Source organism: Lotus japonicus, chromosome 5 (genome assembly GCF_012489685.1).
Source record: "Lotus japonicus ecotype B-129 chromosome 5, LjGifu_v1.2".
Lineage (NCBI taxonomy): Eukaryota > Viridiplantae > Streptophyta > Magnoliopsida > Fabales > Fabaceae > Lotus > Lotus japonicus.
In genome coordinates, this window is record NC_080045.1 from 47,115,476 (window position 1) to 47,187,564 (window position 72,089).

The following is a 72,089-nucleotide window of genomic DNA, read 5'->3' on the forward strand; positions in this document are numbered from 1 at the left end:
AGTGAAAATGAGATGAAAGAGAAAGTGAAGTGTGAATGAATCATAACTCAAAATTAAAAGAACCATCCTTATGCATACGAAGGAAAAAAAAGGGCTAGCGTTAAAAAAAATTAAAGAAAAGAAGGAAAACTGCATAACTACTATTATTATGCTCACTATTACGACTTGTTTTGTCTTTTGTCATTTTCCCTTTTACAGAGGGCTGTTCAAAAATTCATTACCGACGACAGAAACTCGATTCATTCGACAAAACCGTTACCTGAGGAAATTGAACCGAACAACTCATAGTCACTAATCAGTCGGTGGCGGGCCTAATGTTTTGATGCTTGTCACCCGAAAAAACCACATATTTTGGTCCGAAGTCGACTGATGGACATCTCTTCCATGAAACCCATCTAATGAGTCACAACTTCATGTACTACTAATTTTTTTGTCTGACTTATCTCCTCCCTCAAACTATTATCTTTTCTTTAACGATCATAAATCTGAATAAGTTCTTGAAGGTTAGTGAGATTTTGTTTAAGAGGTTCTTCATTCAAATAAATGACATTTATCTAAGTAGAGTTTCAGTTCATATCACGGTCATGCACCATCATGAAGATAACCTATTATCTGTTTGCACTTCACACTCCCCTAAAATATTGCCAAATATAGAGAGTTCAATAGCATTTGGTATTCCTTTAATTAATATTGCCTAAACTTGCTAGTACAAATTAAATATACTATGCATGTAGTCATGTGGCAATTTAGATTTTTTATAATAACCCCAAAATTATATTCTGGCTCCTCCCGGAATATTATGCTGCCGGCCCCCACAATATCTGGTGATATCTAAAATAGTTCTACTCTTGATTGCATTATTGTATTATTAGTTGACAATTTGTTACTTTATATTTTCTATTTCTCCACAAGATATGCACGCAAACAATATAAAAAGACTAGAGTCGTCGAAAGACCATTAGAAGAATATAAGAGTGTACGAACTTGCAGAGTTTGAGCATTGCACTGGAAGGACCATATCATATTCACCATGGGAGTTTGGGGTTGGAGTTCAGTTTCCGAGTCTCATACAACTTCCACAGATAGAGGAGATACCCCCATCACCATTGATGTAAGAAGTGACACCAACGGTAATGCAAGAATGTCATCACATCGTGAAATATCCAGGGGTGGATCGGAAGCTATTTTCATCACAGGGGTGGATAGTAAGTTACACTTGAAACTATATATTATTAATTGCATGCATTAACAAGCATCATCCCAAAAACATGTCTAATGGTGGTTGCTTAAGCAAATTGTCAAGCAACATCCCAAAAACTTAAGTTATGGGTAACGACCATGGTTCTATATTATATTCTAACACGCCCCCTCACGCAAGAGCCTTTTGAGCTTGAAGCGTAGATGCACAGGCTCACCTACCGTGTGCTTAAATTCTACTTTTTATCTAGAAAGTTAAGAGAGCAAGGAGCCAAGGATCGAACTCTAAACCGCTAAAAGCCATTTTAATAGTTTTATATTATACTCTAACAGCAGCGTTGCTTATTTTGGAGCATCAATAGAGCAACATGACATGACAGCTCTTGTTGCTTAAATTTTAACAACGTTGCTTATTTAAGCAACGATTGCTTATTCTCTTTCTACTTGCTTTTTGAAAAAAAGTTATATTTTTAATTTCATTAATCACTTTGAATAGTGTCATGATCTTGAAATAATATAAATATATGAGATATAGTAGGATCCAACTAAAAGTAAAATAAGCAACTGTGGTTGGAGCGAATTTTGCATGGGTTGCTTAAATCTTATGTGGCAGTTAGGCCCCACCAAAATAGTGTTTAAGCAACCCAACTAGCAACTTCGCATTAGAGATGCTCTAATGTAGTTTACTTTTCATTCAATGTAGTAATAAAAGATACTTTGCAAAGCTAATCATATAACTTGATCATATAGTACTCGTAGAAAGATAAGTTTACAAACTTGATCTCGCGTATGAGATTACGTTCCCCAAGACCTCTTTAGGGTCATTTTGACATATGGCCTAGTCTGCGATATCATATCATTGTTGTTTCTTCTTGGCTTCTAGCTGCAACTGATTCATCTTTCTTTTGTAACGTATCTCCCAAAATCATGTATAGATTTGGAGCGACATTCTCTAATTTTATTACTAAAGAACCTTTAACCCTTTCAAGATTCCCACCTTGAATATGGGTCTTGCATTAGAGGTCATCTAGTTTTCCAATAGACAAAATGTTTGTAGTCAATCCTTTCACATCTCGTACCCCTTAAAGTGTGTGGATAGTACTATAATAAATTTTCATTTAGATAGGACCAACTCCAACAATTTCCTAGGCATTCTCATTCCCCATTAACACACATATCATTCTGAGACAAGGTCATAAGTTAAAAATCAGTCCCTGCGTCGAGTCAGATGTCATGTTACTCTTAGGCCTACTACCCAACAATCTAGGAGTTATTTATGCTTTTGGTACTAATTACTGCTCTGTTGTACAATATTTCCCCATCATCAGAGGTCCTAGCAACACTTGAGATCTGCTTGCTTCAAAAGACTTCTCATAATTCTTCTTGTTGAACCAACAATCTTTCTTCAAGTTCACTCTCTTAACACAATTGTAGAATTTTAGATTTATCTTTCTTCAATATTTTGATCTACCATGATTTTGACTCCTACTGGGCCGTGCTCCTTTGATTTGGCTTTCATCACTGGACTGGGCGAGCCCCCAGGGTCCCTCGCCCAGAATGCTCACACTTAAGCACGGGATAGACCCAGGTCTTTTGGGCCTCGCACCCCGAGGCCCAACTGGCCCCTTAGGACTGACTAAAGGCGTGAAGGCCCAACTCAGCCCTTATAAATAGGGGGAGGTACCAATTGTAAGGGACTCTTAGCTCATTTGGCAATAACAACATTGAAATTCAGTTATATTGTCTCTCTCTAAACAGTTAGGAGTTCATCTCTCTAAGATTTCCGATCACACTTCACACACTCTAGGCACCATGCCTTGATTCTATGTTCTTGACCGGAACATTGGCGCCGTCTGTGGGGAACGGTAAATTATGATTCCCGAACTACGTGGATCGTGATTTGAAGGAGAAATTCTCTGGTTTTCTGTGAGACATTTCGTTAGTTCTTGAGTTTTTGGTAAACGTTTGTAGGTGTCGATGGAAACACATCGCAGACGACGAGAAGAAGACCCCGTGCGACGGCGCACTTCGCCACCGCGTCGCGTTCGGGGCCGTCTGCGCCGCCAGACGATTCACTGTGAGGAAGCAACTCCAGTAACTCCTCCAGCTCCGCCTCCGCCTCCTCCGTCTCCAACACCTCTGCTGCCTTCACCGCCAACGTCACCGGAACAAAGAAGGTCGCCAGAACAGTCACCTGTGGACTCAGGAGGAGAGACGCAGGCACCTCAAGCTCCGATCTCTGGCCAAGATTGGAGACGCTTGATCAGCAGCATCGACGAGATAAGGCAATGGAACGACTATCTTCAGGAGCAGCTAGAGTATTATCGTTACGAGCAGCAGGACGAAGGAGAGCGTGAGGCAGAGGCTGTGGCTGAATTTGAGCCATTTTCAGCAGCGGTAAGGGAGGTGGTCATTCCAGATAATATGAAGAATATAGTACTTGAAACATACATCGGAAAAGCAGATCCAAAGGAACACCTATTGTATTTCAATACAAAGATGGTGATTAGCGCCGCTTCCGACGCAGTCAAGTGCAGAATGTTTCCAGTAACTTTCAAAGGAACAGAAATGACGTGGTTCACAACTCTTCCGCGAGGATCCATCACCAACTTCCGAGATTTTTCGTCCAAATTCCTCGTCCAGTTCTCAACGAGCAAGACTAAGCAAGTGACGATCGAGGACTTGTACAACGTGCGACAGTCTGCAGGGGAGACTCTGAAACAATACGTGAAACGATTCAGTGCTGCGTCGGTAAAGATTGAGGAATCGGAGCCGAATGCCTGTGCCAGGGCCTTCAAAAATGGTCTACAACCTGGAAACCTAAACAGCAAACTGAGTCGTAAGCCGGCCAAATCAATGGCGGAGGTACGCGCGCTGGCGAACACGTACATTCTTGACGAGGAGGACGACGCTTTCAAGCGAAGAAGGGCGAAGGTGGAAAAGGATGGTGATCAGGGGGACGCATCGCCAGAAGATAAAGCAAGCAAGGAAAAGCTTGAAGGGAGTAAAGGGCGGGACAGGAAAGTCCGGGCAGTGGAGAAGACAACGAGAGACCCTTTGTATCCGAGGAGGGACAATGCTGAGCGTCGTCGACCCTGGCACCAGGCTGACTCTCGCCGGCGTGGAGAGTCGGGAAAGAGTTTGAGTGCTCATCTAACGGAGTTGCTCCGTGAGGTCAAGGCGAGCCATGCCGTTGAAGAGGGCGAAAGGGAAGCAGACTCGCCGCTGCCAAAATCAGATAAGACCAAGTGGTGTGAGTATCATCGGTCAGCAGGACTTGAAACAAGGGATTGTTTTACTTTAAAGAATGAGATAGAAAAACTCATTAGAGCAGGGCGAGCGCAGCTAAATGACCGCAATGAGCGTTGGAATGGCAAGCGACAGCAGGGAAATAGGTATAGGAACTCTCGCCAGCAGGATGATCGCCGACGGGAGGATCGCCGCCGCACGCCGAGTGTAGAAAAGAAGGAAACACTGGCTACCAAGAAAAAAAACGCAGAAGAAACATTTAATAAAGATCTCGACCCACCGGTGGGCACAATTAATACAATTCCAGGTGGTTTCGGCGGAGGAGGAGATACAGCTTCGGCGAGAAGAAGACATGTCAGGGCAGTAACCTCGGTGCAACAATACCAAGCTCCTTTTGGTTTCCAGCATCCGGATATAGTAATCTCATCAGCGGATTTTGAGGGAGTCAAAATGCTTAAAGATGATCTGGTGGTCGTTATGGTTCGGATCAACAGCTTTAATGTTCGCCGGGTGCTTTTGGATCAAGGTAGCTCCGCCGATATCATCTACGGGGATGCGTTTGATAAGCTGGGTTTAACCGATAAGGATTTGATGCCCTATACAGGAACGCTAGTAGGGTTCTCAGACGAGCAGGTATGGGTGCGAGGTTATATAGATCTAGACACCGTTTTCGGAGTAGAGGATAACGCCAAGCTCCTTCGTGTAAGGTACCTGGTGATACAAGTTGTAGCCTCGTACAACGTTATCATTGGGAGGAATACCTTAAACCGTTTATGCCCCGTCATTTCAACAGCCCATCTTGCAGTAAAGTACCCGCTGCTTGGTGGGAAGGTGGGGAAAATTGTGGTTGATCAAAGAAGGGCGAGGGAATGCTACAATAATTGTCTCAGCATGTACGGGAAAAAAGGAGCAGGCGAGGGACACCGGTGTCACGAAATTGAGATCTTACAGGAAGCTCAGAACGAGCAGAGTAGGTCAAGGGTTGAGACGCTGAAGATAGACCATGGGAGGGTGAAAAGGCAGAGGAATAACCAGAGGCGAGTTGAAGAAGAAGTCGGGAAGACAGAATGGGACGGACCGTTCACAGACATTACAGCGGAAGAACGCTGGGCAGGCATCATGGATGACCTAGAAAGGTATAAGTTCAGTAGGGGTGTTGGCGATTGAGCCTAGGCTCACCCTTGAGCAAGAAAGACGGTTGGAAAAGCTGGTAGAGGGCAATTTTGACCTCTTCAGCTGGAGTCCGAAGGACGCTACACTTTGGAACTTTCCGCGGTTCAAAACGTCCGCTCTTTTGAGCATGGGACCAGGCGACTGGAAGGGGAAAGTGGCGATGAGCCGAAGCATGGACTTGGAAGCATCTCAACGAGAAGATTATGGACAAGGGTTGAGCAAAGTGCTTGACCGCTTTCGGAAGAAGAAAGGCTCGGCACACTGTGGTAGGAGCAAAGGGAAATCCGTGGCGAGAGAAATGGCCTCCAGGAACATGAAGGTCAGGGGTAACAGGCAAAAGAAAGAACTAGAGGTGAATGGGCATTCTGCGAGTGAATGGATAGCGAGTACCTCGGGGACGAAAGAGGAAGTGCTGGGCACCATACTTTGAGGGAAGAGCTAGGCAAGCAGGGGCGCGACAAAGAGGATGGCGATTGGGGTTAGCCACGAAGTAGGACTAAAAATAAAGATGCACTCTTTTTCTCGGACACGGGAGTTTTTTAATGAGGCATCACTCGATGTAAAAATCCAAACAAATCAAATACAAAAGGATATTCGCCAGAAATACTCCTAGCTCAAATCATTCAACTTCGTTCGCCCGGTGAGAAAAATTCTCCGAAGGTGGAAATCCCAACACGACCTTGATGTCTGGGGATTGCTCCGGGAAAGTCCGGTGCGAACCGACGCTACCCAGATAGCAAAAATTCGATCATTATATCACGTTTGCCTGGTGAGAAAAATTCTCCGAAGGTGGCAATCCCAGCACGACCTTGATGTTTGGGGATTGCTCCTGGGAAGTCCAGGGCGAAGCGCTGATTTCCCGTTGGCGATGTGTGCGGGAAAGCGACTTATCCCCAAAATGGGGCAAGTCCCTTGTCCCCTTAGTCTCCCCGAAATCTGGGAATAAGAGACCTCCCCGAAATATGTGGCGAGAATATAAACTAGGCGTAAGTCTGGCTAAACCCATATGGTCATTGGGCCCCCAGCAGTGTAAGCCCTTGGAAGGAGAAAACCGCTGAGGCCACACCTGCTCTTACGGGAAATATTGGTGCGAAGAAAAGCCTCGGATCAAAAGCTGAGCAAAAGTCCTAGTTTCTTTGGCACACCTTCAAAATCGCTACACTGATGAGCAAAAGGAAAAACTAAGCCTAAAGGGCAAATGGAGAACACGACGCGATGGAATTTAAGGCATAGCCCAAAACGGCAACGCAAAATGCGAGAGTAAAACCATGAACGAAGCAAGTTAAAGGAATATAAAAATGCAATTCAATCACCAAAAAAAGCAAAGTGTATACAATTAGTACGAATACAATTATGTTGCATTAACATTTCTCCCTCATCTTTTCTTCCTCAATTTCAGCGAAGCGCTCGGCAGAGTATCCCAGGGGGTCATCTTGTCCTTGTGATCACTCCCTGTTGCAGGTCAAACCAATCCAGCTCCAGTTCTCCCATCCTATCTTTACAAGCCAGTATGTCTTCCTCATAATGATTCAGCTCTACGCATATGTGTGCTTGTTTCTTTGTTTGAGCCATCATTTGGGACAGCATCTCATCGTACTTACGGTGCGCTTCCTGTGCCGCTGCCTGGTGACCCTCAACCTCCTGCTGAAGTTTCTCCATCTCTAGAGAAGAAGCTGAGTCTTGAGAGAGTTGGGCGTAGAGACACCCCGCGCGTAGAAGGTTGAACAAAGCTTCCTGTGCGGCCTGATCAAGGTCGGGAATCTCAGCCACTCTTGTGCTCCTAAAGAAATCATCAGAGAGGACGAAGTCAATAGGAGAAGTCTGCTGGTTTGGAATGGAGCCTGTCTGGTCACCAATGGAAGTGGAATTGGCCTTGAAAGGTGTTTGGCAGGGAGATGGTGGGGTGCAAGGAGCAAGATCTTCACCCTGTGGGTCCACCGAGAGGGCAAGCAAGTTTTCATCTAGGGTTGCCTCGACTTGAGGAGGTTGGTGATCAGGAAAGAGAACCGTTGAAGGGACCCCCTCTGCAGTTGGCTCGCCAGCAGTAGGGCGAGGGTTCAGCGTCGCCTGGAGAGGCGTTTTTCTCACCCCCCAGATCTTGAAGGGAAACAGCAGTGTCGCCAATCTCGGATCTCTTCACCTTCTTCTTCTTCTTTTTCTCTTTCTGGGGAGAGGGGGCATCAATGCCAGGAGCACCCCTTTTGGATTTTCGGATCGCTCTTAAGGGTAAAGGTTGGACTGTGTTCTCCCGCGTGGGTTCTGATCTTTCTGGAGAAGGAACGGCTTTAGCCATCTCAGGGGAGGGGATGGAGGCAGTGGAGGAAGACCCCCTGACTCTATTCGCAGGAGGGGCAGCAATTTCTGCGTCAGAACTAGCCGCAGCGCGTTTTTGTTTTACTCCCTCGGTGTTAAAGTTAGGGGGAAATTTAGGAGAGTCGACGGCCAAGGCACGTTGCAGCGGAGGGAGTCGTTGTGGACGGCCTTCAACAGTTGGGAGCACTCGAAGATGGGGAGTCCGGCGAAAAGGCCGATAGTGGCTTTGTCCTCGTTGCTAAGCGACGAGTCAGTTGGCGGGGGAACATCACGAGGATTTTTCGTCTAGTAAAAGGGGAACAGAACGGATCCATTTCGTCGGGTGAAAGCTTCAGGGTAAGATGGGTGAACAATCACACGGAAATAGCGTCGCCCGGGATCCTTCTTGACGTTACTCTTGTAAAGGTAGAAGCGCTGCCGACCTGAATGGGATTTCAAAGAAATCCATCCAGGAATTTTCGCCTTCAGGCACTTTGAGTCTACCCCATAAAAGTAGAAAAAGTGGGAGGCTTTTGCTTCAAGGGCGATAGCTTCGCAAAGGATCTCGAAGCAACGGATGAAGGCCCAAGCATTCAGATGGAGTTGACAAGGAGCCACGTTGATTTCCCTCATGATTTCGCAAAGAAACGGAGAAAAGGGCAGTTTGATTCCTAACTCGAGGTAGAGATATTCATAGATAATAAGAAGTGTGGCCGTTTAGCCCCTTGATCGACCCCACGACACCTCCAGGGGCGACGAATGTCCAAGCCCGGACCGATGATGAGGGCATCTTCCAAAGAATTTTCACGGCAGAGCCCTCCGGCCTTATGAATTGACTCGGCGATGGACTAGTCAGTAGACAGCTCAGAATTTGGACAAATGGCCGCATGCTCGGGTTCTTCAATTGTGGGCTGGGGAAGATCGGTGAAGATTTGTTGCCAAAAGGAATCTCTCTCATCTGCGTTAAGGGGGGTTCCCCCGGCAGGAGGCGTAGCCACCGGGGGAGGAGTGGGGGATGCCGGGGCAGCACTTTGAGATCGGGAGGACTTATGGGTCCGGCGCTTGGGAGTCATTTTTTGGATGGAGGGGGAAAGGCTAACAGGAAATGATGAGTTGGAAGTGCTTGGCGAAAGTAAAGAAAGAGGAAAGGTTTAAAGTGGGAATTAAGAGTTGGTTCGGAAATCGTGTCCATCATGACAAAGGTGAAATGATTACTTGGGAAAACGTGGCATTAATCCCGGAAAGGTGAGGGCAACATGTCAGGCGAAAAGTTGTAACCGTTGATGCTGATTGGTTCGAATTCAAAAAATGTCAGAATTAGACGTAACTCATTAAATAGAAGGTACAGTAATGGAAGGTTATTGGTCGAAATTTGGGTTGGCAGGGTTCACTGAGATTTGAAAAGACCTTTCAAAAATGACAGTTGATATTCAGTAGATTTGCTGACTTAGGCATCAATTTAGGGCGCAACGCGTGGCGAACGCATGACACTTGTCAAGGGATCATGATTCATGGCACGTGCGCAGGGCTGGCGAGGCGAGTGGGTCGGAAGCCATCGCCGAGAGACTGCTTGTGGACTCAATTTGCTTGAGGAAGGGATGGTGCAGCGAAAAGTTTGAAATACGTAGATTTTTGACTTAGATTTTTGACTTTACTCTCTCGGCCATGTTGGCCATTGCTTTTTAATTCTGATAAGTTTTAGCATTGTTTAGTCTTTTATGGTCTTCGCCTTGGGTTCTTCTGTTTAAAGACACACTCAGCTCTCATGCTTCGAGCTCGGTATCTTGTGGACTTGTGGATTGGGCGAGCCCCCAGGATGCTCACACTTAAGCACGGGATAGACCCAGGTCTTTTGGGCCTCGCACCCCGAGGCCCAACTGGCCCCTTAGGACTGACTAAGGGCGCGAAGGCCCAACTCAGCCCCTATAAATAGGGGGAGGTATCAATTGTAAGGGACTCTTAGCTCATTTGGCAATAACAACATTGAAATTCAGTTATAATTTCTCTCTCTAAACAGTTAGGAGTTCATCTCTCTAAGATTTCCGATCACACTCCACACACTCAAGGCACCATGCTTTGATTCTATGTTCTTGACCGAAACAATCACCGTCAAAGCTTCCATTTGTTATGAGCTTATCTAATGGTCTTCCTTATCTCTACAATTGGATTCTTCTTAATTAAATAACTCTGGCAACATCATTAAAAGATACAAGATCAACAATATTATTGTTTGTAATATTGATGACAAGTTGATCACAAATATTGTTCGTGATCCGGTAATATGTTCAGGTTGTTGATGTGATCTGACACTGAAGCAGATTCACTCATTTGAAAAGTATAAAGTGTCATATTTAATTTAAGAAAATTCTATTGTGAAGTGACTTGACCTCATACAGTTGGATGAGAGTGTCATGGATCTCCTTGTCGTTTTATTTTCTGCAATCCTAGACAAATTCAAATATGCCACTGCTATGTGCAAATTGGCAACAACATTGTCACCTTTTCCTTCCACTTTTTATTTGAAGTATCAGCAGTTCTTTTTTCGAAACAAGAGAATAACATATATAAATAAAAGATAGTCAGTACAAAAGGAACAAAGACAAGAAAAAAAAAGAAAAGGAGGCACACATTGCCAGAAAGAAAAGCAACGGTCTAATAAAGAAATAGAATAGAGCTCAAACTGCAAAGAAAATACACTAAAAACATCTACACGCATAGTAGCCAGCAAGGAGCCCAGCAAGCACATCACAGCATAAATCACGGGCAGGGCAACAAGATTCCAGGGAGAGGAGGCAAGACAGCAAAGCACAAACACAAGCATCAAAGAAACAGCACCCAGAAACGACTTAGCATATAGCTGAACCAGGAGCCAACAAACCAGAAATGATAGAGTTCGAAATCTGCACAAAACTCACAGAATGGGCAGCAAGGAGCTCAGCAAAGACAGTTGACATAAAACCTCAGCAGTTACCGAATTTGTCACAGTGTAGAACATAGAAAAGGTAGTATTTAAGACCCCAACACAGCCCAAATTTCAGTATGTCGATCGCACCCAGATTTAGCAAGGTAGTCTGCAAGATAGTTTGATTCTTTGAAAATGTGAGTAACCCCAAGACAGTCAACTTCAACAGAAAGGAGATCACTTAGATTGAGGTCTTGGATTAATTTCCAGGGTCTATTGACTTTGTTATTCACCAATCCCACCGTGAGGGCAGAATCTATGTCTAAGTTGAAACTGTCGATAAAAAATGAGTGCATGAAGTATTGCTTTCACCTCTGTTTCATACGCCCATAGAACCCCTATAGCTTTAGGTTGTGTTTGGATGGGGGAATATTTGAGGGGAATGTAATTTTAGAAGGTATTTTAAATCCCTTCAATTAAAATACCCTGTTTGGATATCTAATGTGGGGAATTCTCAAATTACTAGTAATTAAATGAGGTATTTTACTCAATAGGATTTAGGGTAATTGAAATCACCTCAAAATAGGAAGGAATTTCAAATTCTTCATCTCTCCCTTAACCCTATCTAAATTCAGTCAAAAAAATTAATCTCGGCTTAAAACCCTAAAATCGGCAATAAACTCGAAAGTCGGCCAAAAACTCAAAAATCGGCCCAAAACCCTAAAAATTAGCCCGACACTCAAAAATCGGCCAAGAAACTGAAAGTTTGTCCAAAACCCTAAAAATCTGCCCGACTCTCAAAAATCGGCCGTAAACTCGAAGTCAACACAAAACCCTAAAAATTGGACGATAACCCTAAGAATCGGCGGAAAACGTGAAAGTCAGCCCGAAACTCAAAAATCGGCCCAAAACTCGAAAATCAGCCCAAAACCCTAAAAATCAGCCCGACTCTCAAAAATCAGCCGAAAACTCAAAAATCAGCACAAAATCCTAAAAATCGGTCGATAATCCTAAAAATCGGGGGAAAACGTGAAAGTCGACCCAAAACCCTAAAAATGGGCCTGACTCTCAAAAATCGGCCGAAAACTCGAAAGTCAGCACAAAACCCTAAAAATTGGTTGATACCCTAAGAATCGGCCGAAAACGTGAAAGTCGGCCAGAAACTAAAAAATCGACCCAAAACCCTAAAATCGGCCGAAAACTCGAAATCTTAGAGAATAAGCCCCTTGTTTGTCTCCTTGAGTCCTTCAAAATCCCTCCAATTCCGCTTTTCCCAGGAGTTCCATGTGAGGATCCGTCAACATTAAATTTTAACGTTCCTTCTGGAGGAGTAGTCCACTGATTTTTACGTGAAGATACCTTGGAAACTTTCAACCTTATGTTCACAAAGTTCAAGAGGAAATCGGTACCCGAATGTGGACATTCCCTCCACTAAGCTTTTACCCACCAAGCTATTCGAGAGATATGCAGATCCCACAACACTTCAAGACTGAAATCTTTGTCTTGGAAGATCAAATCATTACGGCCTAACCAGATGGACCAGCAAAGAGAGTAAGGAATTAATTCCCAAAGGCCACGATGTGTCTCCTTCCATAATATGGATTCCAAACATTCATGATCTGGATGTGAATGAGTCGAATTCAGCTAGGTATTTGACCAAATAGGATCGTCCAGTTCCTATAGATCCTATCACTAAAAGGTTATTAATAAACAACCTCTGATTACTTGAGAGTCTTTGAGATTCCGTAAGTAACTCAGTGCATGCTTGGCTTGGAAGAAGAAAATGAAATATGAACGACCGCGCTGGTCGAATCTAAAAAGTGAAATATTCAGTTAATGAATACCGAATCTCCACTCTCCTTCGGGGGTGGGCTTTGTAGGAGTTGGGCGAGATGGAACTAATCAAGATCAATACGAAGAGGAGTTAGCTAGACAAACAGTATCATAAAAAAAAAAAGTTCGTTTCGTCTTTATATTCAATTCCACAAGGAGAAATTACTCCCACTAAATTTCTCAACTTCAAATTTTGTTGTCATTTTCTTCACTTAAACGATTTACACAATTGCACCATGACAAACACATTATATGTGAACAGTATTATATGTGTTTATCGCACACAAGAATAGATCTAGTATGTGTTAACAATCACTGCAAAAGTATACAACGATAGTGCGAATAGTATCATACACTACAACGAAATAAACACCGAAACAAACATCTCTGGTACCACTGTTGGGTACTAGAGTAGCAGAATAAATATTATCTATGAAAATAAGACTTAAGGAGGTAAGGAATTAACACATAATAACATCTTATTTTCCAATAACAGTAGCATGGTAAGTGATTTCCAAACCATCCATGGAATTTCTACATGCTGAAGCCATGCTGTAAATTTATGGTGCAACTTACATGTTGGCTTTCTCCGGAAGTTTTTCAAACAACGACATAACCACACACCTTGCATCAACACCAACCAATTCATGTGCGCTATCGCCACACACCTTGCATCCATGTCAACCAATGCTTGCATGCTTTCATCACACACATTGCATCCATGTCGACCAAAGTTGTGTGCCACCTGAACAATTTTTCTTTACAAGCCCAAAATACCTTGTGTAATCCGGATTGCATCAGCTCATCCATGACTTTTCGCAAGTCAATATTTTAACTGTAAACCGTGCATTAGTAGGTTCCCAAGAAAGAGAGGTGAGTCACAACGGGAATGGTTACATATCAAGTATTTTCTAGACAGAACCTTAACATCAATTTCACAGTAACACCCTTCTTTAGCACATTTACGATATCAAACTTCTTTTCTGATGTGGAAGATCATACATTACGACAACCAGAAAGTATACTAAGAATGTGATATCTCACCGAACCAAAAGCTTTGATACCATTTTAGGACATACAACAGCTGAAGAAATAAAATAATTAGGAGCACAATATACAACACAAGAATATTATGTTGAAAACTCTAAAACAAGAGAAAAACTGCAACTGTTGTCAAATCGACAACCAAAGAATAAACACCATGTGAAAGTGATTACAACAGATAGACTTCATTGTCAACCACCCTATGACCTCAATACATGCACACTCCTCAAAGCTAATATTTAAACTACATCTTATCACAATTCTCTAATACAAGAGCATAAGACAACAAGAAAACACAAATATAAGTTTAAAGTGTTTATCGGTGTTGGTACTGCGTATGTCGAAACAAAGAGCTTAAGATCTTTATATATAGTTTTGGACTCTTTTACTCTTCACCTCGCTAGGCAATGCCGAACTTCTCCAAGATGATTTTCTTGACCTCTTTCTTCCTTCATCAACATTAGTAATGTGAGTCTTACATTGCAATCAACCCCACCAACAATATTCACTTGGTTAAATATGGGTCAGGTGAATAGTTTATAAGAGATATGACTCATAAACCCAATGTCTTAAGATCTTGAAAAGATGTGGTGTCGAAATTACTTGGTCTCTTGTTTCCCTAGCCTTTGGGCTCTCCCTGTCTCCGCAACAAGTGGTATCAGAGCCAATGTTTAGTGTGTCATGGTGATGACTGATGACTCCTTGTGTCAAAATTATTCCTAACATTGTGGCTAGACAACGTGTGTGGGTCGTTGACGCAGTGAAACGAGCAATGATGCAAGTGTGGATAGCTTCCGCGGAGGGGAAGTATCGTAATGTGGTGGTGACTGCACTTACACTCTATTTGATAGAGTAGAGAGAGATATAGAAGAGAGAGTAGAGAAGGGAGAATTTGAGTAGAGAGAAATATGTGAGAATTAGAGTAGATTTTGAGGTTGTTTGGTATGGTAGAGATAAAGGAGAGAGAGAGATGAGAAATAATAAGGTGGAAGAAAGATAAAAATTAACTTTTGATTAAAAAAACAATTTTTTACAAAAAAGGTGTCAGACTGCAGATAGTGGCGGTTCTGAACCGCCACTAAATACGCATGACAGCAATAATTAAAATATAGTGGCGGTTTAAAACCGCCACAATTTCACAAGATACGAAAAAAAAAAGTGGCCCAGGACGGTTTCTCTTCGCAAATTGCGAACAAAAAGTGACATTTTAGCTCCCTCTATCTCTCTCTCACCTGAATCTCTCGTTCACAAAACAAGGGTGATTTCACGCTTTCTCCTCTAACTCTCTCTTCTCTTAATCTCTCTTCTCTAACTCTCTCCTACCAAACAAGGCCTTAAGGAGGAGAATATTGAGAATACAAGTGTGAGTTGGTGTCCCACATTGGTTAAATGTTGGTGAGTGAAAACTTTATAAGAAATGTAAGGAATGGACCAGATGATTTTATTCCTTAAGGAGCCATTGGTTATATATACAAAAGGCACCTACAATTACTCCTAGAATCGTGCCTCTGACTACAGCTGGAGATTCTATCTATAATTACATAATACCTTAAATACAGTATGTCTAATTACAACAAGAATCCATTCTAATACAGAAAGAAATCAGATCAAATGTCTATAGAAAGAGATCAAATCTGATATTCAATTACTAAATATGTTCCAAATATATCGTGATACCTCCCCCCCCCCCTCAAGTAGGAGCATGAAGATTTCGAATGCCCAACTTGTCCAAGAAGGAGTCAAACTGCGGTTTCCCAAGTGCCTTTATGAAGTTATCGGCGAGTTGAGCAGTAGTGGAGACATAAGTTGGACGAATGTTGTCCCGAAGAACTTCATTGCGAACAAAATGACAATCTATCTCGATGTGTTTGGTTCGTTCATGAAACACGAGATTTTTAGCAATGTGTAACGCTGCCTGACTATCACAGTGAAGGAGCATGGGTTGTTCATGAATGACACCGAGGTTGAAGACAACTCATTTTAACCATTTCAGCTCACATGTGGTAGTGGTCATAGATCGATATTCAGCTTCTGCAGAAGTCTGAGAAACCGTGTGTTGCTTCTTTGTTTTCCAGGAGATAGGAGAATCACCAAGCTGGACCAGCCAGCCAGTGATGGACTGTCGGGTTAAAGGGCAACTGGCCTAGTCGGAGTCACACCAGCCGTGTAATTGCAAGTCAGAATTGCGGGCAAGCCATATGCCTTGTCCAGGATTACCTTTGAGAAACCGAACGACGCGTAGTGCAGCTTCCCAATGTTCAAGATGTGGCTGGTGCATGAATTGAGATAAAGTGTGGACCCTGTACGAAAGCTCAGGCCGTGTAAAATGCAAGTAAATCAACCGCCCAACCAATCGTCGATATAAAGAGATCAAATCTGATATTCAATTACTAAATATGTTCAAATATATCGTGATAAAAAATGTGACTCATAAACTCAATATCATAAAGTTTTGGGAAAAGATGTAGTGTCGGTTTCTCTTGGTGATCTTCAATTTTTGCTCACTACTATGCATAATGTCATACTTTGGGCTCGCCAAACTCCCCAATGCAAGGCTCTATTTTTCGTAGTTGAGTTAAAAGCACTCTTGTCCTTTTGTTGAATGAATTTTGTTTTATTAAAAGAAATTAGGAAGAGTCAATCTCAACCTCTATGCCCCAAATACTCAAATATTTAGAGTCCAAAAACCAGCCATCCACCGAACCATTAATGGTGAATATTTTGGAATAGAAATGACCTCTCCGTCGCCAATCGCGCTCTTCATTGGTTGGTGTGGCTCGATGAGTGGAACCTCCTTCAACCAATAATATCTGATTGAAACAAATTATTCAAAGTTAATAATTACACCAATTTTAACTTTAACAACTCATGATATATTATAGATAATAGATTACTTTTACATATTTATCATACCGTAAACAAGATAATTTTTTGTATTGTAGGTTTCATGGAAAAAAAGTTGTATGCATATGCACTCCAAAATATGTGGAATGAAGCCAGTTCCATTTATGACCAATATCCTGGTATGATACGTATTCCCTTGACTGTGGGAGGAGATACAGCTCTTCATGTTGCTGTGACCAAAAGAAACACTAATTTTGTGAAAAATCTAGTTACCTCTGAACACATGACACCACTAGACTTAGAAATACGAAATGCAGATGGTAACACAGCGTTTGGAATGGCTGTAATTACGGGGAATAATGATGTTTTAGAAACTATGATGGAAAAGAATGAAAACTTGCCAGTGATCCCAGGTCAAGATGGGATGCTTCCAGTTCACTTGGCTGCTTTATTTGGCTACCACAAAATTGCTCAAGATCTTTCCTCTAAGATGCTACATCAAAACTTGGATTTCAACCATATCCAACGACTCTTTTTCATGGCCATTAATAGCAGCTTGTATGGTAAGTAAGACTACAGATCGATGTAACATGCTTAATTCTCCAAATGTTTTTTTTTTATAGAAGAGCATTGATATTTATTTTGAACTTTTATAAATTTAATCTTACTGTTAGAACTTAATTTTTTTGAGTAATTATTTAAATACTTTTAAGATTGATTTAAATAACTTTAAATTAAATGTTGATTAAAATTTAAAAATTTAAGAAGGAATAAAGTTAATTTGATCATCCGGTCAAAAAAAAAAGTTAATTTGATCATAATTATTTAATGTAATGTAGAAGTATATGTTGCAATGTGGCTTTATGAGAAAATAGTTGATGATATTACTTCAAAACCTTCAAAATGTACTCAAATTTAATATATGAAAGATGGATAAATAGTTAGCTCCTTTTATAATTGAGAATTATAAATGACCCAAGAAAAGTTTGAATTAAATAATTCATCATCCAATTACATTTAAGATAAGTGAGTTAAAATTTTTATATTTTATTTATTAATTTATTTTCAACTCACTTATCTCCAATGTGATTGAATAATGAATTATTTAACTCAAACTTTCTCATAGATAATTTAGACAACCCTTTTATAATTTTGTCGGGGTCTCAAAGTGTGATTTTGGAGTCACCCATTTTTGTCAAAATGAGCTAAAGGCAAAATATGAGATAGTCCGCATATCCAATGCTTTAACCTTTTAGGAAAAGATGCGATTTCTCGTTATTTTTGCAGTCTTCACAGCTGAGTTTTTGGTCCATGTTTTTCGGCTTTCGGCTTCCTCAAACTCTTCAACTTTTTGGAATCTTTTATTTGTTTCACTTACATTTCAGCTTTCTTTAATATTCTACTCTATTATTTCCTATTTCTTATCTTGACTGTATCATGCTTTAATATCAATCAAACTATATAACAGATATGGCATCAAAATTAGTTGAAAAATATCCAGAGACTTTGTGCATTGCAAGAGATGGTGAAGAGAAGCTAACAGCTTTGCATATGTTGGCGCGAAAGTCTTCAGAACAATTATGTTAGTTTTTTACACTTCTGTCTCGTATAGCTTTTTTATTCTTCCGTTAGTTTTCTCCAGCTTTTGAATTTGATATTATTGACTTATTCAATTTATATACATCAAATAAATTTAGTAGGCTATGCATATTCAAAGTTTATTAGAGGTTCTATAATTTTAAAATGACTTAAATAAGTTTTTGGTCCCTAACCTTTACTAAATGCTTGGTTTTTGTCCCTCGTCGGAGCAAATGTGGGTTTTAGTCCCTAACCTTTACCAAAAGGTTTGGTTTTCATCCCTCCGGAGCTCTGGGTCAACGCCGGAGCTCCGGTGGCCCATGTGGCATGGCCACGTCAGTTTAATAAGCTGACGTGGAATTTGTTTTTCTTTTAAATTAAAAAAACTAATTAACTAAAAAAATTGTTTAAAATTCTAAAAAAAAAAACAACTTAATTTATTTAACTTTTTTATGGGAAATTTATTGAACTTCTTTAATTTTAAGCCTGACTGCCTGACCCATCATTTTTTTTAAATATGCCTGACCCATCATTAAGAAATTATTTACTTAAAAAATAATTAAGTAAATAAAAAAATTATCTTAGGCAAAAAACCATCAAACCCTTCTTAAGCCTGACCCATCATCATCTTCCCAAACCACCCAACCCCAAGCGCCATAATCTCAGGCAAAAAACTCCATGACCATAGTCTTCACCACCACCAAATCAGCCATTAATTCCCTTTTCCCAAACACTAGATCTGCTGAAATCAAACAAAGATATGGTTCTGAACCTAAGCCAGAACAATCGAAAGTTTGAAGGTTTTGAGAGTAGATCGAGCCAACCGAGTGAAGGATGAAGGGAAGTGCTTGAGCTTGATCAGGGCATGAATTAATGGCTTAGGTTTTGAGATCCCCATCTTAGTTTGAACACGATTTTTCCTTCGCGTGCGGTTGTTGGTGCGATTTCAAAGGAAGAAAGGGAAGAGCAACAACATTCAGATCTGCAATGGTGATGGTGGTGGTGCGATAGCATTGATGGTGCGGCCTCGTCGTGATTTTGGGTTTCTCCAAAACCCAAAAATTTCTGGGTTTGTTCCCAACCCACACCTTTGGTCACAACACAGTTTTGACAGGGGAAATTTCAGCATAGTGGTGGTTTTTTTGCTGTTTGGCCTATTGATAGTTTTGTCCCTCGAAGACTGGTTGGAATCTTGTTATTCTTTCTAGCAGAGTAGCAGTAGATTTTCTTTACCTTTATTTTGGGACCGCACTCTGGTTATACTCCAGTTAGCTTTGTGCCCCCTTCTCTTCACACTGTAAAGTATCAAATTTGCAAGCAGTATTATAAAATTGGGAGATTGGGAGATTGCAACCATTTGCTTTGTCTTCACACTGTAAAGGATCAAATTTGATGCACTATTATAAAGATTTGAGTTTTATTTTCTGAGGATTAGAGTTTATTTTCTAGGTTTTGTTGAAGATCATGAAGAATGATTAGAGTTAAAAAAAATTAGGACTAAAATTAAAGATTTGATTAGGGATTAAAGTTTTTTTTAATTCAAAAGTAAAAAAATTTCTTTTTTTAATTCAAAAGAAAAATAATTTCCACATCAGCTCATTAAACTGACGTGGCAATGCCACATAGGCCATCGGAGCTATGACGTTGACCTTGAGCTCCGGATGGATGAAAATCAAACCTTTTGACAAAGGTTAGGGACTAAAACTCACATTTGCTCCGGTGAGGAACAAAAACCAAGCATTTAGTAAAGGTTAGGGACCAAAAACTTATTTAAGCCTTTTAAAATTGACAAATGGGCTCTTATAATTTTGAAGTCGTTTAATAATATGGCCCTAAAGTGTAAGTCTATATATAGGAATGAAGTAGCGAAAAGAAGTGAGTATTTCTTAATCTATTTTTTATAAGCCACAATTAAATTCATAACGAACACACTCTAACTCCTGACACACACAGATAGGCTACACAAATCCATGATATATGATTAGACGAATCTAACCAAATCACCTAGAAGGATGTTCATTGAGGAGGAACGGTGAAACTCCAATGAGGGGGGAGACGGTGGCGAGATAATGATCTTCACCGTGCTCCATTGTCTGTTGTGCTCTGGAGGGGTCCCTGCGATGATAGTCTAATGCTCAAGTTAGAACATGGATTTAAGGGACTGAGAAATGAGATAGCTAGATTATTTGTACCTTATGTTCTCCAAGCCGTGTCTGTGATGTGCGTTGAAGCTCTGATCATTCTTCTTCTTCTGGTCAGACTATTCAGTAGATATGACATTCCTTTGCTTGTATAGTCTATCTTGATGTTTTGACTATTCCAGTGTAGACGATAAGGCATGTTTGATTTCTTTAGCTTTTCTTGTCTTCCTTTGATGCTTTGCTTGAGCGTCTCTTTGTGTAGTTTTATCCTTTAAATAAGAGACAACAGGGAAAGAGGCATAAGTGTGACTTCCTGAAATACAATTCACATATTATAATTAATCACAAGACTTATACTCTTGAAAATTGTTAATTCAAAACATGATAGACGATATGGTTAGCGTTATAACTTAACAGTGGTGTGCAACTCACTTGTGGTTTTCGACTCACTTGTGGTTTTCTCTTTAATGTCCAATGTGATGATCCACATAGTTGTTTGACCATGGTGATCGACTCCATGTGTCGCAATTCTGCATGACAATGTTGTGACCAGGTGGCGAGTCTAGTTAATCAACCAAACAACGATGCAACTATTTGGAGGCTTCAACTTTCGTTTGAGATGGACTTTTCCTGAGGAGAAGATTGTTGTGATATCAAGTGTGAATAAGTCTCACATTGGAAGATAAGGATAATTTTGAGAGGTTTATAAGTGAGATGAACCAAACATCTAATGTCTTAAGATTTTGGGTGAAAAATATGGGGTCCAACTCACTTGTGGTTTGCTATTTAATGATCAATGTGATAATCCTTATAGTTTAAATCATCTCTTTTAATTTGGCCCAACACAGGTTTGTAAATCATGTCCCATTTTACCCAAGCAATTTTACTTCCTCCTTTCGTCCCCCCCCCCCAAACTACTCGTAGTCCTCTTTCTGACTTTATCAACCCTAGAGGGAACCTTAAAAAGTGATAAGGAGAATAGTGGAAGAGCCGATAATACACTCTGTATGAGACATAGCCTCCAACTAGGGGTGGGAATAGGCCAGGTCGTTCGTATGGGCCTGTGACCTAGCCTACCACAGGCCCAAGCCAAGCCAGGCCAAATTGGTAAATAGGCAAGGCTTAGGCTTTTTGAAAAGTCTATTTAGTTAAAAAGGCTAGGCTCAGGCCATTTAAAAAGCCTTTTCCGCCTTATGGGCTAGCCTATTTAAGTAAAAATAATTAGTATTTTTCTGGTACATTGTAAATATGATTAATATAAATATATTTTACCATTGATGATGTCTATATATTAGAAAATTATCATAATATCTTAATATTATATACTTATTGATATTTTTATATATTTAAGCAAATTGACTTATATAATGACTCAAAGTTATAAGTTTATTTAGAAATAGATATATAACGTATTTAAATACCTTAATATAAAGTTTGATTTTATACTGACTCTCCGACTCTAAGAAACCAACATAATCTCTCGTTTAGTTTCATTTCTACCTAATAACTTATAATATTATGAGTATGATTGTTGAAAAAACTATTTTAGTATAATTTAACCCGTTAGTTTATAAGTTTAATAGCTTCTTTACAAATAATTTTGTTAGCAAACGTAAAACTCTTATTGTGAAATAGGCCTTTAAATATGCTACCAGGCCAGACCAGGCTTTCGAGAAGGCCAGGCCAGGCTCAAGGCCTTAAGATTTTTAAACAGGCTAGGCCTATTTACGTAAAGTCTACCTAGGCCCAGCCTATTCCCACCCCAACCTCCAACTGTAGAAGAAATGCAAGAATGAATAACGTAGAGTGATGAGAGCAAAACATGGAGGAGTAAAAATATAAATACATGGGTATGTGGTATTTAAAAGTTTTGTAAAGGTTTAAGGATTCGCAGCATTTGTCTCGTACTAATTAATTAGTATTATCAGTAGTATTTTTCTTGTACATTTGACGAACCAATTAAGTTAGAATTCCTCCTTGATTCTTAGCATTTGTTTTGAATTTTATGTAATTTTGCATTTTACAATTGTTTTTCATATGACTTATATATTCAACTATACTGGTTGCAAGAAATGCAAGAGATCAACCATGAAAAAGGTTCATCGTCAAGACAAAGTCTTATGAGATTGCTTGACAGCTTATGGGCTCAAGTTAGACAATTGGAGTACGAGCATAGATTGAGCTTGATAACTGAGCCTTCGGTAGTACTATTTGATGCAATAAAATCAGGAAACATTGACGTTGCAAAATGGCTGCTTTACATGAATCGTGAACTACTGACGATAAAGAACCCTAAAACCGGACAAAACCTATTGCACTTTGTTGTTTTATATCGACAGCGTAGCATATTTTACTTTATCCTTAAGATGGACGCTGCAAAGTTTGTGGTCCGAGCAGTGGACAAAGATTACAGTAATGTTCTACACCTGGCTGCAAGTGCAACTCAACAAAAAGTAGCAGCATCAAGTTTGAGACCATACATACAAATGAGTAGAGAACTACAGTGGTTTAAGGTATATTTGCTTATTTTACGAAATTACTATTATTTGCTTTACAAGGGATCCATGTATGGGAAGAGATTTTTTTAGTATATCATAACGGTAAATTATACATACAGGGATTAATCCCTAGATCTTTCCCTCCCCAACCGATATGTTTATCAGCTTTTACCACTTGAGCTATTATTCAGGAACTAAGATGAGAACTAATGTATGTGAATAATAATAATAATAATAATAATAATATTAATAATAGAATTTAATGGATATGCATCTGACATCCAATTGAACTCCGCCAAATAAGTAAATATATTTTTATTTTAATTAAAATTAAAAATGGATGTAACTCTCTCTCCTACGTGATAAACATTGATTTGATGTCCGTGTAAAACTATTTTACACTAACGGTGCATATCCATTAAACTCATAATAATAATTATAATTGTTACATTAGAAAATCTCATGACCTTAAAACAATTAAAAAACTAAGTAAGTTTTGAATATTTACTTTAATTAGTTGATACTAACTCATATATGCGCATGTTTATGTATAAACAGGAAGTGGAGAAGGTAGTTCCTCCTGAGTTAAGGACAATGAGAAACAAAGATGGCAAGACACCACATGATATGTTTCATACTAATCATAAAAATTTATCTATGGAAGTTAAAGATTCAGCCAAAGGAGTAGCCAACTCTGGTATGGTTGTGGCAACACTTATTGTTGCGGTTGCTTTCTCTGCAGCTCTCACTAATCCTGGTGATGATAAGAGCAATGCTTGGTTTATTGTATTCAACATCACAAATGCAGCTGCATTATTCACCTCTGCTTCATCTATCATCTCTTTCTTGTCATTTTTCACTTCACCAAGATTCAAAGAAAGCGACTTTATCATCTCACTACATCCAAGCTTGATTATTGGGAAAATTTTACTGTTTATCTCCGTTGCCACTATGGTCATGGCATTTATCGCAGCTTCCTTCTTGATATTTGATCAGGTACATAAGTGGGTTGCTTACATAGTGGCTTCGTTTGGACTTCTCCCAGTAACTATGTTTCTTGTGCTTCACTTTAGCATTTTCGATGGTTTACTTGGTTGCTGCTTTTCGTCAAGATATTATCATGATGCATCTTAAGTCCCATAAGTCACTGATAATCATGTTTTATTATATTTTCTTAATTGCCAAATAATCAAGGTTGTCCCTCCTTGAATTTGTGACTATTATACTATGTAATAATAATGTTTCTATCTTTTCGATTAATTTTTTTGAAATTTGAGATTTCTATAACACTCTCAAGTTCTCACAAGTTTACAACCCATAACTCATAAGTCATCCCCTCTATTTAAACAAGAAAATCAGCAACGTAATTTCTTTCCCTAATCACATGAAGTAAATCAATGCAATTGGTTTCCTCCCTAATAATGTCTATCAAATTTAGAGTATATATCCAACTATTTCGAATGGCAGCACTTATTTCCATTATTTACCTGATACAGTGCACTGCGATACCAGTGACATTCAATTATAACATTTTTAATATGAAAAGGACATTAATTACAACAAGTTAGGCTACAAACAGGTTATGAAAAAGAAGAAAGGAAAAGTATATATTGATAAAATTGTTTAACCAGGTACTTTTTAATTCCCGGATAAGTACGTTTGGTTAACTTTCGAGATGGGGAATAACCTTTGTTTCTTACTCACAAGATTAATGAAAGCATGCAAATATGCTCTTCTTTGGTACATCGGAATAAACTAAGGGAAACTTAAGGAATAGAATATTCTTTAATCTCTTTGGGAATGTAAATAAAGATGCATGATTGTTTGTCTTAAGATTAGTTTATTTGAGATTGAGATCTTCTTGTTGATTCAATATCTTCATATGATTTTACTGTGATGGGTGCATTATGTTATGATTTGCTTGATGCTATGTCAATTACCTTTAGCTTTTTGGTTGTGATTGTCAATGAAAACTTGATGATGATTTACATAAATTGTTAATAGTCTTGAGAACCCAAAATTGACTTTCTTGTGTCGGCCAAACTACATCTCTAACTTAGAATAACTAAGCAAAGTAACTCCAAGTAAGGGTAGTGTTTGGCATGGAGCGACCAATTTAGGGTGTAAATTGTGATCAAATGGTGTAACTCATTATCAGTTTGCATTGACAACTAATATTAGTCTCCGCCTATACGACCAACCCTACTATTTAAGAATTTGCATTGGTCAACGCCTCAGATGAGTTGTATCGACTTAAAAAATCAGCTAAACCAACTGTAACTTGTAGCGTCAGTCCATCTAATATCAGACCCAACACCTTATTTAAATCGGGTTATAGTGTTCGTTTTTACCTTGCTAATGATCGTTTTTCTTGTAACAAAAAACTTCTTTGTAAATTAATTATTTTCACAATCAACTTATATTTTACTGATGTGATGATATAAATGTTTTAGACTAATTATGCTAAAAATATGCTTTGATTAATAATTTAATCATAAGCCAAGTTAAGCTAAATACCACAAATGAGCACAAAATTTGGGTTCAAGTTAAACTAAATATCGTTTCTTGTATGTTTGGGTACACATTAGTATACACTCCAAAAGAAGAAAAAAATTAAATGAATAAAAGAATTGTATTGGATGACTCAACTCTAATACAAACAGATCCAATTTGAGCGAAAACATATAGTACTAAACAAGTGATTGTGTTATCTCTGCTCTCCTTTACTTTTGAGTTATATTTGTGCTTAATTTAAAAAAAGAAAAAGAAAAATTGTGCTTATCAGGTTCACTCAAACTAATGGACAACTTTAATAACCCAAGGGTTGTCTAACAACACTTACAACATGCGAGAATATATAGATCTCAACGAGCAATAATGCTAAGCAAAACAGAAGCAATTTGTGTACAAGCATGCACATAATTGGATGATTGTGTAAAAATTTGTTAGTTTGTTAGTGTATAGTAGCGAAACTTTTTGTTTATAAAAATATCTATTATTTTTCATATATCAGCTTAGATTTACTTAAATATAATGGTCGATTAATTTTTTTTACGCTAGGAATGTTAATATAAATATTTATTTATCATAATAATAATGCATGTGATTAATCTTTTTGTAAGAAGTAAATATATTTATGTAATTTAAAAATCTATTTAAGCACAAATGGTTCAATCACGGTTCGACCCCGGTTGGATCTTAAAACTTGAACAAGTGTCTCGACCGGTTTAGTGATCGGTCCAGTTTTCTAAACATAGCTTCTTCCTATAGTACTAACTAAATGATTGTGTTTTCGAAAATGTTTTGTTGACACCTCACATACCTATACCTCTAGAGAGAGAGAAATAAAATAAAGAATAGTGAGAGATATGATTAATGATGTGATGAGAAAATAAGTGAGAGATAGGAAGAGGAAGAAGGTGGAATGAGATGGAAGAGAAATAGAGGTGTGAGCATATTATAACTCGTTGGGTTTCCTAAAGAGTTATGATTCATACACATCTCTACCTCTTTTCAACTTTTATTTTCTATTTATTTCTCTCTTCTTTATTAATCAAATTGTCTATCACATCTTTATTTTTCCTCCCATTTTTTTCTATCTTTCTCTTTTTCCACCTCTCCACACAAAATAAGTGTGGAAATATAATTATTCTTTCTAAAAAGAGTTATTGTAAAGAAATGGTTAGTTATTTTTTTGAAAGGGATTAAAATAACTTAATAAAAATTGATTGGGAAATACTATTTTCATGTAAACATGATAAAAATGTATACTTATTTTTAACTGTAAAAAGATATGTTTTAATTATGGATGTTAAAGTCAATCTTTAACAGTTGATGATTGTCTGGATTAGTTTAAAAATTCACAAATGTTTTGTCTAGAATATTTTCTATGCAAAAGTTAGTTTTCAATCAATTTATTTTGAATACCTTTTTTTTTTTACATCGAAAAGATAAACTGCACCCGTCAGGAATTGATCTCTGGATTTCCCCTACCCAACTCATATCTCTCTGCTTCTACCACTTGAGCTATCCTGCATGGACTATTTTGAATACTCTTATTTTTGGTACATCGGAAAGATAACTTGCGCCCGCCAGGATTCAATCCCTGGACCTCCACCTACCCAACTCATATGTCCCTCAGCTTCTACGACTTGAGTTATCCTACGGGGACTATTTTGAATACTCTAATTATAATGATCAAATAAAAGTTATTAAATAATTTTCAAACTAGGCAGAATAATTTTGTCAGTGCGTGGTTAAATGGACTTTGGTAATTTTTGTCAATGACTTTTGTAGTTAACATGGACGTGGCACTTTCAAAAAAAAAACATGGACGTGGCAAACCGTGACTACTGGGCTAACTCGATCCTCTCAAATTCAGGGCCTGCTTAAACCAAACAATTTGATCCAACAAGTTTTTGACAAAAGAGAAAGATCCAAGAAGTTATATCAAGGAAGTTATATCAAAGAGGCCCTCACAATACTTCTCTGTGTTTCGACCAAAAACAAAAAGTACTTCTCTGTGTTAATAATTATTATAAAGAAATGGTTATAAAATCTAAATATGCCAATATCCCATGACAAAGAGCTAAATATAAAAATTGAGTTTAAAATGCATGATGATGTTACTTTGTTCTGGACGGCTGCAATGTTGTCAGGCACGAAAGCATCTCCGTCAATAAAAAGGTGTGCACCTAAGTACTTGTTAGGAGAACGAATTGAATGACTTGGAAAGGAACATCTCATCTCAACTCACGACCGATCGATCACAAGAGGGATGAGATACAACGAACTAATACGTGACAGCCAAAGGTTAGCCACATGATTTGAAGTCTCACGTAAGCGACTTCCCTGCTTACTTGTCGTAACAACCTCCAAAGGCATCAAGCCTATAAATACAAATTTCATCATCCATTTACATGACGTGTTATTCCTTCAAGCATTTACACTTGATTTCTACTGACTCTCGGGAATTCTCCCCCAAACACCTAACTGACTTGAATATGGACTACATGTCATCATCAGTTTGAGATAGGATCTTGTTTTATTCTCAGGACTGAGCAAACTTAGACTTTTTTTGTTACAGAGCAGACTTATAATTGTAAGAACGTGTTTCATATATGGATATTAAAAGTTGTATTATTTTGCTTTTCGTGCTAATTTTTTTTTTCATCAGCAATTTTTTATTATTATATGTTAGGAAATGTATTTTAATATTAATATTCTAACATTAATATTTTATTATTTCTTCGAATAAAATTAATATAGAAAATATTCAAATAATAAAATGTGAGTAAATACATTATGATTGTATAAATATCTAACGATATAAGGATATAATTATCGATATAATCATGGATGCATCATCATGTACAAGTACCATTTGTGGGTCACTGCACTAAATTGCCTTCCTTATTGCAAAACTGTCAGCTATACATGTCAAGCCGGATTGTAATGCCGCCGCAGATTTCAACCTTCCAACTTCTTGACCAAGTCTGGCTTGAAGAGGGTCACTTGGGTTTAGATTTTTCTTTCAATCAATTTGTCATTATCTTACGTTCATTTTGAGTAACATATGCTGTGATGCTTAAAAAATAGTAACAAAGATGTTCGAACATGAGAATTTGAGTAAAATTTCTTTTGACCACCATAAAAGATCAAGGCAGAGTGTGGTGATTGTTGTCCTTAAGATCACGATGGAGTATCAAGTTCCACGGTGAATAATAGCAGCAGAAAACACTCCGTCCTTCAAGTTAATATAAGTGTTGTGGAAAGATCACGTAAGTGAGGTTGTCTAAATGATTCATGAGAAAGTTTGGATTAAATCACATTAGAGATGTGAGTTGAAATTTCTATATTTTATTTATTAATTTATTTCCAACTTACTTATCTCTAATGTGATTGAATAATAGTTATTTAACCCAAACTTTTTCATTGGTCATTTAGACAACCCCAAGTATAAATGTTAAAAATGAATAACATGTTATCGTAAATGAAAAATTAAACAATTGATAGACTCCAAACTCACGGCGGTTGTCTTTGCAAGTGTCTACGAATCCCTTAAGTTAGACCTCCGAGCGGGTAAATGGTCTTTGGCCCTTGTGCCTGAGTTTGTTGTGTCTCAGCCTTCAATTGACCGAGCTCACACCTGCCGAATGAAATGTTTCTTCCCGAGTCAATCAGTCTATAGCCGTGTCTTATGAAAAATGCTTCAATGCACTCTTCTTAGTCGGATGAGATGTCCTCAAATCGGGCTGACTTAGAAGTTTTCCGAACAGACAACACCTAGTACAAATCCTCCGCTACTACTTTTTTTTTTTTACATCCCAATATACATTACATCTATATTCTTTTATCTTCTTGTCATTTTTTCTGTTTACTAATTTTGTGACTCTATAATTAAATTGAGTGTTTACTTATCCCTTTTTTGTTTTGTTAAAATATAGACAAGAGGATGATGGTAGTTGTTATCATCCCCTGTCCCCACGAAAGCTTAGTAATGATAGATGGCGGGTTGAGCAACTAGTTTCATATGAGTCATTCCCGAACATAGCAATTGCCAATTTTCTGCTGCAGATTCCAACCGTGTCATCTTTCCACGTAAATATATTCATCTCTTTCACTTTGTTGATTGAGAGTTCAAGTTCATTCACTCGTGTTCTGTTTCTGGGACCTCAACGCACTCACTCACTCACCACCACTTTATTCTTCCTTGTTCACAAATTCTCTGTCACATTCAGTCTCTTCTGTTTTCCATTGGAATAAGTTCTTCCCTTTCCATTTTTCAACTCCCACCACTCATTTTTTATGAACAAAATCCACAACAAGAGAATAAAAGAAAGATTCATTGTGCCAAAAGCTTATCAATTTGACTTCAACTTGCTTCTCCAAGTGATTATGTAAACCCTTGTACAGTTGATGCAAACATCCTATAAATTACCAACCTATAACATCAAACTGTTGTTGTTTTTATCCCTTGTCCTTTGCTAGCTCTTTCTCTTTCACTTTGTTGTTGTTGTTGTTTTGTTTCTTTTGTTGACTTTTGAAACCTGAGATTCAGAATATATGGAACGTGGGGTTCTTGATGGTATCATCAATAGGCTGCTTGATGTAAGAGGCAGACCTGGGAAGCAGGTACAGCTTTCTGAGGCAGAAATCAGGCAGCTTTGTCTTGTCTCTAAGGATGTTTTCATGAAACAACCAAACCTCTTGGAACTTGAAGCACCAATTAAGATCTGTGGTATGTTTTCATCAACCCCATATTTGTATATCCTAGTCAATTTAATTTTATTGTTTGATCATGTGAGTTTTGTGATGACTTACTGAGTCACCTTTGGGTGTTTACTGTAGCATGTGTTGATTGTAGTGACTGACATATACCTAAAGGCTAAAGCTATACCATAACTCTTTTCATACAAAATAGTTATGATTTAGAGTTGTTTTTAATTATAGGCAGAGGGGAAATTATTATTATTATTGAACTGGAGATAAAGTTTGCAACATGGGAAGCTTTGGTTTGTTTTTTTGTTGTTGGTAGGATTGTGTATATCTGACCCTCTCTAAACTCCAGAATTTGTGTTTGTTCGATTTAGAATATTTAGTTTCTGAGATAGGCTTTAGAAGTATGAGATTTTGATTAGCTTTGTTAAAATTCATTGTATGATCATGTCAAAGTAAAAAAGACCCTTCTCCTTGAAAGGGAAGAAGTCCTGTTAAATTTGTTTGTGTGAATGTTAAATTGTCTCTTCTTATACTATCCTAGGTTTTTTTTGTCATAGAAGCATAGCATATGGTTCATTCAACTTGAGGTTTCCTCAAAACTTTATCTTAGTCTGGGCTCTGGATTATTTACAACATGAGTAAGACACATTTTAGAAACTTATTGTGAATGGATTTTTATGACACAAAATGATGTATAACACAAAACTTAGTATATGCATCACATATTTTAACTTGTAAGCAATGACACATGAATTTGTTCATTGAGCAATTCAAGTTCCTTAATTTACTATGATTGCCAAGCCACTTCTGTTGGCATATGCTCTATGACACTGTATGATTTACCGAGTCCACAATTTTTTGTTGTCCTGAATGTTTTCATGCAGCTTCAACTGAAAACCTAGTGTAGTATCCGTGATTTATGTGTGTGTGCGGTTTCTTGTTTTTTAAACTTAATTTTTATCTCAATATCTGCTGGTTATATTCATAGAAATCTAAATCTATGGGACTAACAAGTTCATGATAAGACAATTTAAGTTGTAAACAAGGCTGAATCTCTATTTTATCAACATATTACTATGATTTACACTAATGTGACTGTTTGTAAGATTCTTAAAAAAAAAAAAACTATTGCTGGGGCATAAGTGCCCTGCTTGCAATTTTAGTCATTCTTGTTCTGCTTCCCATTTTCATTTTTGTCTGCTCTTTGGTATAATTTGGGGCAGTTTATTTGTATTTTTAATGATAACTTTTCCAACTTTTCATCTGTTGGCAGGGTTTGCATTGATAAATACAGTACTGTTGGTAGGATGAGATTTCCATGCTTTATATGTTCAGTAAAGGTTTAAAATGATCAATGAAGAAGTCTAATTGCACCTGCTCCCTTGTCTTTTTTTGCTAGGTTTATTGTTTCTGTATAATAAAAATTTGCCTAGCTTAGATGGCTGTTAAATTACAGTAAAAATTTCTGGAATGCTAAAGTTGTTGTAACAATTCAATGAAATAGTATGCTTTTATATCTTTTATGAATGAAACTTCTTTTATCATTTTTCTGACATTGTTTACTAGCTTTTCTATATATTTCATGCTTCATTCTTGCTTCAACTTTCTACATTATCTAGCTGAGTTAAAGTTGATTGTGTGTATGAGGTCTCACTAGCTGATGCTATTCCAAGTTCATTTCAATTGGTCATTGACTTTCATCTGTGTCATCAGTTTCATTCTATTGGGAAATTGTCTTCTGCATTATATGTAATAACAATGAAACTATCTCATCTGGCAACATATTTGACATCCCTTTGTGCATCACACATTTAAGCTAGAGTTTTACCCTTTCCTACTTTTCAAGCTCATGACAGAGGATTTTCCTAATTTATCTGCTCATATTGTCCTCATAAAGCAGTCAAGAACTTGTGTTTTCTGCAATATAATTTAATTGTATAGAAAAAAGAATAACTATGCACCATTATTGTGGTCTATGATAGTGTCTTGTGAATTAAGATTAAAGCTAATGTCCTGTTCCATTTCACTATGTTCCCAGGTGATGTCCATGGTCAATATTCCGACCTTCTGAGACTTTTTGAGTACGGTGGATTCCCTCCTCGATCCAATTATTTATTTTTAGGTGACTATGTTGATCGCGGGAAGCAAAGTCTGGAGACAATATGCCTTCTTCTGGCGTATAAAATAAAATATCCTCAGAACTTTTTCCTTCTGAGGGGTAACCATGAATGCGCTTCCATAAACCGTATCTACGGATTTTATGATGAGTGTAAAAAGAGATTCAATGTCAAGCTCTGGAAACAGTTTACAGATTGTTTCAACTGCTTGCCTGTGGCAGCTCTCATTGATGAAAAGATACTATGTATGCATGGTGGACTCTCTCCCGTATTACACAGTTTAAATCAGATAAAGAGTTTGCCGCGTCCGAGTGAAGTCCCTGAAACTGGTCTGCTATGTGATCTTCTGTGGTCTGACCCTAGTAGTGACATTCAAGGTTGGGGAGAAAATGAACGAGGAGTGTCCTATACTTTTGGTGCTGACAGGGTGAAAGAATTTCTTCAAAAGCATGATCTTGATTTGATTTGCCGAGCACACCAGGTTTCATATCCCTTTTATGTTACGTTTTCATGTGTCATTTTGCAGTCCATAGTGTTTAAGAATGGGCTAGTTGAAGGAAATAAGAGATATGACCCACGTGCTCAATGTCTTAAGGTATTGGTTAAATATGTGGTGTCTGGGTTCTCTTGGTGCAGGTTCTCCTGCTTTTCAGGCTTCTCTTTCTTCTATCGAAATTCAAAAGTCCTCACCACCAATGTGGTGGCCAGGCGGTGTGTCATAGGGGGAGCATTTGGGATTTTGTCTTCCCTAAGTGGTGGCCCAACATTTTAAATATGCAATTACAACAGGATTTCGATTGCAGAATGTGCTGATTTTATTTCATGTTGCAGGTTGTGGAAGATGGATATGAATTCTTTGCTAACAGACAACTAGTAACAATCTTCTCGGCGCCTAATTACTGTGGGGAATTTGACAATGCTGGTGCCATGATGAGTGTGAGTGAGACACTTGTTTGCTCTTTTCAAGTATTGAAGCCTCTAGATAAAAGGGCTAAGTCTGTCCTTGGGAGCACAACTACAGTTAAGCCTAGTGCTCTTACAAAACTCAAGGTATTTCGATTTTCTTGAATCCAGAAGTTTTACATGTTTATAATGTTTAAAAAAAAATGTACCTAGAAATGACAAAATCAGCAACTATTGAGGTATTAGTGTGTTAGTCTCAAAATTGCATTCAAATTCATCGCAAAAAGCTACATCAATTCAACTATTTATCTGTCTATTTCCTTGAAATACATTTTCAGTATCTATTATCTTAAGTGCTGGAGTTTATCTGAAAATTATGCAGACAGCTTTTCAGTTTTAGTATTTACCTGGTTAGATCCTAGGACTATATCGTTCTCTCTGAAACACCTGCACAATGTTATGAGATGCTTACATCTTTCTTTTGTTTCCCCCACATTGCCAGCATCCGTTTCTTGGTGCTAAAGCATGACCTGATGGAACTTACTTTTGTCAGAAATCTTTGGTACCGAGCCAATGTTGACTTGGAAGAAGTGCTATGACTTTTATCAGTGTTCACTTCAATGTGAAGGAAGAATAGAAGTACCAATTATCCAATATAACACAAGAGCTTTGAAAAATTAAGGGCGACTGAATTTTTGTTTCTTCTGCTGGCTCAGTTGCACCTTAAACAATACTGTCAAATACAAATGGAGGAGTCAGGTGTCACTTTTCTTCTCTTATCACCATCACCTTTGCAAATCTCCCTTTGTATTATAATGAAGCAATGCAGAGTACCTTTAAACTTCATTTAGAAATTCAATCAATGTCACCATTGTGAATGTTGCCCCTCTTTAAGACCAATGTCACCATTGTGAATGTTGCCCCTCGTTTAGACCCCTTGCAAGGTTCAAATTTTTATGTTGACAATTTCTTTTTTCTTTGGTGGCCTGAAATACTTGATGTTATGAAATTTATGAGGGCTACTTATTGCCTCACCATTTTATCATGAACGAAAGATGATGTTTTGATCAGGGTGTGTTCTTCGAATGTTAATAAAATTATGAGGGCTCCTTAGAGCATCTACATCCATCATACTCACTAAAATATCTACACATCATTTTTTCAATTTCCCATAATGTCACATCATCTACCCCATTTTACTAACTTTTTACTCCAACTCAACAACTTAAGAGTTTCTATAGTGGATCCCACCATCAACATCACATTTGTATATTTTATTATTTATCTCTATTTTAATTAATTGTAAGTGCTTGTAATAAATACAAGCTCACATTTCAAGTTTAGTGTGGAGTATCTATTCTCACATACTCATCTTTGTCATGTTAGAATTGAATATGTACTCCAATGGTAATAGATACTCATATGAGTATGTATTTAACATTAGATACTACCATTGGAGATGCTCTTAAGACAACATCTTCCTTTTCATGAATGGAAGATATTTGTCTAGACTAGGGTGTTCTATAAATGTTATGAAAATTATGAGGGCAAAAGCTTGAAATAGATCAGAGTGGACATTCCCAAGTTGGTGAAAGAGGAGATAACTCTTCCCTATAAGAGATCGTCAGTATATCATTAGCACCCTATTTTGTAGGTCCGAGGTGTCTCTCCAAGCCTTACCATTTTTCCAAAAACTTAAACTTGAAAAATAGTAAAAATAATAGAAAAATATCAAATCTTATTTTGAAGTAATCATTTAAAGTTTTTGATTGGTTGTTTCTATTTAGTATTTACACTATGCTATAAAAGAATTATATGTGCTTAATATTTTCATCCTTCAATTAGTTGTTCTTAGCTAATGTGAGAATTTTAGCTTATATCTCATAATTCCTAAGATAACTTCCCTAAAATCATTACATTATGATATTTAAACAATTAGTTCGTCAGACACCCCATTGATAAGCATTTTAGTACACACGACCAAATGCTCATTTGGATCAAAGTTGTCGTCATTCAAATCTAAGACCTGAGCTTTAAAATTATTAGGAACTTTCACGACGTTGATCTCTACAAAAAAATGTTGAAACACTAAAACATCATCTACAAAGTGGTGGTTCTTCATCCCTCATTCCCTGTGTTCGAGTCAGGTTTTCCATGGAGAGCTTGATTTTATTTCCTGAACTCAACCAAGTTCGCAATCAAATCTCAAAGCATGCTCTCTTGTATCCCTCCTTGTGGAGGAAGATCAGTCAGCATTCCTTTGCGGGTTCACACCATGGTTTCTCACTATGAAGTTGTAGATTCAGGGATGAGGACTAGAAAAGTTCTATGAGGCCTTACGTTGCATGCCAATTGTTCAAGAAAAACCTGAAAACATGATTGGCAATGGCCGGTCATAACAATCATGTTTTACCTGCTGGGGTTTTACTCAGTTTGTCTTTCACTAGGTTGTAACCCGTGCGATGCACGGTTTTTTTCTATTTTTTAAAATCAAAACAATATTGTATCATATTATACAATATTATAATATTAAATGAATTTTATTTGCAACCAAAACAAAGGGTTTTAACATCTAACCATATCCCTTCACTTTTTTCTTTGATATTCTTTATTTCAAAATTAGTTATTAAACATAAATGAATTGTAAAATCAATACAAGAGATTTGACAATGACTTTTTTCTATTTACAAAATTTAGTTGAGAATAAAATTTAAAAATCCAAATAAAAAATATTTAGAAATAAAATTAATATTAATCATAAGATTGTTTCCAACGTGATTTGGCACGTCATAAGTCATAGGGACCTCTAATTCTTTGTTGGCGGAACTTCGGGCCATCCTGATTGCGTTGGAAGTACTTGGAAGTGAGTCCTATTCTAAGGTCATCATTGAGAGTGATTTGGCGGAGGCGGTCGCGATGATTACGTCGTCGGCGCGTTTGGTTAATCCTTATTTGGAGATGGTGGAGGCTATTCGTCGTGCAATCCCACCTAGAGTGGAGGTTCAGTTTCATCATGTTTTTTGGGAGGCCAATTGTGTGGCGGATAGCTTAGTTAAGGCTGCTCATGTTTTTGGTTTTGGGATAGGATTCTGCATTCTCCGCTTGCGGAGTGTCATCACCTGTTATGCCAGGATATGGAGGAGGCTTGAGCTGCTCTTTTTGTTCCTCTAGCTAAGCGTTGTTTCGCTTTCGGGGCCATGCCCCTTCATGTTACGAAAAAAATAATAATAAGGAAGTAAACATTGCGATGCAATGTGAGTTTTCACTTTGATTATTACCTCCTATATTTGATACTAATATCCCCTTTGAGTTTATATTTTCATACCAAATTAGACTATGATATTTTATTTTCATTTTGTCTTTTATTTATTTATTCTTTTGTTGCAAACGGTAGAATGGACACTTCAGTTCATGCTCCAAGTTATTAGAGTTTATGCTTATCCACAATACAAGTTCTATCCTCTCACTTTCTTCTTAGGTCGAGGACATTTTCAGGAATCCATCACTATCTGCAGGTTCTCTCATCAGCCCCGCATAGAATTAATCTTTGCCTCTCTCACTCACACACACACACAAAAGTAAACAAAATAACAAACATATTAAAACTGACTTAACAGATTAAATCTAAATTGGTGCCCACTGAGAACTTCCCACTTTGAGGGATAATAAATTGGCGTCTTCTTCATATTACACAACCTCATCATATATCAATGTTGATTCTCATCCAGTTACAGAGGATATGTACACAAGCATTTTAAAAGCAAGTGGATAATGGGGGGAAAAATTCTCATTTTAAAAGCATTAGATATTTTAACCAAGAGACAGACTAAAAGTTATATTTGTCACGAGAGGCCGATGAAGATTATTCAAATGGTCATTGTGCAATCAAAGAGACTATCATAAAAATAAATACATGAATTCAAATCACGATAAAGAACATCCTGCTAACCATTTTTAGATAACTGAAATATAAATTAACACCAAGAAGTAACCACATGATATTATCCCTCTAGTTATCCATCAACGTAAGAGAGCTACATGTTTAATAAACTGAATTTAAGGCTATTGCTTGCACATGAAATTTTTTGATATAATGCTACCGACAGTTCAAACACATCTGTATAAAAAGATATCTTTTACTTGAGTAATTTAATCCATAGTTTACATTAGAAGCAATCTGTTTCACAAAGATTGTGTCTGTAAAATTATAAACCAGACAACAAAGATATGTAACAACTTTATGTGATATTCATAACTTGGGTCAAAGTCAAAGCTAAAACTAATGGACTTTTGAAAAAAGCGCTTCACACTTCAATTTTGTTGTCAAATGTAAAACTGCATTTAAACTTGAACCTTGTAGTCTATAGAATAAAGCCAAATGCCAATGGCCTCAGGTTAAAGGATTCTAAATTTTGTTAACATGATAGGAAGTATCCTAATCAGAATAACAACACTTCACCTCTCTCAACAAATCTCTCTCTTTCCCCGACCACACAAACACATAAGAGGAGAAAAATTGTGTAAGGAGGGGTTATATAAGTACCTGACTATAGCCTTCAACCCAACTCTCTTCTTCACGTGCTAACATTCATTTATCAACCTTGTCCAATATATCTTTTCGGCTTAAAGCTTATGCTTCTGCTTTTGCTTTCTGACTGTCCATGCTAGCTAGAATCGATGAATGCCCCATCCTATCTATGGCATCTTCTGGATCTATTTCTACATGAGCACGGGAAAATATCTCCTCGAGTTTTCCTTGCTTCTTGACAGAAATATCTTTCATCCTGCTAGTTGTAAGCTGACCAAGACTCTCAATTTCCACTTCAGCCTTTATGAAAATAACAAAATCATCAGTTCGCATTAGTTTAGGAGCCCAACTATATAAACTTCAAAAGATATAGTCCTGCTAAATCATATCCATAGCAAGGGCATCAAGAACAATGACTTCATCACCATAAGTTGAGATATTTCAGGTAACACTCATTTCCTCCTTAGTACGTTGCTAAGCACTGCATCTAGTCTAACATGAAAAATGTCGGGAAGATATCGTAAAAATATTGAAAAATCCAAATAAAGTAAACTACACTAAAATACAATTTCTAAATCACACAATTACCCAAACAAATCAATCTAAGTTATAAATAATCTCATGCATGAAGACCCAGAAACAGCCTTTTCCCTTTTTTCAATATTCTCATGCATGAAAAGACCCAAACCGGGTAAATCCAGTTTAAAAACGGGTTTTTAAGCGTATCCTATTCAAAGAAATGGATAATGTTGGAACTAATATGTGGTTTACTGAACTATATTTGCTGTTTTGGGAATAATGTGCCATATTGATATATTCAGCAATCTGTCATGTAAGAATCACGTCAAAGCACCCATAAAAAGTGAACAAAATGTTTAAAGACCGAACATATTAAAAGCGAAATAGGGAACTGCCTCTCATCTTCATAATTCTTGGCAGAAAACCCACTAAGGACAACAAATTAACAATAAGTCAATAATCCCCATTGTAATCGCATAATTTTCATACAATACAAAGATTACAGATGTCATTTAATAAGCATACCTGATAAAACAGATAGAAGAGCACCCAAGTACATTATAGAGAAGGGGAAATCATTTGAGACATCAGGTTAAACTTAGGCTTCCCAAAAAAACCATATTTGTCATTTGAGTACTTGAGTATCTAGCATGCACAAAGCTTCTCATATCAGAAGCTGGGTACATCCACAATGAATAAGAAAGTTCCTACCCCCACATAATTGAACATGTAGTTGTAGTCAGAGAAAGAGATTCCTCAAAATAAAGCTTGATAATTGGAAATCCGCTATCAACACCGGAAGATTACAAAGGTCAACAAATTAATGGTTGCATACAATTAAAGTGCACTTGCACTGATGTAATTCAACTTTCAAAATAGCATTTTAATTACCAACACATCATTTAATCAATTCATAGTTCATACTTAATACCCAGTTAAGATTATAAGAATAAAGCATTTTGAACTGATGATTCCTTCGTAATATAAAATCAATTCTAAATGTTGCAAGAAGTTATGCATTTCTAGTCTATATCATATATGAGATTATCTGTTGATAACTATCCAACCCACTCCATAGCTTCTGTTGCAAACAGAAGAAGAAGGACAAAATAAAACAAAAGCCCAAAAGGAAAAATGGAAAGGACTGAGAAAAAGGATTGACAAGCTATTTTCATATATGAATATTCTTTCCTAAATGAGAACTTAGTAAATTCCTAGAAACCTAATAGTTTGGCTACAAATTCAACATTTCAACTGACCTAGGACTAACATAAATTCACAGATAAACACATAAAAGATGATAGTGACGTTAGAGGCCATTGATGTTGATCAAGTATAACTATGCATTAAGTTGCAAAAAATCACAGCATTCTAGAGACACAGCAGAGAATCACAAGAAAAAAAAATTATTAACATGAACATATGAATGTCAAGTTCTACCTTGATATATGGTGCTGCTTGTAAGTATTCTTTAATCTTCTCCTTCTAGTTCTACACTTCTACCTTCTTCAAGTTCTCAATTTCTAAGAAGCCAAAGACAACATAAAAGAGGACATATTAACAATAATAAATACGAACTACATAGACACATGGCTAAATGCCAAAACCTATTCGTAGAAAGAATCGGATTGCTTACCAACAAAACCCCACACACGTTAGTTCTCAAGTGTTCAGGAACTGGAACCAGAAATTCAAATCCTAAACAAAGAACAAATAGATATTAGCTACTAAAACAAAGTCACAAATAACACAAAAATATTAGTAATCTACACCTCAAATGAAATTGAAATGAGATGGGAATATGAGATTATGAGGGAATATCAAAAGAGGAAACGAAAGTGAAAAATTCAATGTTCTAAAATAACAGGAGATTGTGTTTGAATGAATTGAAAAAGCAACAAAAAATAATTAGGGTTTGAGCAGGAAAGTATAGAGAAAAGTGAACCTGATAAGTTGAGAGCAGTGGCCAGTGGATGTCTATCCAATCGCATCTCAACATAGCCATAGCCGCTGCTGCTCAAAGCTTCACCAGACCCTCGTTTCAGACACTCCCTCTCCTCCACTGGTATTGTTCGATAAGTTCAACACCTGAAACAAAAACGCATACCCGAATGCCCACATAATATTAATAGATGAATAACAAATCATTGAGGAAAAACATGCATTCAGCGCAGGATTGTACCCCCACCGGATCAATCGAAACTGAAATTCCTGCACACAAAACGGTGCTTGCAAGAATTTGAGGTATCTAATTACCTTGATGGCCTTGTCACACACATAGTTCCATAACCTCTCTCGCAATAAGAAAGAGCTACAAAATTATTTTAAACAGTTAGTTACCTCCACAAATATGGGCAGCAAAGTTATAGCATATCACAACTGCTAGAGGGGCCTCAGGCCAACAAATCCTACCTTGAGGAATAAGTTTCCCATTTTGGTCCACAAATACCTCAATGTTCTCCTTAAAAAAATGCATCAACAAAACAAATTACCACCTCTAACCTAAGAACACAAACACGCAATATAAAAACTTCTCAATTGATACATCAAAATTACCTGACTCACAAAACCATTATCAAGCATCCAATGTACTGGTATTTGGAAGACTTTGTATCTATTGGTTGCTGCCTCTCTCATTCTTGAGATATTATTAACCCCATGCTCTAATCTGTTATAACCCATTTTTTTGAGACAAAGTCAGTTACAAGACTCTGCATTCAATTCACATTTTAAGTTGGAAAGAGTTCACAAATTCACTTACTTTTCCAACAGAGCATGCATCTTCTTGAGTGCTGGACCACATGGCTGCCTAGGATCATAGCGGAAGGATGAAACCTCGGATTCCAACTTCTTCAAATAACAATACCCGAACGCAGCCTCGCGTAGAGCATCGGCTTTCTGCTCCGGCCAATCAAAGTGTTTCAGCACTGCTCTTTCATCCACTTGACAGAAAATAAAAAAACAACAAAAAACCATTAAAATATTTCTCTTTAATCTTAAATCTCAATGCAGATTAGAAGGATAAGTGATAAAGTAACATGAAATCAAGTACCAAGTAGGAGAGATCATCATTAAGCCATTTAACAAAGAGTACCACATCTTCAATGTCAGTAAATGCAGACCCTCCACTTCTTTGATTAAGCATCTAATGAAATCTCCTTGTGTTTCCACATCAGTTTTGATCTGAAAACAAAAGTTCAATAGAATTACTCTCTTCAGAATTCATTGATACTTCTTTTTCCCATTTACCATTTCAAAAATCTATCTATATACTTTAGAAAAGAGGAAGGTTGTGAGTCTCACCTAAATGATTTGGCACTCCAAGAATAACTCTCACTCAACTCCCCTCTTTGCCTGACAAGTGTCACCTTCTTATTGATTTGGACCAAAACAATAGAAGCCCAATTTGATTTTAGTTTTTTATGGAGGCCCATTATTGAAAACCTTTTGAATGCTGATTTTGTTTTTATTGTTTTTGAGCCCCTCATTAATTGTTAACATAAAATTTGAATACATATACCATTGATTATCATTTTTCAAAAAATTTTGAAATACTTACTCATTTCCTATAGTTACTTATTTCCTATAATTACTCATTATGCAAGGCCATGGACTCTAACAGATTAGGCTAAAGATCTTTTTTTTGTTTTTGGTAGGCAGGCTAAATAACTTGATGTATGAATTTCAATCTTTGCTCACGGTATAAGTATACAAATCTCAACTATGAAATACGTAGGTTTATGGAATTCTCAAGTATTTCTGAGTTCGATTTCAATTTACTATGTTTGTTTAAACATTGAGTGATTAACCATATAGGTTCTTCGATAATATTATTTCAGCCAAATTTTGAGCAACTTTTGAAAACACATTATGTTAAAGAAGAAAAAAAGAAGTTATATATATTCCGGAGTCTCACGTTAAAAATACTACCATTTTTAAAAAATATTCCAACTTCTAATTATCCAATTTGGTTACTCTGATTTGAAGGTGTAAATTAAAGTTGAGTAAATGTATTTTCTTTAAAAAAAATTAAAAAAAAACGTTGTTAATAATGTGAAAATAAATTGATAGCTTAAATTTCTTTGGTTTTTGGGTTTTTTTACGTGGCTTAACTTAACCAAACTCTTTGCAGAACCTATCATAATTTAAAAAAGGACCTAATGTGTATATTGGCATAATTTAAAAAGGACCTAATTAGAAGTTGGAATATTTTTTAAAAATTTTGGTAATAAAGAATATTAATTAATATTACATTAAGGACCTAATGTGTATATTGGCTTAACTTATCAAATTTTGTTATTCCTTGCCTAAATCAGCTTTAATTCAGGGAAAATGCTTTGGGTATTAATGTTTGATTGATTCCAACCCATAATAAAATAATTTGGTTATTCAATGTGAGATTTTCTCTAATTAACCACTATTTCCTTAATTAAACACCAATTTTCGTTTTTTTTATATTTTATAAAAAAAGCTGAATTAAAACATTTTTTTTCAAAATCTGATCTCTCCTTGATTTATTTCAAATTTAAAAAAAATGGATTTTTTTTAAAAAAATTAGAGCTTCAATAAGCAAAATCAATGTGTCAAGTTAATAAAAACGAAATTATTTTAAAGAATATTAACTAATATTACATTAAGGACCCGATGTGTATATTGGCTTAACTTATCAAACTTTACTATTCCTTGCCTAAATCAACTTTAATTCAGGGGAAATACTTTTGGCATTAATGTTTGATTCCAACTCATAATAAAAGAATTTGGTTATTCAATGTGAGATTTTCTCTAATTAACCAATATTTCCTTAATTAAACACCAATTTTCATTTTTTTATATTTTATAAAAAAAACTGAATTAAAACATTTTTTTTTCAAAATCTGATTGCTTGATTTATTTCAAATTAAAAAAAACGGAAAAATTGTTAAAAATAGAGCTTCAATAAACAAAATCAATGTGTCAAGTTAATAAAAAGTTTGGTAGGCTGCATATCACGTTAAAAAGATACACTCAATATTTCACTTTATTCTTTTTTTAACAAAATATTGGGTGTTGGGTTAAAATCTACACTATTCACTTAAATAAGGAAAATAAATTAAATGAGAAATATTGAGTTTTTTCTTTGCTTTTGATAATCAAATTTGAAAAAAATTTAAAAAATGGTAATTTTTAATGTAATCAATCATTGCTCATTCAATAAACATAATCACCTTAATGATCATTTAACATTAATTGGTTAATTTTAAAAAAAAAATATATTGAGTGTTGGGAACTTAAATAAGAAAATTATATTAAATAAGGAAATCTAATTAAATAAGCAAATTAGATTAAATTAGAAACATTGAGTGTTTATTTCTATAAGAACTAGGTTAATGAACCTAATGTGTATATATTCACACTTATAAATTTTTTTTCCTTTGTAGGTTCTATAGCTCAAATATGCTTGATTGACAACAAGATTGGTTATAAAGTTTTTATCATTAATCATGAACTACAACTTCTAATAAGGGTTCATGTTGTTGTCATTGTTATGTTTATCTTATTTCAAATTCAATGTAATGCATTACTTAAAAACTTGGTTTTTATTACTATTCAAGTGTTGACATTCTGAGATATCTACAACCTCATCAAATTAATATATTTACTGTGGTCTATTCATCTACATGTCCGTAACATATGTTCGGTTCCATATCTGTTATACTTACTGGAAAGAGGCTAAATTAAGTTAAAACATATTACTACTGATTCATCTTTACAATAAATTTAATCGCCGTGCAACGCACGGGTAAAGAACACTAGTTTATTGAAATTCCACAAAGTGACTTCACAATTTGGGACCATAATTATGGTTGTGGGCTCCAAATTATCAATGTGTAGTATCTATGAAAAGTTAATTTATTGGAACAATTAGTATGTGTTAGTTAAGTAATCACTAATCAGAAATCCATTTCAAACTAAAGTAATAACTTGACACTGACACACATAAATGCTCAGTGGCAAAACCGAAGTTTCAGCCAAAAGGATAGAAACGAATACCGCTAGCAGGTGAGTTGAGCGGTTCTCAATCTCTCCGATCACGTCACGTGGATTTTCCGCCGCCGGCGGCACCTCCGGCACGCCGGAACTCAGCTCCCGTCAGGACTGTGATTCTCTCCTCATCAGTGAGTGGTAAAACTCCACAACCTCCAGCTCCCTCGTGACCTTCGTTGAGAAATCCGAAATCACAAAGTGGAGAAGAGGCAAAATCTCGATGCACATAATTAGAACCAGAAATCGAAAATCAGAAATCAGTGAGAACCTGAATTGCGATTAGAAGCGAATCTGGAGGCAGCGTTGAAAACCAGAACCATATAGCAAATCAGAGAACACAAATCACGAACCAGATTGAAGGAGAGGAGCAAGAATGAGGCGATTGCCAACCGAAAACGCCATTGTTGAAGCTGGGAAAATCATCTTAGCAGAGAGAGCAGAGAAACCTTCAAGAATATATGATGAACAAAAAGCTTCGAATGTGGGTGGTTGGAGGGATTAAATAGATGGAGAAAAAAGAATTATGTTGGGTTTTCAAACTTTAAACTATCAAAAAGTATGCTCAAAAGTTCAATAGTCCTTCAAAAGTAAATTAGATACCAGAAAAGATGAAGAAAGACATGAAAAGTAATCAGAAAAGTAAATAAAGCATGAAAAGTTGAAAAAAGGTTTTTACCCTAAAAAAGTTCTAAATAGAAAAGATAACACCCCAAAAAGTTCACGAAAAAGGAAAAAACCTAAAAAGTTCATGAAAAAGTTCATACAAAAGCAGAATAAATACCTCCCTTATGGTAGACTTTCATCACATGGAAAATAACTTTTGAAGTATGACCTAATAAATTTTAAAACTTCAATTTAAACCAAATAAAAAACCAAACAGTAACAAAAAAGGTTCCTTATGGTGCACCTCAGCAACATTTATGAAAAACCCTAATGTGAATAGTAGCAAAAATGCTACACCTTTGTAGTATGTATAGATTAGAAATTGCGTACATTTAAATAGGAGTACTCTAGGATTTTCTTGTCGTGTTTGCACTCTTTAATTAAGGTCAAATAAATCTTGCTTGGTCTTGGGCAAGATTTTTGGACCTTGTTTAAGTCTTTCCTCATCTAGAATGACTTTAATGAGAAAGGAATGTTAAGCAAGACTTATGCAAGCAACTATGATTTTCTTCTTCTATTTCACAATTTGAGGTCACAATTGCGCTTTCTAAGGAAAAAGTGGGTGTAATAGCTCTAGAGAAAAATCAATTAAACTCGTTCTTATTTTTGGGTTTTTTTTTTTCTTTTCAAAACTCGTTATCTACTCTTACAGAACATTAATTGCTCCGTAACTTGGGTTATATACTTATATAGCTTCGTCCACAGCAACCACGTCCAACCCAATTGCATAGATTTTCCATTGTCAACCCAATTGTTTAGTTCACTTGATAGAACCAATCATGGTAGTGGGGCATTATACTTTTTACAATGTATTTTTATCTCTTTTCATTCTCATTATATGTAAAACAATAAATTAATGCTTCCATTGAAATTCTAAGTTGACAATTATTGTGAAACAAACTTTTTCTCTTTAAGTGAACAGTTATTATGAAACGGATGAAGTATTTGTTATCATATTTTACCTTTTAGAATGTGTTTTATCTTTTCTCATTTCTTGCTACTCCAAGGTTTATTAGGAAAAACTTCATTTAAGGCTCTCTTAAAATTTTAAGTGGTCTTGTATAGATTTTGTGCGCGTATGTTTGGGTCCTTTAAAGGAGTTTTGATGTGTTTTGGTTTCGTTTGTTGCAGCTTTTTTCGGTTGTTTATAACTTTTTGATCCCTTTGAGAAGTGTGTATATCGTGACTATTTCTCATCTTTATATTAATACATATTTCACTTTTAAGAAAAAAAATTCTTAGCGGATAGATATATTAAAACAATTTTTTTCTTCAAAGTTGACTGTTAATAAAGAATGGAGGTAGTAGATCGATATAAATTAGGTAAAGTTTTATGATGTGTCCCATCTAAATAGCACCACCTCGTCATTCCCTTTTTTGGGTTCTCATAAGGAAAACATTATGTTCACATCCTTAAAATAAAAAATAGTAATAAATGAAATATAAGATAGCTGATGTGATAGGAAAATAAGGACGAGATTGAGAGATTATAGGTGAAAATAAGATGGAAGAATAAAATGGGGTTGTCTAAATGACTCATGATAAAGTTTGGGTTAAATAACTCATCATCCAATCACATTGGAGATAAGTGAGTTGGAATTTCTATACTTTATTTATTAATTTATTTCCAACTCACTTATCTCCAATGTGATTGGATGATGTGTTATTTAACCCAAACTTTATCATGAGTCATTTAGACAACCCCGAATAAAATAAGTGTGAATAAATCAAATCGTACCCCTCTCATTATAACCTTCTACCTTTTATGATGGGTCCCGTCAAAATAGCTCAAGACTCAAGTGGTAATAATGTGTTGTCTGTCTTTGGCTCCTTAAAGGTGTCACTTAGACTTTTTAAATTTTGTACTCTTTTTCCTTCAATAGATTTTTTCAAGGGGATTTTCCTATGAAGGTTTTCATGAGACATTACTTTTAAAGTCTTGCTTCCAAGGTAGATTTCTTTCTTCTGTGTAAATTCGAGCTGTAATTTTCTTGCTTCTTGTTCCTTTTTCTCCTTGTATTGGATTGAAGTACCCCTTGTACTTCATTTCAATATATTTTTTGGCTTATAAAAAAAACTCAAGTGGAAATAAAGTAGAGAGACATCTTGAGAAAAATCCACCCTTGACTAAAAAGAAAAAGATTAATGTTTCATTCACAGTCCCCATTGACCATAAAATAAGTGGAAGGATAAGAGTATCTTCGATGGAGATCTTAATCTTTGGGATCTTAAAATAAGACATGGATCTAACAAGATCTCACTACTTAAGTTGCCATACATGGCACGAGATCTTAGTAAAAACTAAGATCCAAGCCTTAACTCGCTACCTTTAAAAGTGGGATTGTAAATAAAATAATCATTGGTGCTCTCTCAATCAATAAAAGAAATGTAAATAAATAATATAAATATATTGGATATTGTGGGTTCAATCCCAGTGCGGTTGGGGTTTGGTGGTAGCCTCTGTGCTGCTGGTGGGGTTTGGCTAGCGGTCTTCCTTGGTCGTCGAGCGCATGGGGCTGTGCTCCTCATGGAGCTTCTGGCTATTTTTCATGGGTCAGAGCTGACTTGGCAGCAAGGCCATAAACAGGTTGTATGCTACGCTCACTCTCTTATGGTTGTTAATCTTATTAAGAGCCCTCCCTCTCATTTTCATGAGTTTGCTGTTTTGATTGCCAACATCTGTGATTTGCTCCGGAAGGATTGGGTTGTGCGAATTGAGCATGTTCTCCATGAAGGCAATGTTTATATTAATTTTTTAGCTAAAGCAGGAGCTAACCAGGATTCAGAGTTCGTCCACCTCTAGGATCCCCTCCCTGGCATGGAGAACTTAATTTTGGTTGATTCTCTTGGGATGGTGATTGTTAAGCAGTATGTGGTTGTTTTTTGCTTCGTTTTTTGCTTTGTTCTTTGTCGTTTATCAATAAAAAAAGTAAAGTAAGATCCAAATCATTGTAGCGAAATGTGCATAGGACTTTATGAGTGCCTTAAATCCAATGTGGCAGTACGAGCATACAAAAAGTGAATTAAGCCTCAAATTAAGATCCTTTTGTTGGAGACGCTCTAAAAGAGATAGGAAAAAAAAAGTACAAGAAAGAAAATATAAGATGTGATAAATGATAAAATAGGAAATGGGAAGAGAGATATAAGCAAAAATGAGTAGAATAGAGGTGGATACAAAATGGAGTGTGAATGATTCAAAATCGTAGAATTCTACATATAGAACTTTCTCTTCCTCTTTATATTTTTCTTTAAAAAGTGCTAGCCACACTTACATTAATAATCTCTTTTCAATACTAAATTAATAATTAGTTGAAATTTGTATGGAAATCACTGTATATTGAAAGTGAGACTTATCTCATGAATTTAAATAATATTAATAAGCGTTTGAAAAATATTACAATAAGTTTTGCAAGTATTTTCACTTTTACATTATGCAACATATAGAACACAGGCCACAAGGTTTCCAAAATGAGGCTAATTAAATTTCAATTTCACATTGACCGAATGTGGGTTTCAACTATAGTAGTATTTATCATATTGATTAGGCATAAATTGACTATTAATAAGGATTTAATATAATACCATGTGTCTCCACTTAATACTTTATATGTTGAGGATAATTACTTTAACTATGACGTTATATAAAACCATCACAAGCAAGTTTTTTTCATAAGAAAATGTTAGTTGTTAGTAATATTAATAAATTAGTCCATTTTTAGAGTTCGAACCATGAACCCTTCACCCTTCATTCCACCCAACATTTATGTCCTCTAACTCTTACCACTTGAGCTAACTTTCAGGGACCCATCACAATCAAGTAATGTGGGGTTCAATCCTTAATGTTTACATTATTCTAATAAAAATTAAATCTCAATACAAAATAGATAGCTAGACTTGTATATAATTCGATACCTTGCATAGGGAAACATATTAGAGATATAATAACATAAACATTATTCCAGCCTCTTCATCAACTGGTTGGCTAAAAGCTCCTTTAAATAGTGAAAAGCCGGAGTACATATTTCGACTATTTCCCGTTTTTCACAATCATTTTCAACTCTTAAATTTTCCTAAACGTCTCATTAATTAATCAAAGCATTTCAAGTTGAGTTAATCGAGTTATGAGGTTTATTATCGAAATCCAAGTTTCATAAGTTCTCAAGTTCCAAATTCCAACTATTCAAAGTTTCCCAAATCCCCCAAATATAGTCCCGGGAAAAGTCTAAGTGTTCAGAGGGGGCTAGATCTCAGACCTCAGGTCAGGACCTGCCTAGGGTTTCCTCTCAACCCGAAAAATCAACAAAATCAACTCAAATGTCCTACGCTCCGCAATCGCGTCAACACGCACAATTCGATATCAATTCAACAATATTCAGCTCTAAAGAGCGATGCAATAATAATACGGTGCGGGAATCATAAGACAAAAACCAGTAAACGGCCGAAGCCTCTCAGAAAACGGAGACACACGTCTCATATAAATTCACTCGGCCGAAGCCTCCAGAAAACATTTTCCAATTCAAAGCGATAAACAATATCCAAGCAATATTCAAGTCGAAGTTATCGACGCCTACAATACAAATAGCTAGTAAGTAAGTTGCCCTAAACTCGAGTTGTTCCAGTCTCGCGGTGAAGGTCTCCCTCACAAGCTTGTTCAGTCAACCCCAAAGTTTTCACAATTGAACCTTTGAGCGAAAACCACAGAATTCAATCTCAATCAGTCAGAAACTCAGCAGACAACAATTACTTAAGTTACACGAAGCATCATGAACTCCGAAGTACGATAATCTAACGCGATAAGACAAGTTTTCGAAAAAGAAATTTTCCTCCCCTTGGAGGGTGCTCTCGGCCACACACACTAATTGTGTGCGCCGATTTTTCTTCGATCAAACTTGGTTCCTAGGCTATCATTAGTCGTAACTAAGGCGAATTAAAGCTCGGAAAAATTATCAGATGAAAAACTGTCGCAGGGGTATTTTGGTCAGTGTTTTTAGCTCGAAATTTCAAAATTGGAATTTCGAAAAACAAATTGGATGGGGACGTCACCAACGACGTTTATGACAACTAATCCTACTAGAGCTAAGCTCAGTCGAGAGTTTTAAGTCTAAAGGACGAAGCTTTGGCCAAAAATGGGTTTTTCGAGCAGAATTGAAACTCGGCGGCAATTCGGCGAGATTCAGCATAAAACAACCGGATATTCAGGCTCTTGGGCATGTAGGCAATAAGTTTAGACACTGAAATCAAGTTATTTGGACAGTTTTACAAAATGCTCAAAACTTTGAGCACAGAAAAACATAGAGAAAAACGACGGAATTGACGATCAGAAGTATGGAATAGCAACTATACCTCGAGGTCGACGCGTAGCAACGAACGGTGCAACGATCAAGCAAGAATCGGCGAAAATCACTTCCCCCCTTTCTCCTCTCAAGCTCGCGGCCTCTCATGGGGTTATGGGTTTGGATTTTTGTTTTCTCACCTATTTATAGGTGAGGGAATATGCGGGAAAATGAAAATTTTACGATTCCGATTTTTCCTGTGCATTCCTATGCGAATTCTAAGATAGGTTCTGGCGACAGAATTCCAGAACTCGAAACAGGTTTCTTGGAATTTAAACAAACGATCCAAAGTCGGTGTAAATCGATTTTACCTGAAAAACTACTTTTTGCAGTTGATGTCGAATGGGAAAACTTCGTTCTGAAGAAAGATTCAAAACATCGAAAGAAATAGGCGTACGCGTGTGAAATCTTCGTTTGAAGTTCTGAATAGAAAAAGTCTTCATCGACCGTTTATTTTAAGTTTCTCGAGTTTTCAGGGATTTAGTTTCGGCAAACCTCCGAGAATTGGAATCGGACGTTCGTATATCTCAGGGTTTCGTATCGAAACGCTTGTCATGGAAATGAATAAGAGAAGTTCTAACATTTCTCTGAAGATTTTTGGAATTAGTTTCCATCGTGTCTTTAAGTGCAAATTAGTCGTTTACTAACGCTCTCGTCCTAGGCGTAAGCGAATAAGACTCGTGTTATAACTTATATCGACTTTAATACTATTCTTAGTCTTTTCCTGAACTTTCTCCTTCATAAATTTAGTTCATTTGGTAAACACTTGTTCAGGTTTTCGTCACGATACATCGAAACCTAATCGTGAATATGAATTCAATTAATTTATTCTAAGCTTAAAAACTTGGGTCTCACATTACTACCCTCCAAAAAGAAAGTTTCGTCCTCGAAACTTAGGGTTTAGTAAAAAGCTCCGGATATTATTCCTTGATCTTTTCCTCTAATTTCCATATAGCACCGTCCGTGTCTTTATTCCAAATAACTTTCACTAAAGCACTCTGCTTTCTCCTCGATTGTTTCACTTTTCTAGCCCCAATGCTGACCGACGGCGCCTCAACAGACATATCATCATCTTAATATCTAACAATCCTGTATTGTCATTTCCTTCCTTAAAACTATCCTCACTCAAACCAATTTATACTTACTGAAATCCTTAACACTTCACACAAATCGTGACTTATCCTCTAGAAGATCAACTTATAACTATACCTCAAGGGACTTAACTAGGCCGTTAAAACTGACACTAATCAGTGCTTTTTTAGTGAGTGTTCGAGATGATTTACGTAAATAACTTATATATGATTGTTTATGTGTGCAATAAATAAAACCAACAAATCTAACTAAAGATCAATTTGAGGACTTAGATAAGGTACTCTTAGGATCCTTTTAAACCAATAAGACTATGCTTCTTAGAGTTCGAATTTTTTTTGTAGTGTCCAAGTTGAAAGTAACTCAAAATATCTGGTGATAACTTGAAGGAACAACACCCAGATGAGCACTGATCAAAGCGTGGCAATTTAAAGAGTTCTAAAACTTCAAAGAGCATTCAAGTTAACAGAATGAAATTGAAACAAAGGATTGATAAAAGCAGAGCATTAAGTAATAAGATGTTCAGCCTCTTTTCTAAATTATAACTACTCCTGTAATCTAACAGGTGGAAATAAAATAAGAGAAATTTGCCTAATATATTTCATTCATTTGGCCTATCAATGAAGCTTCGAACTGGGCAATATACTTCAAACCCTTCGAGAACCCAATCCGATGCATCTTTGAAATTAGCAATTGTTGAATAATATAGATAAATAATCCACACACACATTTGCATTATTGGTGACCCTTATATTTTTTTATGATATTCAATCTTAGCCCCCTAGAGATGAATTCCTGCCTCTGCCCCTGACTTAAACTTTGACCTTGAAATCATATTTTGAACTTGAATTAGAGTCTCTTGAACTTTTACATGTGAACTTTGTTAACGTGACTTGAAATCAACTTGAGGTTTGATCCACGATACTTTCCAACTTTTTATGAACCACCTTTAAATCGGCATTCATGTTCTTTGAAATGTCCTTTCAAACGCCTTCTCTCTTATCTTAAGGGTTTTTCCCTAGTCAAGTGGATTTCAAAATTTTAGGCAAGACAGGTTGTGTTAGGGAGTCTCCCCTTGGTGGCTTTTTTAGGATTGGGTCTTCTTGATTTTTTTTTTTGTTTATATCTTAGCCTGCTTGAAAGGGCTGGTCTCAAGGTTTTGCTATCTAATAATATTTATGTTCTTTCGAAAAAAAAATCAGACAGATTATTAAAAAAAAATTAAAATGATTTTTAATGTGAAAATGATAAAAATATCTTCACATTTTAATTTTTTAGCATGTTTGTGTGTGAAAATTGACTAGGTCTATATTGTTCATTGTATAAACTATAACACATGATTTGTTAGTGTTGTTCCTTTGTTGTCATACATTTTGTTAAAAACAACCTGATCTCCTAGCCGATGTTGTGACATCTGCTTTTGTGAAGGCCAGGACATTTGTCCTTTTTTTTTTTAGAACAAAGAGCTTATTATTAATGAAAGGAGAAAGACTATGAGAACATCCCTCTCATAGTAGGTGAAAATGGCAAGAGGGAACAAAACTAGTTCATAAACAAGCCTCATTAAAACCTCTAATGGAAAAACCCAAGGGGAAAAACCCAAGAGAGGAAAAAGAGCACTTATTTACAAACAAACATTGACCACACAAACCACAGCCCTCAGCCAAGCCCAGCACGAAAAGGAAAGACAAGTCAATCAAAAACACGAATGTAAGGAGCCCTCCCCCACAAACATCACGTTGTTAGAGGGACTCATTAAAGTAAACAAGATCCTTAGCAAAATCTGCTCCCCTTTTAGCTAATCTATCCGCTTCTGAATTCGCTTCCCTGAAAATATGTTTGACTTTTAAGCACCTTACGTCTTTTATCCATAAATCAATCTGATTGAGGACATTCAACAATTTCCACGGCCTGTTATTTCTGTTATTAACCCATCCTACAGCTAGGGATGAGTCACTTTCAATGATTATGAAGTTAATCTGCCTTGATACACACAGAAGAAGCACTTCATGGATTGCCCAGACCTCCGCCTCAAATGCAAAGCCCACCCCCTTATTTTTGGAAAAGAGTCCCAGTACCTCATTCTTGCTATTCCTTAAAATCCCACCAATACCACAACGTCCCGGGGATCCTCTAGCAGCCCCATCGACATTCGCTTTAATCAATCCTGCATCTGGGGGAGACCAGAAAGCGACTCTCGGATTTTGCGGTTTAGAAGCAAATCTGATATGAACAAAGTCACGAGAAAGCTGGTCAATGGTGTACGAGTTCTGTTTTAAGAGCTCATGAGACCACCACCCGATATGAAGAAGATGAGAATCCCACACCTCAACATTATTGAAAGATTTCTGGTTGAAGCAAATATTATTGCGGGCAATCCAAATTGACCAGAGGAGAGAAAATGGAGTCAGGTTCCATAGTGTTTTATCCGAAGCAAAGGGAAGGTGGTCCCATTCATGAAATAGGCCAGCCAAAGAAGCTGGGATGACCCATGAAAAACCTTCACGAGCCATAATATCACACCACATATTCCAGATTGGTTTACAGTGTAGAAACAAATGGTCACTTGTCTCATTGCCCTCATTACAGATCAGACAGAAAGTTGCACCATTGAGATCAATTCCTCTCGCTACTAAATTAGCCCTTGTTGCAATTTTGTTTTTCACAGCCTGCCATACAAAGAGAGAAACTTTTGGAGGTAAAAATTTTGATATAGATTTAGGAGCATGACAATTAGTTTGCTGGAATAATTGGTCTTCAAACCAAAGACAGAGATCCTTTACTGTGAACAGCCCATTCTGGTTTAAGCACCAAATCAGGCTATCCTCTCTTCCTGCTGCTGGCGTGACCGCATTGATTGTGGCGCTGAATTGAGCAAATAGCTCTTCTTCCCAGCTAAAAAAATGCCTCCGGAATGAGAATGTCCAGTGCCATTTGCCATTCGAGAATATTCCCACATCTGAGATTTTTGCTTGCTTATTATCACAAATGGCAAACAGTCTTGGGTACAGGTTACACAGAGCTACATCAGAAACCCAAGGGTCATGCCAAAAGTTAACTCTCCTCCCCTCTCCTATTGAAATCATTAAGTGCTCCCTGAAGCCAATGGACAGCAAATGATCAGCCAACAAAACTCTCATGATATCTTGAATGATTCTAGACCAGGATGAGGAATTGATTAACTCTCTATGCCAAAGTAATGAATATGCATCCAGCTTATATTTCTCAGTAATGAAAACTCTCCAAACGCAACTGGCTTCTTTTCCATATCGCCACGCCCATTTCAGAAGAAGTGCTTTATTTTTCCATTCTACAAAGCCAAGGCCCAAACCTCCGGCATCTTTGTTTAGACAAATTTGATCCCATGCTATCCAGTTTATCCTCCTTCTACCATGGTCGTTGCCCCAGAGAAACGATCGAAAAACGTTTTCAACTTCCTCTATTACACCTCTCGGGGCTTTGAAAATAGTCATCCAATAAATAGGAATAGAAAACAGAACCGATTTGATTAAGACCAGTCTTCCACTGAGAGATATGAATTTAGAGTTATAAGACCGAGCCTTGCATCTTAATTTCTCCAGCATAGGTCTCCAAAATTCCATCCTCCTTGGGTTTCCACCAAGCGGTGCACCCAAATAAGTGATAGGGAGGGTTCCCACACTCCATCCAAATAGGTCTGCAAGCCTCACGACTTCCTCTGACTGAACCTGAATACCAATCAAAACAGATTTCTGGTAATTAACCTTCAACCCCGACGCATACAGAAACGAAGACAACACATTACAAAGGGTTTCCAGTTGCACTTCACTGTTCTCACATACTATCAGTGTATCATCAGCAAAAAGCAAATGGTTCAAAATGAGATTCTTGCTTATTTTCACTCCACAGTAATTATCCTCACCCAAGAATTGGTTCAAGAGGCATGAGAGGCCGTTAACACATAGGTTGAACAAAAGTGGAGAAAGGGGATCCCCTTGACGCAAGCCCTTTTCTATTGAGAAAAAATCAGTAGGGGATCCGTTAACAAGTATAGCGAGAGATGCGGAGGAGATGCAATTTTTCATCCAGGTTACCCATTTTCCTCCAAAATTCATTTTGTGAAGAACATTTATCAAGTAGTTCCAGTCTACTTGATCATAAGCTTTAGCGAGATCCACTTTGAGCAAAAAAACCCCACCTGGTCTCTTAGAGAGAAAGTCAACAATTTCATTAGCCATTAGGATTCAGTCAGCAATCTGACGGCCTTTAGTGAATGAGAACTGATTGCTTGATATTAGTTTGGGCATCACCTTTTGCAGCCTAGACGCCAAGACTTTAGCTATGAGTTTATAGATACTACCAATTAGACTAATTGACCTGTACTGGGAGAGGGTTGAGGCATTTTCCTGTTTAGGAATCAGAGTAATGAATGTTGCATTCATACCTCGCGATATCTTGCCAGTTGAATGGAAATCCTCAAATAGTTTGCAAACATCCCCTCTTACAATGCTCCAATATTCCTGGAAAAATTTCAGATTGAAGCCGTCGGGCCCCGGGGATTTGTTCCCATCTGCAGATTTAATCACAGACCAGATCTCCTCTTCTGTAAAATCCTGTTCAAGTTCCTCTTGTTCCATCCTTGATAGCTTTTGAATGTTATGGCATATTAGTCTCGGTCTCACTTTCTTTTGACTGGTGAAGAAGGACTTGAAATGGTGGAAAATGGCTTGCTTGATATCACCTGCATCATCCAACACAGAACCATTTATAGATAACTTAGTAATATTATGTTTAGCAGTCCTGACCTTAAACTGCTTATGAAAATAAGCAGAGTTTTTATCTCCCTCCTTCACCCATCTTGCTCTTGATTTTTGTCTCCACCGGCTTTCCTCAATTCTGTAAGATTTCCACATCTCATCCATCACCTTCAATCTTCTGGTTCGCAACGTAGTGGAAGCCCCATCACTCAGCATTTGATCCATCACTTCTTGTAATTCCCCTTCGAGGAGATTGATTCTATCAGTCACAACAGTTCCTCTACTACCTTTCCACCGCTTAATCTCAGACTTTAAGGCTTTCAGTTTCTCATGGAGAGAAGCACCGGCCCAACCAGCCACAAGAGGTGAATTCCACCAAGAGTCTACAAGTGATTTGAAATCTTTGTCCAGCATCTAAGAATTATAGAATCTGAAAGGTTTGGGGCCAAAGTCAATTGCCCCCATACTCAGGGATATAGCTCTGTGGTCAGAAAAGCCCCAACTCTCAGCCGATTGATTTACACCGTCCAACTCTCTGAGAATCTCCTCACTAATCAACCAACGGTCAATTCGACTCCAAATTCCTCCATTCTGTGAACTGAACCATGTGAACTCCGCATTAGCCAGAGGTAAATCTATCAAATTTAAGCCCAAAACAAAGTCATATAAATTAGTGTCAGTTACATCCAACCCTCCTCGTCTTTCTCCAGGATTCAATGTTCCATTGAAGTCACCTCCCAGAAAACATTCAAAGCCCAGCCTGTTTATTTCATCAGACAACTTAGATAAAGTATCTCTTCTTTGATACTCCAAATTGGGGCAGTATATATTTCCTATCACCACTCCAAATTAAAGAAGAAATCTCTGATCATATATAATATCTAGCACAGATATAGAGTTTGGATCCCAGCATGACAATAGTCCACCTGCTGACCCAACTGCTGGGACTTCTGCAAAATTAAATTTGAGGGATTTGGCAAAGAGTTCGCCAGTTCTATATCTGCTATTGCTCAATTTGGTTTCCTGAATCAGAATTACCTCCAGTTTAGCCTTTTTTAATACTTCCTTAACTTCCCGCCGCTTCTCCGCGCTACCTAACCCACGGACATTCCAAGAGCACCACCGACTGGTGCGACCCATAGTACTAGATAGTGGGAAGGAAGGGATGGTCCTCCTCTAATTCTTCTGCAAGACCTCTGATGTCCTTACCGGCGTGCAATGTGGGTCCCTTTGTTATTAGTTTTTTTTTTTTTTTGAAATTCCCTTTGTTATTAGTTTAGAGGATGTGATTTGTTATTACTTGAGATTCAAGTAACTTATTAAAGGGAGATATACGCGGGTTGTTTATTGTTGGAACAAATCAATGATTGGAGATTTGTTTATATTCTTAAGTCGTTAATCACTCATATCATATCTTGGAAGATTTTGTGCTGATATGAGTTGGATTAGATTTGTTCTTCAGCCCAAGAAACCCTAGTGCCGCGTTTGCTGAAGTATAAAAGGACAAAGAACTGAAGCTTGAAGTGACGGAGAATTATATTGAAGATTGAGTGTTTTTGAGAGTGTAAGTTGTTCTTTGTCGTTGTTGATTGTGAACAAGTCTTGCTCATTGATTCTATAAAGTAAGACATTGTTCTGTGTTGCATTTGAGTGTCAAACAAACTTTGAGTTATTGTTGTTACCAATCACTGAGGCAGTGATTGAGGAAAAGTGAGAGAGACTCTCATACTTAAGCTGTGGTTCTAAGTAGAAGACCACTGGGTAGATTAGGTTAAGAACAATGAACTTGATGTGTTAATGTGTGTCTGTAACACCTAGATCTTGAGATAGTGAAATTTCTTTTCTTTGGGCGAAAGCTAACCAGACGTAGGTGAAGTTTCACCGAACTGGGTTAACTACTTGCTGTGTCTTGTTCTTTTTATTTGTACCTGTGTTTGTGCGTTTTCAGTCATATTGTTCTAATCGATTGTCCCAGCATCGTGCAGGACATCTGTTCTAAGGGATCTAGAATTACAGTTAGGAAATAACAGAGCTAAAGAAGTAAGATAAACCATGAGCGCAATCAACTACACAAGAATATAACGTAGAAACTTCAAAATCGGAGAAAAAAACCACAACCGTTGTCAAAACCGACAACCAGAGAATAAACACTATGTAAAAATTATTACAACACATAGACTTCACTCTCAAATACCCAGTACACTCACACTGCCAAAGTAAATATTTGAATTACATCTCACAATACTCTAAAACAAGAGCATAAGAGAAAAAAGAAAACACAAATATAAACTTAAAGTATTTTCAGGTGCTACTTCTTTGGCGTTTTGGTGTGTTGAAACAAATAGCTTGAAATCCTCTAAGCAATGTGAGACTTCTCCAAGATGCATTCCTTGATCTTTTTTCTCCTTCATTAGGTGAGACTTACATTGCAATCAACCCCAACAATTATTGTTGAGAATTCAAGTACAGAGTTGGAGTCTCACATTGATTAAGTGAGGAGAAGACATTATAAAAGATGTGACTCATAAACCCAATGCCTTAAGGTTTTGGGTTAGGATATGGTAGTCGATATCTCTAGGTATCTTGCTCCTCGGCCCATGGGCCCACATGCTCCCCCATCAAGTGCTATCAGATCGAGCCGATGGTTGATGAGACCATGATAACAACTCCTTGTGTCGAAAGTCTTTCTAGCAGTGTGGCTAGGCTGCGGGTTCCGTTGACGCAGCGAACGACAGTACAAGTGTGGATAGCTTCCACGGAGGAGGCCATGATAATGTGGTGGTAAGTCGCACTTGAGGGGGGAGATTGTTGAGAATTCAAGTTTGGAGTTGGAGTCCCACATTGGATAAGTTTGGGTGAGAAGAAAACTTTATAAGAGATGTGTCCCATAAACTTAATGCCTTAAAGTTTTGGGTTAGGATGTGGCGTCGGTATCTCTTGATATCTTGCTCCTCGGCTCATGGGCTTCCTTGTCTCTTCATCATAATTTAGGTATGTTATTTCTCACTTTAATAAATCTTCGTGCACACCCAATTCTCACCCATATAAATAATAAATAGAGTGAGCGATAAGAAAATTTAATAATAGAGAAAAAGAAAAAATATGATTAATAATGTGATAAAAAAAAGTGAAAATGAAATGGAAAAAAATTAAATTATATGCACTGGTAGTGTATATAAGTTTTACACAATAATGCAATTACAATCTTCTTCCATTTTGCTAGTTCATAACTAATGTGATAAAAATCGGGTGTAAATGAATTAAAATTTAAAAAGTAATATCTATGGGCCGCAGTCAAGCAATGATAATTAATGCAGGTAGTCCCATCCTACATTATCCAAGTCAATGTTATGCTTCGTGGAACCCTACATAGGGTGGAACTGACAGAATAGAATGCAAAACCGCGTGGAAATATTTATATTTATGCTAACAATTCTAACCTCGACCATGACATGAATTCAACGCGCTTTTGAGGAGTCAAGACACAGGTTAAATGACATGAAACGGTTACCTCGATTTTGTAGGTATAGGATTTTTTGGTTCTTCTTGTTTGGATTGTGGTCGCTTGACTTTGACAATTGGGCAATTGGCTCTCATGCCCATACCTTCACTTTTTGGATCTTGCTCTTTCATTTGTTGATGTAATTCATCATCTCATGTAAAAGAATTCGAGCTATGAAGCTTTTTTAATTTCTTTTTGTTTGTATTCATTCAGACTTTGATTATGACTTGTTAGAAACCAAGCTATATAACCAAGAGATAGGTTAAATTGGACGATATACTACAATTAACAAGCAACTTCCTCATGATATGACACATGATTTGTTTTTGAAGGAAATTTACAGCATCATATCATTGAATAATTGTAAAGGATGGTTTATATCACACCAAAAAGTCCATTATGATGAAATTAAGCAATTAGAAAGTGTTGGAGGTATATAACTCTACGGATTGAGGGATATGAAGGACTTGGAATCCTGGGAAGATTTTGAAAGCTCATGACAGTTTAAGGGAAAACAAGTGGATCGTGTTACTGCCTTCAGCAGTTAATTTCTTTACAAGATCAATCCTTGGTTCTTTTTTTGTAATAAGTGTATTATAATATCGTAATAGGTAGTTACTTAGGTAGCGTTTGGAAACTGAACAGAACAGGACACAACATAATGGAACAGAAAAGAACGGGATGGAACAGGACAATGATGTTCTGTACACCGTGTTTGGTAAATACATCAAGGACAGAACTGAACCATAAAGCTAATTACACATATACCCTATATTTTATTAAGCTTTTAAATTTGTTTTCAACAAAATAACTTTTTCATATATATTATATTATTTTATAATTTATAAAAAGAACATACAATAATCCGGATTGATTAAAATCATTTGAGAAATCAGCAAAACAAGATAAGGTTGTTCTTCTCCCCTAACATAACGCTGCAAAGCCTGTAACAACAACTTCAATGGCAATTTTCAAAAAAAAAAAACAACTTCAATGGCGTCTCCCCCTTTCATCTGCCACACCCACCGACAAGCCTTGCCTCCATTAAGTCAAGCCCCACCGCCCGCATCCAGCCCGCCGCCGGACCTCCACCACGCTGTGACCAGGGACCATCACACTCACTGGCCGGATCCGCCATCGTGGATCTCAGGTCGCCGCGAACAGAGCCACATCGTGAACGGGCATTCATCGCTGCCTCTTGATCTCTTCCTCCACCGTGTGTCCCTCTCTCTTGTCTCTTCCGCCGTCTTTCTCTCTCATCCATCATTTGTCTGCTGCGATGCTTTGTGATTGGGAGGTTTCATGAAGTTTGATTGTGGCTGATTGAAAAAAATCACAACATTCGAGTATCAAGGAAAAAATGGAAGCGGAATTGCTAGAGGGATCTGAGAAAATTGATGCACAAAAAGGCAATTTGTTTTTGATAGAAGAAATAAGACATTGAATAAAATATTGTATTATGCAGGAGCAGGAAAAAAAATAAAAGACGTAGAAGATGGATGATGAGTAACAGAGAAGAGGGTAAAGATTAGGAAATATGAAAATAGATTCAGGGTAATGTTGTCTTTCAAATATATTTAATAAGGTGTCTCGTTCTGTTCTCTTCCGTTCCACCCTTTTCTACAGAACCAAAATGTCCCGTTCCTGGAGCAATTTGTCCTGTTCTGTTCCATCTAAAAAACATGACAAACGAGGAACAGAACGCACATGTCCCGTTCCGTCCCGTTCAGACGTGTCTACCAAACGCTACCTTAAAGTTTGATTCTACTCTTCAAAATAAGAGGGTACAATATCTTCCGGTTTATCAAAGTAAAAGGGATAGAATCACTCTATTTTGTGTGGATACTAAAAATAATTACCTTGTGTATTTTGTAGATTAATTAGGAAGTAGTTATTAACTAGTATTGATTCCGTGTCATGCACAAGTGGAATAATGATCTTGAATTCATTTATAAAATAATAGAGATATATAACACTGTAGTACTAATTAAATGAATGCTTCAATTACATCATATTAAATTTTTATATGTAATCTAAAAAATTAAACTTATATTTAATTAAATTTTAATTATTAAATATTCATAGTCACACCTTACTTTTGTTAATTATTCTAATATCATTAATAATCATTAAATATCATATTAATTTTTTTTCGAAAATAGAAATAGAAATATATATAAATGATAGAATAAGACATGAATACACAACCCTTAAAAAAAGGAGAAATGACCATCCAAGAAGATAGCAAAACCGGGGACAACCCAAAAAACTGATTGCCCATCAAAACACCCACAATAAGAGATAAGACGCAAACCTCCCAAAACCTATAACTATCACTGAATTCAAGAACCAAACAACATGGCGCAACTTATAAGGCCCTAGAAAGAATCAAAACCCAAAAACCTCACTACGACTATCCTCTCGTCGCAAATTGGTTTAAGGCGACATCATTTGTACAATCATGAACTAAGCCCAAACAATGACCCATCAAAAGAGCACTTCTCAACCTTCATAACACCCCTAGGCTTGAAGAACTCCGTCAGCAAAAGCGTCAACTCCTTACCTCAATCATGTTGGCTTCAACACATGAGTTTTTTTTTTTTTTATAGGCAAATGTTAGTGGTTAGTTGTTTGTAAGTTATAAATTCTCTTTAAAGTTCTCTTCCAGGTTTCGAACCCTGGACCTTCCCCTTCCCACCCTCATGTTCCCTAACTCTTACCACTTGAGCTAACCATCGGAGACGGCTTCAACATGAGTATCTAACAACTAACAAGTATTATATTACTGAGTATTACCGCTTTGGATACCCAAAGAAATAATGATCCCATGTAGAAGTACACACTCACCCGCAGGATGTTGAGCCTTGATGAAGGTTGGATATTTTAAAGAGGGTTGAATTATGGAACGTGAACAGATAAGATCGAGTGGCCAAGTTGACTTCGTATAAGAGTGCCAGCTTAGCAAACCAATGGTTTTTGATATTCGTGGAGCCGTTATGTCTGTCCGCACTCAAACAATCACCCTTCCTCAAAATATCTGTTTTAATTAGATGCCAATGTGAACAAGCAATCAGGTTGCGGCTTCCTCAAGTTCCATAATTACAGCGCGCTAACGAATGTGGCTTAAGAAACAGAGTTCTATTCTACATTCATAATTTTTTTCATTTGAAAACCAAAACAGTGTATGGTATGTCAAATTAATAGTATTAAGGCATGTGGGTAAACACACATGGTCTATAATGTTTTCTGAAAAGAAATACGTATTAAATTATAGCACATGTAAGTATAAATTGAAATCATATATGATTATAGAACACCAAATAGAATGAAATGGATTGCGTACCTGATAAATAAAGAGCTAGCAGAATTAAACCTTTAGGTTCTGCAACAGTCAAATGGCTAAGAGCGGTCAGGGCTTCCTTTGTAATTACTGATCTAATATGCCTTCACTTGTCTCATTAATAATCATAATCATATATGATTATAGAACACCAAATAGAATGAAATGGATTGCGTACCTGATAAATAAAGAGCTAGCAGAATTAAACCTTTAGGTTCTGCAACAGTCAAATGGCTAAGAGCGGTCAGGGCTTCCTTTGTAATTACTGATCTAATATGCCTTCACTTGTCTCATTGATAGTTGTGAAAAGGGTTTAGAAGAAGGCAGTATATATGGGAGAGCCTCTTCCACTGAAGTCCCAACTGAATAGTCAAAGGTGGAAGCATTTTTAGCTAGATAATCAGTTACACAATTCGCGCTTCTATGAGCAAAAAGGAGATCAACGAAATACAAAGACATAGAAATAGATCTACGTACAATCTGAAATGAGCAAATCTAAATAGGAAGATCCTTTAGAACGACATCGCACGATTGAAAAAGTTGCAAATAGTTGGTCTCTAGTTGAATGAATATGAATCTAAGCTCCATGATCATAATATAACATTACAGTAATCATATCATGGTGTAATATATTGTTTTCTCTATTAGATGCTGGATAGGACGAGCCCCGTCGCATGGGTGACTGACCCCGCCAGTCACCGGGCGATCTATATGGGGAGAGTTATGGACGACATGATAGATGAGCATGGGAACTTGACTAAAGGAGTGTTGCGACGCTACTCGGTGAGCTTTAACCTGCCGCCTATGGTGCACTATGGACCTGGTACATGAGCACCACAACCGCTGTCATCTGACGATGAGGATTCTTCTGAGGATGAGGCTGTTGATGGAGCATCATCTAGACCGAGTTCTCATGTCGTCGTTGACAATTCAGACACTGCATCTTCTTCTAGGCCCGTTGAGCCGAAGGAGGAGACTGTCACCAGCTTTATCTTGGAAAGTCTTTTGTTTTAAAAAAGAAAAACGAAAAAAATACCTGTTTTTTCGCTTTATTTCAATTTTGAGTTACTAAGTGGCACCCAGAAATCGAGATGTTACACATAACACAATCTTTCCTCTTATTATATCTTATCCATTATGTGTACTCCTTCTTTTCAGAATAAGTGTCCACTTAAAGAAGATGCACACATATTAAGAAGTGCAATAAATATTGTTAACTTTTAAAAATATATTATTTGTTTTCCTAGTTTTTCCCTTAAGGTGTATTTCTATCTCTCCTCATTTATTTTGTCTCATAGGGGTATTATATGGAAAAATATCAATTAATGCAATCGATTCTAATTGGACAGTTATTATGAAACAAATATTTTTGCTCTAAGTGGACACTTATATTGAAATAGAGAGTATTAGTTATTCTGATGGGAGTTTGTGTTAGAACTCCACCTGATAGGATACCAATTTTTATGTTCTCTTTTCACCCCTCATCAACTTAAAATTATTTTATATATATATTATATAATTTATAATAATATTATTTTTTAAATATAAAAATATTTATTTAAGAAATATGTTATTTTATTATTTATGTTGTTATTGCTAAGTTAAAATAAATTTCGTTAACATTGAAAATAAATATAAAGAGAATTGACATGTTGGCTTGTAAGTGTTTGGTGCTGGTCTCTCACTCTCTTGGCTTTTGCTTTGGTTTTGGGGCTCTTGTGGGTGCTTGGGGTGGTTTAGAATTTTAAGTAGCTTGAACTTGTTTTGTTTTCTCTTTGTTGGGTTTTCGCTGATATTTGGGTTGGTTTTGCGTTTTCCTTTTTTATTTTTTCCAAATGGGGAATTGTACTTCTCCTTGATTTTGAATTAATCTTTTTTGCTCTAAAAAAAACTTTTAACTTGCCTAAGTTAAAAAAATAATTAATTTTTAGCCAATGTGCAAGAAAATAAGGGGCATAAATGGAATCAGGTTTTCGGCAACACTCCGAGCTGGAGAGAACCGATTCTCTCTACGAAGAAGCGACCCATAACTGCTTCACGAATATCACGTTTGGGGCTAGTATGAATTTCTAAAATAGAGCACTCAAACATCAATTTTCGCTTGAGATCCACGTTTGGTGCTCCATACTCGATTCAGAAGAGAACACGGAACCAAACACTTAACCAGTCACATTTATTTATTGATACAATATTTTTTTTTAAAATAACTAATGAATATTTGGATTTAATTAATATATTTACATTGTTCCCATGTTAAGAGGGGTGTTTATCAATCCATGGTCCTTAATTATATATATATATATATATATATATATATATATAATAGATATATATTCGCTTTTGAAACAAAAATTATACGTGCATCCAATCACATTTTTTTATGTTTTCAATTTATCACTTTTAAACTTAAATTCAATTAACATGATAAATTAATAAATTTTTAATTTTTAGTTGCAGGATTGCGTAATTTTTTTTAATTAAACTCAGAATATGTTCCCTTAAAAAATGAAATTTTAATAAGTGAATAAAGTCTTTTCGTATAAAGATTAAAATTAAACTATTTTAGAAAATATATAATTTTTTTTCTTTGATCAAGACAGATGTTCTTCTTCAGAGGCAATCATGTTCGAGTCGGAAACATCCACATTAGTGTGAAATGAAAGATTTTTATTCAAAATACAATTCAAATTATTATTTTTTTTCTTTTCAAAGAAGTAATGTATGATGACGGGCGTTTACTATGAATCACTAAAAAAGTTTACCAACCGATAGTTTACCAATCTATTGTTAATTCAAGTGATTCATATCTAAATTCTCTTTAAGCAATATCACAAGTCTTGTTTATAGAAACGAGTTATCGTCTTCTGGAGAATACCTATGGTAAGGCTGATAAAATCATTAAACTTCATATCTCAAATGTATTTATGCCCCTTCCAATATTATAATTGCATCATAAAATCAAGTTTTTGTATAATTCAGAAAATAGACAAAAGAAAACTACATCTTTCAAGAGAAGAGTCTACAAACCAGGCTGGAAAACATCAACGAAATGGATCTTTGGGTAGTCCTGTGACCTCCCAATCTAGCTAAGAATTTTTTCGGGACATTGCTATCTATGAGAATCAATTGAAGACTAGTAGTCCAACTCTTACCACGTAATTGGTTAAAGAAATTAAGCACCGAAAGAAAATTCAAGCTCTTTGGATCCTCAAAGGAAGAAAGCAACTATACATTATCCAGCTAACTCACAAATAACATTCTAATAACCGCGGTTCCAAATAAGAGAGAGACATTCACACAACACATTAGCCTCTGAAATAAACGAGCTCCTCACAACCTCAAACGCCTAAAAGCTACAAATCCAAGTGTTATGCTCATCCCTGACAAGCAGTGGCAGACCTTGGAGAGGACAGGGAGGAGCCCTGGCTCCCTCATGCTTTTGGAAAATTCCTATATTATGAATTGTTGGGACTTTTTTGTGTCGAAAGAAATATAATAGATATTTCATAGTACGCATTTATAATAATCATTTCTCGTGTCCCAGTGGCTAGTGCCTTGCTATTTTTTCACCAGGTCTGGGGATTGATTCCTCTTTGCACCTGTTTTTAAGGTGTTATTTTCACATTGTTTTATATTTTACCAACTATCCAATTGGCTCCACTTTTGACCAGATTTTAAATTGGACTTCATTTATATCTTTTAACTTATCATTAATCTTGATAATAACTTTTATACTATTAATTATACAAGCTCAAAAAGAATAAAAAATGACCATTTACTCGTATTGCTACTAAAAAAATGAATTCATATATTAACATAATATTTTAGCTCCCTCAAATATTCTGATCAAGTTCCACCACTGCTGACAAGACCACCCCAACTCATGCAATTGTCAAACTCCCTATAACTACCATTTGTATTAAGCTTAACAACGCCAACAGAAAGGGGTCACAATTCCTCATGAAGGAACCATCAAGCTACGTAATAGGAGAAGAAAATACTCGCAAGAATTGCTCGTGATAAATCTTCCACCATGCGTTTCCAACGATCAAAGCACCCACTAGCCGAAAATAAACTTAAGACTCACCGGACCATTAGCAAGGCTAGTAATCCAAGAGGACACATTCAGAAGCTGAAAATTTGCTCAATTAAGAGCACTCATTATGAGCTGAATCTCCCAAGAGTGAGGACAATCTCGTAGGCAATGGAGAGAGACTTCTACGGGAAAGGAGCACTGAGTGCAAGTAGTTGATTGGGCCAAGTTTAACTTGAATTTGTTTTCATTAAATAAATTAAGTTTAAATAACAAAGATCATTTTATCAAAATAATAATAAAACACTAGTATAAAAATTATATGTGATCAGTATTTTTTTGGAGTGACTCGTTAAAAAAGAGTTTAATTGATATGCACGGTTAGTGTAAATAGTTTTACAATCATAACATGTCAAGTAGGAGGAAGAATAACTTTTGTTTTAAATTTTAGTCGCGGAATCCAATTGGATAACTGTATACCTAAAGTTTACGCTGACGATGCACACACATTTTTTTCTAAAAAAGTGGGGAATTAAATGGGAAAGATAATATTTTAAGGACCATATATACAAGATTCTTAGTGATGACAATTTTGCCCAAACCCATGGGTAGCCGCTCGAACCCGATCCGATTTGACAGACAAAATTCGAGTTAATTGGATTTGGGTTTGAGTTTAGGTTTTGCCTGTAGTAGTTTATGAGTTTGAGTTTGGTATTAGTTAAATCTGTGCCCGTACCCGCCCAAAACCGAACCCAAAGATACCCGAAACATAATTATATATTTATAAACTTTGTTCTTAGTATTTGATGATTAATTGTACTTTTGTATGTTTGAGAAAGCAAACTCTAACCTATTCTTGTCTCACTTTGGTGATGAATGAGGATGATGAATATTATTTATTTTTTTCTTTCTATGAATTTCTCATTTTTTTTTATGAAAGTAGGTTCTGAATCGGGTTCTAGGACGGGTTTCTATTTCACGTAAGTAATGGATTTAGATTCAGGTAAATCCGAAACCCAATGGGTTTGAGCATGAATTTCATTTTATCGCTCATAAGAGTTTGGGTTTGGATTTGTGTTTGGGTTATGGGATTTAGGTTTGAGTTTGGTAATTGTAAAACCCGTGCCCGATCATTCCCGTTGCCATCCCTAAGCGTGCAAATTCTCTTACATATTATATGGCCAAAAATATAAATGTTTTATATCACTAAAAAATGTTATTTAGTGGGGTTTTTTTTTGCATTTAGTGGGGGTTTTCAACCCCCGCGAGTTACTTAGCGGGGGTTTTGAAAAATCCCGAAGTTACACTCCCCACAAATCATTAGCGACGTTTTTCAGCAAACCCTGGTACCTGTATATGAATTTAGCGGCGGTTTTTAGTGGGGGTTTTAAACCTCCCTTATCCGCAAGCTTTTTTAACGAGAGTTTTAAACCTCCCTTAAATGCAAGAGATTATTTACAGCCTATAATATATTCTAGGAACATTTTTAACCTCATAATCCAAAATAACAAAACACTTCAATTAAAGAAACAAACCCATAGACAACTTACAATCCAAAATAACCCATACACAACTTTCAATCCAAGAAAGCCTACAGCTAGAATGTAAAAAACAATCTTTGAAGCCAATTATCAGGTCACAATATGAAGTTCCTGAGTCATGCTAAAAGAAAGTTCAGATTACAGGAACTCAAAGGTTACAAATTTCCTATTACTCTGTCAAGATGAATATTCCAAACTGTAAAATATAGACTATTAAGTTCCGCTCGGTTTTCTTTGGAGTTTGGATTATAGCAAGAAACTTTCTAGAAACCTTTCAGATAAGTAACAACCGTAGAAAGTAGAAACAAAGAGAGAAAATTTACATCCATCAATTTCCCTGTTTGAGTCTCTGAAAGATAAAACAGAGTTAAGTAAAGAACCTTAACTCCTGGATAAGAAGCATGTGTTTATTGGATGCACTACTGGTCTTAATTTCTTTCATTCTCAAGGTATATGCTATTGCTTACAGCATAGGTCGGTACACATCTTCTATAACAGGTAAAAAAGGAAGGAAAAGAAAGTAAGCTTAAAATGTAAATTTAGTTGGAGAACCACTCTAGTAACTGACAAATCCTACAAATTGAGCTAAAATTAGCAGAGACTATAGAAGAAGGGGCAAGTGACTGTTTCCTAAGATGGACATAAGATGAACAACACACCAAAAATCTAAACTTCTCAAAGCATCTATCTCATTTTTCTAGAGAAATTACACTAAAACCACTTCAAAAGTCCATCTTCTAAAGTGTCATGATCTTATTTATTTATTTATAAATTATGCTATGATTATGGACACACAGTTTTCTCTGCAGCATCCTAGGCCTTAGGCCTTCTTTCTTTATTTCAGTTTCAACTTTGTCAGTTACTATTTTCACTCGTTCAAATATCAAAACCAATCCATATTGCTTAAGAAAATATGACACATACCTATTGCTTCAACATTCCAAGATGGTGTACTCACGGGGTTCTTCGATGGTGGGGCTTTTTGAGAGACTTCAGGAGCTGATTGTGAAGAAGCTTCAATTGATAATCCAGACGCTGATTTTTGTGGGTTGTGGAAACGCTTGAACCTTGGCATGACTGCATAAACAAAGCAAAAACCTATCAAGCAACAAAATGATTAATAGCTCAAAATGACAGTACCAATCAGTTCCCAATAACAGTATAAAAAAAATTATGCTTCATAAAATATTGAAATGATAAGGAAAATGTGTTCTTGTAGTGCAATAGAGATTGCCTTGAAACTTATTCCTGCCTAAAACACAGTTAAAAGGAGAAAACAAGCCATTAAACATCAACAAGAACAAGCTCTTATGGGGAGCAAGCAAAACATAATACCATCACTGTTTATAGAAATATAAAATAGAGATATGCAGCTATAAGGGATAATCCCATTTATACTGGCTACAAACATCACCAACACAAGACTTGGAAAAGTAAATATAAATACTAGTGTGCAACGTTCTTCTATAACAGAATATGCAGCTGATGTCAATGCTAGATGCTGATATCAAACAGAATAAATGATTTTATACTATTCGCTTTGTTTCTAATATAGGAATTTTAGTAGCTAAAAGGGGTTCCCCATTCAGATTCAACTTGAGTATTTCATTGAAAAATTGGGATTGATCCAAGTTATCAATCGTATGAAACAAGTCAACACTCCCAAAAGCCAATTGAAACTGGAAAACCTGTATTCACTTCCACAGTTTTACTCGATCATATCATACCAATCCAGCCATAGATATTCAAGTTAAGCTAACGAAATCGACTTACCTTCCAGCTCCTAAGCTCCTATCAATGTCTAGAAATATAAAATAGAGATATGCAGCTATAAGGGATAATCCCATTTATACTGGCTACAAACATCACCAACACAAGACTTGGAAAAGTAAATATAAATACTAGTGTGCAACGTTCTTCTATAACAGAATATGCAGCTGATGTCAATGCTAGATGCTGATATCAAACAGAATAAATGATTTTATACTATTCGCTTTGTTTCTAATATAGGAATTTTAGTAGCTAAAAGGGGTTCCCCATTCAGATTCAACTTGAGTATTTCATTGAAAAATTGGGATTGATCCAAGTTATCAATCGTATGAAACAAGTCAACACTCCCAAAAGCCAATTGAAACTGGAAAACCTGTATTCACTTCCACAGTTTTACTCGATCATATCATACCAATCCAGCCATAGATATTCAAGTTAAGCAAACGAAATCGACTTACCTTCCAACTCCTAAGCTCCTAACAATGTCTAGGTTCCAGCTCCAGAGAATTTCTGCCTAATTTGTGATTCCAAAGAGAAACAAAACTCAAAATCAGAAGCAAAATTGAAACTCATACGGAAGTGGAGTTGAGTTCTTACCAGGAAAATGCAAGTGAAGCAGAGATTGAGCGTTTACTCGTGAAACACTGGAGATTGAGGAATCATAAAGAGAACCGAGAGTAGATTTTAGGGTTTAATCGAGAGTGGAATCAGGAGAGTGAAATTGAGAGTCGAATCAGAAGAAATCGAGAGTGAATCAGGTTGAAATCGGTGGAAATTGAGAGATCAAATCAGGTTGCAATCGGTGGAAATCGAGAGATCAAATCGGTGGAAAGGATTCAGGAGCTTCCATGGTTAACGAATCAGGTTGCAATCGTGAGAGTGAGAATGAGAAACGAGTCAGAGTGAGAGTGAGAGTGAGATGAGAGTTCAGAGAGTGAAAATTGGGAGAGTTAATAACGTAAGTTTTTGCGGGGGTTATTAAAACCTCCCCTAACTAATGAAAATTAATGTAATCTGCGGGGGTTGTTAAAACCCCCGCTAAATAACCCCCACTAAATCATGTTTTTTTTGTAGTGTATATCAAATGCATACATTTTCATTTATACATACGATACATATACTGAAAGTTAATAATACATAGTAGGTCACACTTTTTTGTTTCAATTGAAATCAAGTAAGTAGAAAGGTGAGAAACCAGAGGAAGTAAGCAATTTGTGAAGGCGTTGACCTGAAAAGGGGATAAAGCCTGAAGCATGAGCATATACCACAGAATCCCGCGTTGATTCTGGATTTTTGTGCTGTTCTCGGTATGAACCTCATAAGTCATAACACACTACACTTTCTTTTTATATATAGGTGCTCACCCTCAACCTGTACCACTTCATTCCCAGCACAACCTTCAGCTTCTCTCTCCTCCATGGTCCTGACAGGGTGCTGGCAACTTCTCCCTTTCTCTCTCTAGAAGAGCCAGTGAGCAGGTGAGAGTTTCTTTTTTTCCATTATGAGAAGTTGTAGCCTTTTGGTGAAACATAGAAGCCAAGGAACTTGAAAAAGCTAGCTTCCTTAGTGGGAGCCCACTTTTTAAGCACTAACTTTAAGGATTATATTATAGTATGGTAATGATAACTTCTCCACTACAGAGAATCTGGGATCTCTTTAGACCTATGTGATTTGAGGATTCCAATTTCATGAATCTTCTTCTGCCTAGTTAACATCATCACCCACTACAGCACCTAATTTCTTGTCTCTGGATTTTCCATGAGTCTAGTCCCACACTTTTTGCAAAATTGTAACAAGGAAACAAACAAAAAAAAGGTCCTTTAGGATTAGGTCTCTTATCCATTTTGCCAATTCCATTCTTCCCATACAAAAGAAAAAACAAAATTGGTTTTATTTTTGAAGCCCATAATGGATTTCCTCAGAAAAGGCACAAATTTTCTGGCTGTGGCTAATTTTGACTTGGTTTAATGGTGCTTTATTTATTTCATATTTCAACATTTTAGGATAAAAAAACATTTT

The 72,089-nt window shown here is 36.7% G+C and overlaps 4 protein-coding genes and 1 long non-coding RNA gene across 12 annotated transcripts in view; 4 read left to right on the forward strand and 1 right to left on the reverse strand.

Moving 5' to 3' along the window:
* Window positions 1-975: 975 nt before the first annotated feature.
* On the forward strand, window positions 976-24,011 carry LOC130717545 (uncharacterized). 4 transcript variants are annotated; one of them, XM_057567795.1, is made up of 5 exons: window positions 1,068-1,205; window positions 16,633-17,097; window positions 18,003-18,116; window positions 22,324-22,766; window positions 23,310-24,011. In XM_057567795.1, exons 4-5 carry the CDS (start codon window positions 22,326-22,328, stop codon window positions 23,883-23,885), a joined length of 1,017 nt encoding a protein of 338 aa, XP_057423778.1. In that variant the 5' UTR covers window positions 1,068-1,205; window positions 16,633-17,097; window positions 18,003-18,116; window positions 22,324-22,325; the 3' UTR covers window positions 23,886-24,011. The 4 variants fall into 4 exon arrangements, with proteins under 4 accessions (XP_057423780.1, XP_057423779.1, XP_057423777.1 ...); XM_057567797.1 differs by lacking the exon at window positions 23,310-24,011 and having other exon boundaries at window positions 976-1,205; window positions 22,324-22,464; XM_057567796.1 differs by lacking the exons at window positions 22,324-22,766; window positions 23,310-24,011 and adding an exon at window positions 20,066-22,315 and having other exon boundaries at window positions 976-1,205.
* Window positions 24,012-29,228: 5,217 nt separating this feature from the next.
* LOC130717169 (serine/threonine-protein phosphatase PP1 isozyme 3-like) lies at window positions 29,229-34,062 on the forward strand. Of its 2 annotated transcripts, none has more exons than XM_057567306.1 (4): window positions 29,229-29,991; window positions 32,011-32,570; window positions 32,921-33,139; window positions 33,546-34,062. In XM_057567306.1, exons 1-4 carry the CDS (start codon window positions 29,817-29,819, stop codon window positions 33,570-33,572), a joined length of 981 nt encoding a protein of 326 aa, XP_057423289.1. In that variant the 5' UTR covers window positions 29,229-29,816; the 3' UTR covers window positions 33,573-34,062. The 2 variants fall into 2 exon arrangements, with proteins under 2 accessions (XP_057423289.1, XP_057423287.1); XM_057567304.1 differs by having other exon boundaries at window positions 29,232-29,991; window positions 33,495-33,690.
* Window positions 34,063-37,673: 3,611 nt separating this feature from the next.
* Window positions 37,674-37,955, forward strand: LOC130717170 (uncharacterized). Its single transcript, XM_057567307.1, has 2 exons — window positions 37,674-37,818; window positions 37,894-37,955. Exons 1-2 carry the CDS (start codon window positions 37,674-37,676, stop codon window positions 37,953-37,955), a joined length of 207 nt encoding a protein of 68 aa, XP_057423290.1.
* On the reverse strand, window positions 37,830-44,217 carry LOC130717171 (uncharacterized). Of its 4 annotated transcripts, XR_009012256.1 has the most exons (10): window positions 44,070-44,207; window positions 41,092-41,222; window positions 40,801-40,981; window positions 40,596-40,707; window positions 40,452-40,500; window positions 40,296-40,350; window positions 39,985-40,127; window positions 39,676-39,737; window positions 39,480-39,562; window positions 37,838-38,012 (listed from the first exon to the last, which is right to left on the reverse strand). It is a non-coding gene; the product is annotated as an uncharacterized LOC130717171 (long non-coding RNA). The 4 variants fall into 4 exon arrangements; XR_009012257.1 differs by having other exon boundaries at window positions 37,830-38,012; window positions 40,228-40,350; window positions 40,452-40,707; window positions 44,070-44,217; XR_009012254.1 differs by having other exon boundaries at window positions 37,836-38,012; window positions 40,452-40,707; window positions 44,070-44,210.
* A 27,037-nt stretch (window positions 44,218-71,254) lies between these two features.
* The window catches only part of LOC130717073 (low affinity inorganic phosphate transporter 1-like), a 3,721-nt gene continuing 2,886 nt past the window's right edge, over window positions 71,255-72,089 (forward strand). The window contains exon 1 of the mRNA XM_057567180.1: window positions 71,255-71,548. The gene's annotated coding sequence lies outside the window, so the exon portion shown is untranslated. The remainder of the gene's footprint in view (window positions 71,549-72,089) is intronic.

What these genes read in the sequence shown, in the direction of transcription:
- LOC130717169 (XM_057567306.1), top strand. Translation starts at nt 29,817, where the DNA reads ATGGAACGTGGGGTTCTTGATGGTATCATCAATAGGCTGCTTGATGTA. An exon ending in AGCACCAATTAAGATCTGTG is followed by an intron (nt 29,992 to 32,010) that starts GTATGTTTTCAT and finishes CTATGTTCCCAG; the next exon opens with GTGATGTCCATGGTCAATAT. An exon ending in GTGCTCTTACAAAACTCAAG is followed by an intron (nt 33,140 to 33,545) that starts GTATTTCGATTT and finishes TACTTTTGTCAG; the next exon opens with AAATCTTTGGTACCGAGCCA.
- LOC130717545 (XM_057567794.1), top strand. Translation starts at nt 1,031, where the DNA reads ATGGGAGTTTGGGGTTGGAGTTCAGTTTCCGAGTCTCATACAACTTCC. An exon ending in TTTCATCACAGGGGTGGATA is followed by an intron (nt 1,206 to 22,323) that starts GTAAGTTACACT and finishes ACTGGTTGCAAG; the next exon opens with AAATGCAAGAGATCAACCAT. An exon ending in GAGAACTACAGTGGTTTAAG is followed by an intron (nt 22,767 to 23,309) that starts GTATATTTGCTT and finishes ATGTATAAACAG; the next exon opens with GAAGTGGAGAAGGTAGTTCC.
- LOC130717170 (XM_057567307.1), top strand. Translation starts at nt 37,674, where the DNA reads ATGCCCCATCCTATCTATGGCATCTTCTGGATCTATTTCTACATGAGC. An exon ending in GACTCTCAATTTCCACTTCA is followed by an intron (nt 37,819 to 37,893) that starts GCCTTTATGAAA and finishes CAAAAGATATAG; the next exon opens with TCCTGCTAAATCATATCCAT.